Source organism: Pipistrellus hanaki, assembly GCF_964339955.1.
Source record: "Pipistrellus hanaki genome assembly, chromosome: 6".
NCBI lineage: Eukaryota > Metazoa > Chordata > Mammalia > Chiroptera > Vespertilionidae > Pipistrellus > Pipistrellus hanaki.
The window spans coordinates 56,071,410-56,143,498 of NC_140508.1; positions in this window are offsets into that span (position 1 = coordinate 56,071,410).

Genomic DNA, 72,089 nt, shown 5'->3' on the forward strand with positions numbered 1-72,089 from the left:
TATGAATTGTTGCATTCTTAACAGCGTGAATCTACTTTTTAAGACTCATTGTCTTTCATAACAATAGTCTGGTAATTTTATTATGCCTACATATCTCCTTCCCACAAGTAATGAGATGTCATGAGTAAAAAGGAGCAAATGGGCAATAGATGTTATCCTGATGTATGTCATTTCGTTGGAATATAAGCATATATGGTATTTGCAATTTTAAAATACTCTCAATTCTTGTTTCAGTGTTACCTGTTATATGTATGGAATTCATGGTTGCATTGATCATATAAGAAAAAAACATACTTCTTTACTACCCCATATTCATGAAATAACAATTGCTTCTTGTTTACAACTACACTTTTATTTATCCTCTTTGGAAAAGGAAGGCAATAAACTTGTATTGATTGCCTACTAATTACCAAGCACTGTTGGTACTTTATCTCATTATTAGAGGTAACAATACTATTTACTCAGTCACATTAATTCATTTGTTTAAGAAAACATGGGTAGAAAGGATAGGTTCGGGAGTTGAAGTCAAACCCATTAGATCCATTTCACTATAACCCACAAGATCCTTAACGTATTAATTTATTTGGAATATACTTCCTTTTCTACCTCTTCTCATACACTGCATCCCTCCAGACAATCCTTCCCAGTCATGTAAAACAGTTTTTAATGATCTGAAGAAGTCTCAGTATGTTTTCCCTTCTCTAAATTCCTGTAGCACTTATGGTATATATCATAAATTTTTGTTCTTGTTTCTTTATTGGTTAATATTAATTATTTCACCTCCACAGCTAGATTTCATGTCCCTGGAGGTTAGTAATCTTATGATAAATCTGCAGCACACACAAAAGCAAATAGAATGACCTTAGGATTTGTGGTTTTCAGTACCATTCCAAGGATGTAGAATAAATATAGGATATTTCAAGACATGTCACCAACTGAAAGAGGCACATGCATGCTTAAAAATAAGTATATGAAACTCTGAGACATGAAATGTTTGTTTGAGGAAATATAACAAGGCTATATCTATCCAGAGATTAGCTGCACAGAAATATGAGTGAGGTCAATATTTGCAGAGAGAAGATGGCTATTAAGACCAGATCTTGGATTTAAACAAAGGCCACTCCTCTAAAGCTTTATGCCTAATGCCATTTTTGTAAGGTGTGCCTCCATGGACAACTTCTTCGAAATTGTTTCAGAAGGAGAGAATTCCTGATATCCAGAATATGTGACTTACCAGGCATAAGTGTACTCTGGTCCTTTGAAACTATCTTTTCATATACATATATTTCCTAACTGAGGTTTTCAAAGAAATAAATTCATTTGCATCTATAGGATAAACTTAGAAGTAACTATGTTCAATACGAAATTCGTGCATTAGGGTGGGTGGAGAGATGTTTCTCAGCCAAAGGGGCCAAAAAGCCGCATGTGGCTTGTGAGCCGCAGTTTGCCAACCACGGGGGTAGGGCATCAGAGGAGGTTTCAGGGAATCACCAGGGCAGAGCAAACAGAAATGGCTGCCAGTTAGTCCTGCTCTGGGGTGGTCCCAGCATGGGGAAATGACCTCTGTGAGCACCTTTACCTGGAAGAAAGCCACCCCTGAGTTCCTGCCTGATGCCAGATAGTCCAGTTTCTCCCCATATGTGTCTGGGTCCCTCAGAGCCTTGCCTGGCGCTGGAGCTCAGAGGAAGTGGGAGCTTGTAAATTCAGTTCGTGGACTTTAAAAGGAGCAGCTGGGTCTCCAGCAGCCTGTGTTTCACTTAGCCCCAATCCACACTGGTTTTTACAGTCTACAGTTCTTACCCTGGGCCTGTAGGGACTTCTTTCCCCAGCTCTGGGACCCTGGGCTGAGGTTCTGGTGTGGAGCCAGACCCAGGCAGCCTCCGCAGAGGTGATCTCCCTCCTGATTAAAAAAGTGGCCCATCTGGTGCTGGACCAGCCTGTTCTGCTCCTCCACACCTTCTACCCATCTCAATGTGCTTTCTTCTTTACCTCTCTAGCTGTCGTACTTCCACTCAGCCAGCTTTCCTGCGGTTCTGGATGATAGTTGTTCTGTATTATAGTTGTAATTTTGATGTGGTTGTGGGAGGCAGCAAGTACAGGTGTTTACCTACGCCACCATCTTGGTTATGTCTCAGCTAGTTCTTTTATTGTACTCTGTCTTCATGAAACCTGGAAGCTATTCTGTCTTTTGCATACTAGTAGCTGGGTTGGTGGGATTTGCATCATGGTCATGTAAACCTTCTGTAGCCAGCAGGGGGGAAATCAGGTAAAAACACAACCATTTTATAATGTTACTTTAAAGAATTATTTTTTTCTGAGTAGGATGCCGAATCTTTCTGAGGTTGTCTTTAGTTTCCCAATGACCAGTCATAGTAGATTCCTAGTGTTCTCCTGTCCTTTCTAACCCTACAGACTCCTTTTCTTTCCTCTGTCAGACTTATTTTGCATGCTTCCTTTTTGCTGTGCCTTGCATCCATTTTCTCTGTGGCTTCATAGCAGGGTGTACATAGTCTTGATATATTGCCAGCCTCCCACGTCCTCACAGCGTTTGTGGTGGTCATTAGGCTAACAAGCATATGTGCTATGGTTCTGAATGCTATAAAAATAATCAATGGAATGTCAACCATCTTGTTATTTTTCTAGCCAAGACATTAACTGCCTCACGTTAAGGGTAGGCACGATTTGTTCCTCCTGAGCTGTAACAGAGCTAGTGGTGCTTCCTTTGCAAGAAAACGGCAGGAAAGCGTGCAGAAAACCAACCTTTGGATTAGTGACAGTTGCTCTGTCTTCTCATCTGATTAGTCTGACTCTCCTCCGTGTTTGGGACTATTAAAAGTTAGAGATTTCACTGAAATTGCATTAGTATTTAAAATATGTCTTCAATAGCTTCACCAATAACTTGACTCTGAGTTTGTAAGCAGAAGACACTACCGGTCTTTTCCAATTACATATACTGTTTTCTCATATCCGGCCACAGAACATTGTGTTCACTCTCTTTCCAATGGAACTTTGTGAAGAATTCTCAAATATTTATGCACTACATTATTGTTAGAGTCCAGTATTTGTCACCTCCCACCCTCTGTGAATTTTCCAATGAGTAACTGCTGACCTTATCAGCAAGGAAGGTGCTCAGTGTAGACATGCCAAGGCAATGCATTCCTTTGATAGTGTACTGAGCTCCACAGTCTATTAGAGAATAAGCAATAAACCATCGCTTTCGGAGAAAGAAAAAAAGAATCAAACACACAAAAAAGAAAGAAAACTTTTTGCCCCCATTTTTCTGCCCTTTTGTGACTCCCTTGCCTTTATACTCATTAGAAGAGCCCCCTTCTTCTTGTTTAGGTTTGGTTTTAAGCTGAAATTTTAAGACTCACTAGAAACTGGGCTCTCTTCATTTTAAACCTTCAGAAAACAATGACAATGATGGAGTTCAAGAGGCAAGTGTGACTAAGAGCACTACTTGCAGTCTCTAATGAATTGTCCAGCCAAAGAGTTCCACTTTGCTCCCTTCTGGAGTTTGTAGTTTTCTAGCTAAAACAAAACAAAACAAAACAAAACACCCATCTGCATTTCAGCTCTCTCACCTGAAAAAATATTAAATTGCTTATCAGAATTATTTATGCCTTCATAAATAATAAATCTATGACCTCAGGGTTCCATATCAATCTATATAAGTAGATTCTCTCTCTCTCTTCCTCTTTTTCCCTCTTTCTTCTTCCCTCCCTTCCATATATTTGAATTGGCATTAACATTTCTAGAGGAGGAAGATGTTGGCCAGATGGAAAGTATCAACAGAAATACAGATTTTATGTATCACTATGGAAAGCATATGCACATACAAGCTTTCCTATATGTTAGTCTCTTTTCTGTTTACAATCTCCATGAGCCTGCACCTGTTTGACTGAAACAAAAACAAAAACTGAGGATTATTTTATTACTATATGAATGGATTGCACAATTAATAGAAAAATCAAAACTATATTCCTTCCTTTTTTTTCTTACCTTCCATATAAAAAACACAGTGAGGGCATATGATACTAGTTTTTAAAATACTTGGTCTTCATATAAAATCTTATTACTATCTCTCTATATAAAAGCCTACGCAACTGGTCGCTATGATATGCACTGGCCACCAGGGGAAGACACTCAATACAGGAGCTGCCCCCTGATGGTCAGTGTGCTCCCACAGCCAACCTCCCGTGGCCAGCCAACCTTCCACGGTCCCTCCCCTGGATGGCCTGCCAATTTCCTGAACTCCCTGCCCCCAGCTGGCAGGCCATGATCAGCCCAAATCATCAGTCAGGCCGAGGAACCACACTATGCAAGAATTCGTGTACAGGACCTCTAGTATTACTATATTTTCTTATCCAAATAAAAAGGGCAGTTCTCATAAATGTTAGGTCGGAAATAATAATGAAAATTACTACTTAACAGACCAATTGCTTTTAAACGGCTGTCTATGAACATGCAAGAGAAATAGCTTAACTCTCAGAGGAACATACCTCTTAAAAGCTCTTATATTTCTTCAATTAAATCTGATGTTGAGTCAACAAGAAAAAAAATGCTCTTTGTCATGAGCGTTCCTAAAAATAAAAAAAAGTAAAGTGGAAAATTGGCAACTTTAGATCACCAACAGGGATCCAGCTGCCCTGGCTTTTAGAATATAATTTTGTGGGTTAGACAGAAGCCTGCCAATCAGTGACCACTTGAGATGTAACTGAGCTTCATTTGAAGATGTTTGAACTGCCTGATTTGTTTGTAAAGCTGGTTCCAATTCCCCCCCCCCCCCCCTTGGTTAGGGTAAAATAATGTAAGATGTCAAGAATCTCTCATTTCAAATATTTATTTATTTTCTATTGAATTGATTTATTTAACAAGCTTACTGCATTCAGTCTTATGAGAATGGCTTTTATTTTCACTTGACTTAAAATTTTGAAAATGAATTGAGCTCCTATTTATTTCCCTGTGGAAACAGCTGAAATATTTTGGATATTACAACCCCAAAAGGTTCCATTGAAATGCAAATAGTAGATATATTTATATGAAAGCCCTTCTCTCTTTAATCAAATTACTCAACAAAATTAGGATTGGGAGCAGATGTCTTGGCTTCTGCAGATCCTTGTTTATTGTGTAAGTTTCTGGCTCATCAGTCACAGGCAGCACGACAATTTTTCAAAATTCCTACCTTTAGCTTTGCTTATCTGATATGTTCTAAATTGATATCAGACAATCAGAAGGAAAGAAAAAATTTAGACCACTGCCCAGAAGATACAGATAATCTTTTTTTCCAGGCGGTTATTTTTTTTTCCTATTTTTTTCTTTTCTTTTCATTTTTGTATTCTCCAATAGCTTCATTTTTAGCTATTATTTTAGTTATAGTGCTACTTAACTTCTTGATTTCTTCCTTCCTTCACCTACCTAGAATTATGACTCCCCTAGATCCTTTATAGTCTCTGTTTGTTCTGACCTAACATTTATGAGAACTGCCCTTTTTATTTCTCGAGTCACCTAATAAAAATTTTGCAGTGCCTTGCTGTGGAAGATTGAGGGATATGTTTCTGTGGAAAATAATTGTAACGGTACATAGATGTGGGTATAGAAATGGACAAGTCCCTCTTAAGGGCAAAAATCGTGACATTTCCTTCTTTTATTTTCTTATAGCATTTAGTATACGAAAAAGACACAGCAGGAGCATAGCAAATCTTTAGTGAACTGAGTTGAACACTTCTAGTAGTGCTTCCAATATGTGAATGCACAGCGAACTTTCGGCTTCTTCTAAATGTGCTAGGCAGCCGCAGGAAAGGCTTTGGATGTACACAGTCTGGGTGTAGGACACAGTTTGTGCCTAGAAACTGTTTGTGCGCAGAACACAGTTTGAGAAACGCATAACACAGTTGGTGCACAGAAAGTGTTTGTGCACAAAACTCAGTTTGTGATAGAACACAGTTTGTGCCTAAGCCTAGGCCTATGCCTAGTGAAGCCTAAACCTAAGCCTACTTAAACCTAAGCCTAGTTAAGCCTAAGCCTAAGCCTAGTTAAGCCTAAGCCTAGTTAAGCCTAAACCTAAACCTAAACCTAAGCCTAAGCCTAAGCCTAAGCCTAGTTAAGCCTGAGCCTAGTTAAGCCTAAGCCTAAGCCTAGTTAAGGCTAAGCCTAGTTAAACCTAAGCCTAAGCCTAGTTAAGCCTAACCCTAAGCCTAGTTAAGCCTAAGCCTAAGCCTAGTTAAGCCTAAGCCTAGTTAAGCCTAAAACTAAACCTAAGCCTAAGCCTAAGCCTAGTTAAGCCTAAGCCTAGTTAAGCCTAAGCCTAGTTAAGCCTAAGCCTGAGCCTAGTTAAGCCTAAGCCTAGTTAAGCCTAAGCCTAAGCCTAGTTAAGCCTAAGCCTAGTTAAGCCTAAGCCTAAGCCTAGTTAAGCCTAAGCCTAGTTAAGCCTAAGCCTAGTTAAGCCTAAGCCTGAGCCTAGTTAAGCCTAAGCCTAGTTAAGCCTAAGCCTAAGCCTAGTTAAGCCTAAGCCTAGTTAAGCCTAAGCCTAAGCCTAGTTAAGCCTAAGCCTAGTTAAGCCTAAACCTAAGCCTAGTTAAGCCTAAACCCAGTTAAGCCTAAGCCTAATCTAGTTAAACCTAATCCTAGTTAAGCCTGAACCTAAGCCCAGTTAAGCCTAAGCCTAGTTAAGCCTAAGCCTAGTTAAGCCTAAGTCTAGCCTAGTTAAGCCTAGCCTAGTTAAGCCTAAGCCTAGTTAAGCCTAAACCTAAGCCTAGCTAAGCCCAGTTAAGCCTAATCCTAGTTAAGCCTAAACCTAGTCTAGTTAAGCCTAGCCTAGTTAAGCCTAAACCTAAGCCTAGCTAAGCCCAGTTAAGCCTAATCCTAGTTAAGCCTAAACCTAGTCTAGTTAAGCCTAGCCTAGTTAAGCCTAAACCTAAGCCTAGCTAAGCCTAAGCCTAGTTAAGCCTAAGCCTAGCCTAGGTAAGCCTAAGCCTAGCTAAAGCTAAGCCTAGCCTAGTTAAGCCTAGCCTAGCTAAGCCTAGCCTAGCTAAGCCTAGCCTAGTTAAGCTTAGCCTAGCTAAGCCAAGTCTAATTAAGCCTAGCCTAGCTAAGCCTAGCTAAGCCAAGTCTAGTTAAGCCTAGCCTAGTTAAGCCTAGCCTAGGTAAGCCTAGCTTAGCTAAGCCAAGTCTAGTTAAGCCTAGCCTAGTTAAGCCTAGCCTAGTTAAGCCTAGCCTAGCTAAGCCTAGCCTAGCTAAGCCTAAGCCTAGGTAAGCCTAAGTGTAGCCTATGTAAGCCTAAGCCTAGCTAAGCCTAAGCCTAGTCTAGCTAAGCCTAGCCTAGCTAAGCCAAGCCTAGTTAAGCCTAGCTTAGCTAAGCCAAGTCTAGTTAAGCCTAGCCTAGCTAAGCCAAGCCTAGCTAAGACTAGCCTAACTAAGCCAAGCCTAGCTAAGCCTAGCCTAGTTAAGCCTAGCCTAGCTAAGCCTAGCCTAGCTAAGCCTAAGCCTATGTAAGCCTAAGCCTAGCCTATGTAAGCCTAAGCCTAGCTAAGCCTAAGCCTAGCCTAGTTAAGCCTAGCCTAGCTAAGCCAAGCCTAGCTAAGCCTAGCTTAGCTAAGCCAAGTCTAGTTAAGCCTAGCCTAGTTAAGCCTAGCCTAACTAGCCTAAGCTAGTTAAGCCAAGCCTAGCTAAGCCTAGCCTAGTTAAGCCTAGCCTAGCTAAGCCTAGCCTAGCTAAGCCTAAGCCTAGGTAAGCCTAAGCCTAGCCTATGTAAGCCTATGCCTAGCTAAGCCTAAGCCTAGCCTAGTTAAGCCTAGCCTAGCTAAGCCAAGCCTAGCTAAGCCTAGCTTAGCTAAGCCAAGTCTAGTTAAGCCTAGCCTAGCTAAGCCAAGTCTAGCTAAGCCTAGCCTAGCTAAGCCTAGCCTAGCTAAGCCTAGCCTAGCTAAGCCTAGCTAAGCCTAAGCCTAGCCTAGTTAAGCCTAGCCTAGCTAAGCCAAGCCTAGCTAAGCCTAGCTTAGCTAAGCCAAGTCTAGTTAAGCCTAGCCTAGCTAAGCCAAGCCTAGCTAAGACTAGCCTAACTAAGCCAAGCCTAGCTAAGCCTAGCCTAACTAAGCCAAGCCTAGCTAAGCCTAGCCTAGCTAAGCCTAGCCTAACTAAGCCAAGCCTAGCTAAGCCTAGCTAAGCCTAGCCTAGCTAAGCCTAGCCTAGCTAAGCTAAGCCTAGCTAAGCCTAGCCTAGCTAAGTCTAGCCTAGTTAAGCCTAGCCTAGCTAAGCCTAGCCTAGCTAAGCCAAGCCTAGTTAAGCCTAGCCTAGCTAAGCCTAGCCTAGCTAAGCCTAGCCTACCTAAGCCTAGCCTAGCTAAGCCAAGCCTAGCTAAGCCTAGCCTAGTTAAGCCAAGTCTAGTTAAGCCTAGCCTAGTTAAGCCTAGCCTAGCTAAGCCTAGCCTAGCTAAGCCTAGCCTAGCTAAGCCAAATCTAGTTAAGCCTAGCCTAGCTAAGCCTAGCCTAGCTAAGCCAAGCCTAGCTAAGCCTAGCCTAGCTAAGCCTAGCCTAGCTAAGCCAAGCCTAGCTAAGCCTAGCCTAGCTAAGCCTAGCTTAGCTAAGCCAAGCCTAGTTAAGCCTAGCCTAGCTAAGCCTAGCCTAGTTAAGCAAAGTCTAGTTAAGCCTAGCCTAGTTAAGCCTAGCCTAGCTAAGCCTAGCCTAGCTAAGCCTAGCCTAGCTAAGCCAAGGCTAGTTAAGCCTAGCCTAGTTAAGCCTAAGCCTAAGCCAAGCTAAGCCTAAGCCTAGTTAATCCTAAGCCTAGTTAAGCCTAAGCATACTTAAGCCTAAGCCTAATCCTAGTTAAGCCTAAACCTAGTTAAGCCTAAGCCTAAGCCTAAGCCTTAATCTAAGTCTACTTAAGCCTAAGCCTAAGTCTAGTTATGCCTAAGCCTAAACCTAAGCCTAGTTATGCCTAAGCCTAACTCTAAACCTAATCCTAGTTAAGCCTAAGCCTAAACCTAGCCTAGCTAAGCCAAGTCTAGTTAAGCCTAGCCTAGCAAAACCTAGCCTAGCTAAGCCAAGCCTAGTTAAGCCTAGCCTAGTTAAGCCTAGCCTAGTTAAGCCTAAGCATAAGCCTAGTTAAGCCTAAGCCTAAGCCTAGTTAAGCCTAAGCCTAAGCCTAGTTAGCCTAAGCCTAGTTAAGCCTAAGCCTAGTTAAGCCTAAGCCTGAGCCTAGTTAAGCCTAAGCCTAGTTAAGCCTAAGCCTAGTTAAGCCTAAGCTTAAGCCTAGTTAAGCCTTAGCCTAGTTAAGCCTAAACCTAAGCCTAGTTAAGCCTAAACCCAGTTAAGCCTAAGCCTAATCTAGTTAAATCTAATCCTAGTTAAGCCTAAGCCTAAGCCCAGTTAAGCCTAAGCCTAAGCCTAGTTAAGCCTAAGCCTAGTTAAGCATAAGTCTAGCCTAGTTAAGCCTAGCCTAGTTAAGCCTAAGCCTAGTTAAGCCTAAGCCTAGTCTAGTTAAGCCTAGCTTAGTTAAGCCTAAACCTAAGCCTAGCTAAGCCTAAGCCTAGCCTAGGTAAGCCTAGCCTAGCTAAGCCTAGCCTAGCTAAGCCTAGCCTAGCTAAGCCAAGCCTAGCTAAGCCAAGCCTAGTTAAGCCTAGCCTAGCTAAGCCTAGCCTAACTAAGCCTAGCCTAGCTAAGCCTAGCCTAGTTAAGCCTAGCCTAGCTAAGCCTAGCCTAGTTAAGCCCAGCCTAGCTAAGCCCAGCCTAGTTAAGCCTAGCCTAGCTAAGCCAAGCCTAGTTAAGCCTAGCCTAGCTAAGCCTAGCCTAGCTAAGCCTAGCCTAACTAAGCCTAGCCTAGCTAAGCCTAGCCTAGCTAAGCCAAACCTAGCTAAGGCAAGCCTAGTTAAGCCTAGCCTAGTTAAGCCTAAGCCTAAGCCTAGCTAAGCCTAAGCCTAGTTAAGCCTAAGCCTACTTAAGCCTAAGCCTAGTTAAGCCTAAACCTAGTTAAGCCTAAGCCTAAGCCTAAGCCTAAACCTTAATCTAAGTCTACTTAAGCCTAAGCCTAAGTCTAGTTATGCCTAAGCCTGAACCTAAGCCTAGTTAAGCCTAAGCCTAAGCCTAAGCCTAAACCTAATCCTAGTTAAGCCTAAGCCTAAGCCTAAGCCTAGTTAAGCCTAAACCTAAGCCTAAGCCTAGTTAAGCCTAAGCCTAAGCCTAGTTAAGCCTTAGCCTAAGCCTAAGACTAGTTAAGCCTAAGCCTAGTTAAGACTAAACCTAAGCCTAAGCCTAAATCTAAGCCTAGTTAAGCCTAAGCCAAAGCCTAAGCCAAAGGCTAAGCCTAAACTTAGTTAAGCCTTAGCCTAAGCCTAAGACTAGTTAAGCCTAACCCTAATCTTAGTTATACCTAAGCCTAAGCCTAATTAAGCCTAAGCCTAGTTAAGCCTAAGTCCAAGCCGAAGCCTAAGCCTAGTTAAGCGTAAGCCTAAGCCTAACACGCGCAGAGCACAGTTTGTGTGCAGAACACAGTTTGTGTGTAGAAACAGTCTGTGCGTAGAACACAGTCTGTGCGTGGAACACAGTCTGTGCGCAGAACAGTTTGTGCGCAGAACACAGTTTGTGCGCAGAACTGGGTCACTTTAACGTTTTAAGACCAACACTGGTGCAGCATATTTCAAATAACAATTTGGGGTAAGCACTTTCAGAATAGCCATGTTTACTCTGCAGACAGTTACTATGCTTTGCATCAGATAGAAGATAGCAAAGATGCTATGTCTGCCTTCAAGGGGATCACATTGTAATGTTCTTAGATAGCTACAGGTGTGCTTTTAGAGATAAAAGAGGTAAAGCATTCTGGAGACAATGTTTTGAGGCCGTTGAGTATATATTATTTTTATTTCAAAACTTAAAACCAACTGGCATGGCTCAGTGGTTGAGCATCAACCTATGAACCAGGAGGTCACAGTTCGATTCCTGGTCAGGGCACTTGCCGGGTTGTGGGCTGGATCCTCGGTAGGGGGCATGCAGCAGGCAGTCAGTTGATGTTTCTCTCTCATTGATATTGCTATCTCTCTCTTTCTCTTCCTCTCCTTCTCCCTTTCTCTCTGAAAAAAAAAATGTAAAAGCAAACATTGAGCATTGTTAAATTATGGTACTTACCTTATTTCTCAAACTACTGTTCAGTTTATTTATTTTTTCCTAAAATTTACTTCTCTAGTTATTTGGTCAGCCAATTTCTCTATTTTCTATGCTGATATGCTGTAAATGGAACCCTTAGATCAGTTAATGACCTAACTATTTATCGTTATTCCATATAATGCCTTTTCAATATAGCTGTCTAATATAAAAATTATTACCTTTTTTTGCAATTGTTTCTAACCATATGTTATTGCTGACATAGTATAATGCCCTGATATATGGAGGTACAGACAGTGTTATTTATTTTGTCTCTAGATTTTAGGGTCAAATGATAATAGCATTAGATAATAATAACAGCATTATTTTATAAATAGACTTTGGCCATCTTTAATTTCTGTTGAGTTTTAAAATTCTATTTTTAGTGGTTCTAACATTGAATAAGACAAAAATGACATGCTGATGCCCTATGCACTTAAATGGCCTGCAATTATTATAATCCAAAGTCATAAACAATTTAAGTACAGATATTAGTTGGGGGATTGGATGGAAAAGATGAAGGAATTAAGAAGTAGAAAATATCATGGGGATATAAAGTACAACATAGGGAATATAGTCAATAATATTGCAATAACTATATATGGTGCCAGGTGGGTACTGGAAACACGCAGGGGTCCTCAAACTTTTTAAAGTGGGGGCCAGATCACGGTCCCTCAGAGAGCTGGAGGGCCGGACTATATGAACTACTAATTCCTACTGTAACACCTCGGCTGCGCTCACTGCCCAAAAAACCTGGCGGGCCGGATCAGACTCCTCTGCGGGCCGCATGTGTCCTGCGGGCCGTAGTTTGAAGACCCCTGCGACTAGGGGAACACTTTGTAAAGTATATGATTGTGTAACCACTATGCTGTGCACCCGAAACTAATACAGAATGATATTGAATGTCAACTGTAACTGAAAAATAAAATTTAAATTAAAACATAAAGTACACATTTTATGTATGAGGTACTTGTTTATTACTCCACACTTTTTCATGGATGATATTTTGAGTGGAAGAGATAGAGCTGGAGCCAGCACTCGCATATTTTTAACATGGAAAAATTATAGACGTCCACATTTTTTAGAGAAACAAAATTAACAGACATTACCTATTCTATATTTATAATTCCAGATTGTATGATTTTTACCCAATTTCATTTTAATGTTATAATATTTTCCAAAGTATATCAAAGCATAATTTCTAGGTGCCCTACCATCTGAATTGGTTTAAGAGCCTGTGCTTTAGATTTTTTCTTTTCATTTAGCTAACACTTGAGCACCAGTTATGTGACAAACACTCTTTCAGCACAATTAATACAGTGGCTTATAAATCGAAGCCTTGCTATCATAGAGCTTGGGTGGGATAAGTGATAAACCAGCACACAAGTAAATAAATAAGCTTAAGATGGTGATGGGTGCTATAAAAGCATACATTGGCACCTCACTCATTCTTCATTGATTTTCAAATACATTGAACAATAATATTTGATGCCCAAATCTCCTTTTCTGTTTTTATTTTATAATTTGTCGTATATGTCTTTGTAAACACCATAAGTGTAATTTTTATTAAAAATATGTAAACAATATTCTGTAAATTTAGGGTATATACTATGTTAATTTGATACACTTATGAACGGTAACATGATTGCTATTGGAGTGATAATCAGCACTTTTTCTTACATAATTATCCTTTCATCTAGTCTCTTAGCAAGTCTGATGATTGAAGTAAAATATTTTTGTCTTTTTTACCTCTGCACATAATTAACAACTCTCTCTCTCTCTCTCATTCCACAAGTGGTAAATAAAAAACTATAACCATGGATACACCTTCAGTGCAGTTCTATGATGCACAGTTATCTAAGTGCTCATGATAATACTGTGCTATTACCCTTCAGAGTGGAAATACAAAGGCAGGTGCAGAGCGGCCTGGGCGGAGTGAGCCAGATATCCAAAGAGCCATCATCTTCGTTTACTTTCAAATTTAACACACTGAGACCCTCCTCAAGTCTTCAATTGTAGTAACTCAATTTTCCTGGATAACAAAAGATAAGAAATAAAGTGATTTGCACTATTTGCTATGTTGATTTACATTCTGAATTCATTCACTTGAGAATAATATAGAAATGTAAAATGTATTGTAGTTTTTTTAAGCCTAATATTTTATTTTTAACACTGGCAACACTTTACAATGTTTTCATGAAGGATATATTGGACCATTTGTAAATCATTTTAGAAACCTATTCAGAGCAGTACTTCATCACCTGAATGCACATATGAATCACTCAGGGATCTTACCTTGTTCAAAGGCCAATTTGGATACAGTAGGGGCTCGAGAACTCGCATTTCTGTGGAGCTCCTAGAAAATGCTAATGCTGCTGCTCTGTAGAATGCAGTTTGAGTATCAAGACACAGAAAAATTATTTTTTTGCTTTGAAATTAAATCAACCAAATTTTTTCAACTCACCCAGTGGAATAAAGAAATTAAGTGGTGTATATTTCAGAGACTTTTAGTCTCTCCCTAGGAAGATTTCCTTTCTCGCATTTATTAAAACATTAAAAATATTTCTCTTTTATGAATGCTAAAATGAATAGATAAAGAGAGGTTGTATGGCTTAATTCATCTGATAAGTAGAAAATAATTGCTAATAGCTTGATAACTCTGAGTTAAAAGATGAATGTATACATTCTTATGTTCATAGCAGCACAATTGACAATAGCTAAGATCTGGAATCAGCCCAAGTGCCCATCAGTAGATGAGTGGATAAAAAAGCTGTGGTACATTTATACCATGGAATATTATTCAGCAATAAAAAAAGGAGAAACTCTTACCCCTTGGGACACATGGAGGGACCTGGAAAGTATCATGCTAAGTGAAATAAGTCAGTCAGAGACAGACAAGTATCACATAATTGCACACATATGTGGAATCGAAGTAACAAAACAAACTGATGAATGGAGTAGACCCAGAGACATGGAAGAGTGGAACAGAATAGGGAATCACAGAGGGAAGGAAGAGGAGGGTGGGTGTGTGGGAGGTAATCAATCAAAGACTTTGCATGCGTATGTAAGAATCCATGGACACAGACATAGGGTGCTGAAGGCCTGAGATGGGTGAGAAGGGGGGCAGGCTGGAGAGAGTCCATGGGAAAAAAAAAAGGGGGACATAGGTAATATTTCCAACAATCTATAATAATAAAAGCATAATATGCTAATTAGAACAGACTACTGAACAACCTCCCAGATGTCATCCTGGGCGACTTTCTGGACGACCTTCTGGACAAAGCCGCGGCAGCGGGGACCAAGGCAGAAGTAGGTAGGGGTGATTAGGAAAGCAGGTGAGTGGTTAGGGGTAATCAGCAGGCAGAGGCAGTTAGGGGTGATCAGGCAGGCAGGTGAGTGGTTGGGGCAATAAGGCAGGTAGGCAAGTGGTTAGGGGTGATGAGAAAGGAAGGCAGACCAGTGGGTAGGTGCCACTAGTCCTGGATTGTGAGAGGGGGCAGGTCAGGCTGAGAGACACCCCCTATTTTTTTTTTTCACTTAGCATGATACTTTCCAGGTCCCTCCATGTGTCCCAAGGGGTAAGAGTTAAATTAAAACCTGACTATGGGTCACTGAACTTCGGGTGATACAGGAATATTCTTTTGTTTCCTTGTCAAATGTTACAACAGTAGTTGGGAGAAAAGTGGTAATTTTTCTATTTAAACTCCCTAAAACTTTCATTTTAGGTGCATTTTCTCTCTATTTCTTGCCTCTCATCATATTCTGTTATATTCTCAGCTTCTCTTTAAGTCACCAAGTTTCTCTTCATTTGAAAATATTAATGTGCTTTCGATCTTCATGTTGAGGATACACATAAAAACATTTTCTTTGTTCTTAAATGAAGCTTAAAAACAATGAGGGAAATAATTCTTACATTTAAGTCAGTCTATAACGTAAGAATGGACAGAAGAAAAAATAGTGACTCATACATTCAAAATAATTAATAATGTTAGGGAAAAAGTAGTGTAAGAAGCTTTTGCACAAATGGTACAACAAGAAAATCACTGGAGGCTTAATCCTTAATTAAGTTAAATTAAAAATTAGGTTCAGCTAAATACACACTAATAACCATTTGGCAAAATGCTCCAAAAAAGTAATAGTACCTTCAAAATCCCACTTCAGCTTAGGCATCCTCTTAGGAAAAATGCGATAGAAATAGTATATTATAAGTATATAAGTATTTAACAAATGATGCAAAAGTCACCAACTCTATACTAGTTACAAACCCTGTTTTAGAAATTTCCTCAGAATTATCACTAATTTCACCATTTTAATTAATTTGATCTCTTGTTCTCCCCTATTCAATCATATAGATAAAGTTTTGTTTCATTCCTGGGCCTCTACTATTTTCTGTGATTTCAGATATTTCTTATAAGCATTTAATACTAGTGGCCCAGTGAATGAAATTCGTACATGGGGGTGCGGGGAGGTTGTCCCTCAGCCCAGCCTGCACCCCCTCCAATTGAACATCCCTCTTGCTATCTGGGACCTCTGGCTCCTAACCGCTACTTGCCTGCCTGCCTGATTGCCCCTAACTGCCTCTGCTTGCCTGCCTGATTGCCCCTAACTCCTCTGCCTGCCTGCCTGATCACCTCTAACTGACCTCCCTGCCAGCCTGATCTTGCCCCTAATTGCCTCTGCCTGACTGATCACCCCTAACTGCCATCCCCTGCTGGTCTCATTTCACCCCTAACTGCTCTCCCCTGCTGGCCTGATCTCACCACCAACTGCCCTCCCCTGCTGGCCTGATTGCCCCTAACTGCCTCTGCCTCCGCCCCCACCACCATGGCTTTGTCCAGAAGGAAGTTGGACATATGGAAGATAGCCAGTTGATCTGGTCTAATTAGCATATTACCCTTTTATTAGTATAGATAGATTATATTGGATAGGATTGCTTAAATGGGGGAGGAAGCCTTTTTCAGCAGGAGGAGATGCTCTTGGTAGACAAAAAATATATAATCCCTGTATCTGGACAGATAGCTAGACATATGCACTATACTGCCAAACCAGTTATTAAAACATTGAACTGCTTTCTTATACCTTATACCAAACAGCTGTTGCCCTTAAAACCCCTCCTCAGACCCTACCTTAGATTCTGCCTTTGCAGTTCACCCATATTAGGTTCTGATTGGTTGGTTTCTATTTCAATCAGCATCAAAAGCTCTACCTCTTGGGCAGCCATTGGATTCTTGCAGTTCAAGCAGATTTGGTTCTGATTGGTTAGTTTCTATGCCAGTCAAAGAGGTGGGCTGATCAACCTAATCAAAGAGGTGGGCTGATCAGCAGCCACCATGGCTGCTGGTAAGGCCTGGAGAGAAAGGGTTGATCAACAGCTGCCATGAAGGCTGCGGATCAGACCTTTCTTCTCTTTCTAGGCCTCTATCCAAGCCTGATCCGCAGCCCCTCAGCATTCAGTGCTGGGTAGCCTTGCCTACACTGTGGCACTGACTGCAGGACTGACTTCTGCAGTGCTGATGCAGCACTGATTGCCACAGGGGCTGCAAATCAGACCCTGCTTTTCTCTCAGGTCTGATCCTCAGTCCCCTTGACAGTCAGTGCTGGGTTGCCGTGGCACCCACAGTGCAGCAGTCAGTGCTGGGTTGCTGCAGGACTAGACTTCTGGTATTTGGTCATCTGTTCTGTCATTTTGGACATATGGACCCTAGCTCTTTATATATATATACAATAGATATGCACCCATTCTCTGATAATGTTGGAACAAAATTTGTTCAGATCAAGAGAGAAACTAGATTGTAGGGCCCTTGAAGTTAATTGTGCTTCTTTGTGTTCATTAGTGTATAATGTGGCCATGTAGCCACTCAGTCTAAAATATTTTAGACTCTTTCCTCAGATATATGTCATTCCAAAGTATTTGGCATATATCTTTTTTCTTTTGAGATTTTAGAAGATATTAGAAACTATTTTTATTAACCAATGTCACCACAATAAATCCAATAAAAAATGAAAACCAAGTAAATTATTTTCATTTTATATAAGCACCAGATATAAAATTAAAGAAGAGATATTTATTATGAGGCTATATTTAGGTTAGCTATAGAACTAATATATTGACTCATGCAGAAATTCAATTAGTGAAGATGCAGGAAGGTTTATTTTCTATATTCTTAGCTACTATTGACATTTTAAAGAGAGCTGAAAATAACCTTTCTTCTCCCCAGGGCTAAAGGCAAAGCATAATAATTAGAGATAATGAGGATGGTGATGTGAGTTATAATTTTTTCCAACTTCCCAGAAGGTAAAATCTTTCATTTGATCTTTTCTTAAAAATAACAGAGTTTTAAAAAGTATATGCAAATGTCAAGATATAAATCATTGTTTTATTTGTTCAGCTAGAATTTGAAAATTATAAATTTTCATTGAATCTTATCAGCAAATTTAGAATTGAAATTCAATGTGGAAAATATCAATGAAATATCAGAAAAGTGATGGTATTTGATATGTGCTATTGAACAGGTTAGGAGATGATCAAGCTGGCAGACAGAAGCAGTTAGGGGCAATCAGGAAGGCAGGAAGGCAGGAAGGCGAGCAGTTGGGAGCCAGCAGTCCTGGATTGTGAGAGGGATGTCCAACTGCCTGTTTAAGTCCTATCCTACCTGGATCGTGCCTAACTGGGAAGTCAGACATCCCTCGAGGGGGTCCCAAATTGGAGAGTGTGCAGGCTGGCCTGAGGGACAAGCCCCATGCACAAATTTCATGCACTGGGCCTCTAGTTTTATTATAATTAAAAATATAAAATATTTTTAAACTCTAATTTTTATGTATGATTTTGTCATTTTGTTTCTCTTTTCTGTATTAGAATGTTTAGTTTTCCACAAGAACTAGCTCTTAATATCAGTTCTTTTTTTCTAATATTTTCTAGTGCACACTCCCCTATTTCACTTTACAAACATTTATTTGAATCTCTACTATATGCCATATGCAATATAATTTTGAGTTGTATATTTATCATGACATATTGAATATACTTCAATTTTTTTTGAAAGAATTAATAGCTGCTTTACATTGTTTGTTCCTGGCAGCCATCCAACTGATTTTTTTCAGTGACTAAAGAAATGCACTTGTAGGAATTTATCCAAAGAAACCAGAAACATGAATTTAAAAAAAAGGTCTTCACCCTGTGTTGAAGAAATGACTTTTTAAACGTTGCATATTCTTGACTTTAGTTTATTATTCTTTAAATAGTAAAAGACTGTATCTTCTTTTATAATTATTGATTGTATTAGACATGTTCCCCAATTCTGACCCCTATTATTCTACCTCCTCCCAGCCCCTGCCCCACCCCAGGTCTTCATTACACTATTGGCTATGCCTATTGATTATGCATATTCTGTAAGTAAGTTCTTTGGTTACTCTTTTCTGGTTTTCTCCCCGTCTTCCCCCTATTCCCTCTCCCCACAATCCAAGATATGTCTGTTCCATGCATCCATGCCTTTGGGCCTGTTTTATTTATCAGTTTATTATGTCCATTATATTCCAAATATAAGTGAAATCGTGTTATATTTGTCTTTTATATTCACACTGGAGGCCTGGTGCATGAATTCATGCATGGGTGGGATCCTTCTGCCTGGCCAGTGATCAGGGCTGATTGGGGCCATCTTGCCCAGTTCTGATCAGGGCTAATTGGGTTGGCCAGCAGGGGGAGGGACTGCGGGAGGTTGGCTGCCCATGGGAGGTTGGTTATGGGAGTGCCCTGACCATCAGGGGGCATCTCCTGCATTGAGCTTTTTTTCCTTGGTGGTCAGTGCACATTGTAGCTACTGGCTGGTCATCTGGTCATCTGATCATCAGGTCATCTGGTCATAATGGTCACTTAGGTTTTTATATATGTATAGATTTATCAGGTGTAATTTAAAACCAAACATTAAGAGTTGTTTTCTACAGAGTTTTTATTTATTTATTTATTTATTTATTTTGTAAACCTCAATTTGTTTCATTTTTTACACATTTTGCAAAGGTAGTATAATTAATTTTTGTCAAATAAATGGACTTTTTAATAAAAATATACCAAGTTTTATATAAATTTGATATTCAAATTCTAGTGGTTTTGTTTTTGTTGTTGGTTTTTGTTTTGTTTTGTGTGTTATTGTTTTTTTGTAGTGAAAATGCTAACAAATAAGCCATGTTGTGATATTAAACTATGTTAAGCTATCTATGGTAATAGAGTTACTGTGACAAAAGAATTTACTGAATCTGAGTCACTGAGTCCAATTAGTTCTTTCTTGAATGATTGTTAGAATGGTAGAAATTTACTGTTGACCTCCACTTTCAAGTCACACACCCACTAGCAATGACTTTATCTAAGTGCACTGAAAGTGAATAATAGCTACATCACAAAAGATAACTCTTTCAATTGAAAGTTAATGTGACAGCCACTATACTGCAAATAAAAAGCAAGTGTTACTTTAAGAAGATATGCATCTATGGAGCATAAAAGGTGGAAGATATCAGACTTCAAGTCACACTGATGCACACAGCTCTGAGAGGAGTAAACCCTCTAAAATCACATTTCTACTGAATGATAACAATCGGACTGCAGAGTCTAATTGGCATATATGGCTGTCACTTTTTTCTTCTTCTTTTTTTTTTCTGGGCTTGAGGCCTGATCATTAATTTGCTCTATTTTCCATTAAGCCACCCTTCTCAAAAGGTAGTGGTTGAGTCAATTCCATTTTAATTACTGTCAAAAATAACCTTTATTATTGTATTTCAGTATGCTTCTAATTTTGGATTTTTTTTTTCTGCCACCAATTATACCCACTTTAAGCAATTCTTTCCTATACTCAAGATTCAGTATTCTCTTTAAAACACTTTAATCACATCACTCAAGAGTCTTTGAGGTGTCTGGCCAATATATTTCAAGTTCCCCAGCTGAATAGTCAAGATTTTCCGTAGAAATTTACTATTGACCCCCACTTTCAAGTCATACACCCATCAGCAATGACTTTATCTAAGTGCACTGAAAGTGAATAATAGCTACATAACAAAAGATAACTCTTTCAATTGAGCTTCTTTCCCCTGGTGGTCAGTGCACATAATAGCTACTGGCTGGTTGTCCTGTCATCAGGTCATCTGGTCCTAATGGTCACTTACACTTTTACATATATAGATTTATCAGAAGTAATTTAAAACCAAACAGTAAAAATATTCTTTTATTTTGTAAACCTCAAAGAGTCTCAGGACTTTTCTTACCTCCAAAACACAAATCTCAAATCTTTTCACATATACAATGTCCTCCTTTGGTTGGCCTTTTATTCTTTTGATTGAAATGTTTTAATTTTAGTTGGCTATAAAAATATGATTAGGAATAAGCTATAATATCGTGAACAAACAACTATATCTTTCAAAACCAATTCTCTTGCAGAAAAAATTTTATTTCCTTCTCCTCCATGTACCCAGTGTTTCAGATGAATCCATTGTTTGCTCTCCCTGGCATATGTTTTACACATTTCTGCACTTTAAGGAACTCCTTCCTATTTTATTTAGATAACTAAAGGCCTGATATACCAATTCATGCACCAGTAGGGTTCCTGGGCCTGGCCTACAGGATTGGGCCAAACTGGCTCTGATATCTCCTGAAAGGTCCTGGATTGGGAGAGGGTTCAGGCCAGGCCGTGGGACCCCACCAGTGCACAATTGGGGGTGGTGAGGGACGTGGGAGGTTGGCTAGCTGGGGAGGGACCACGGGAGGGCTCCATTGCTTGTCCAGCTAGTCTTGTTCAGTCCCAATTGGCCAGACCCTGGCATCAAGCTGACCTACTGGTCAGAGTGTCTGCCCCCTGGTGGTCAGTGCATGTCATAATGAGTGGTTGAGCAGCTTTAGCATATCATTGGCATATTACACTTTGATTAATTGAATGGCTGACCTGCCACTTAACATATTAAGCTTTTATTATATAGGATATCTGCTTATGTTGAACCATTTAATAAAAACCAAATTCTCTTAAATGACATTCTAAAACAAATTAATCTTCCTCCATCCATGTAATAGTCATGAAGATTATTTCCTTTATCCTACATAATAAAAGCTTAAATGTGAACTGTCCACTCATCCAGTTGGCCATTCAACCAAAGTGTAATCCTATATAATAAAGTGGTAATATGCATATTTACCCTCATACCCTGACAAGATGGCTGTCTATGACCAGGCCAGCAGGAAGGTTAGTGAGTGATGACAAAACAACTAAACAGCAGGCTGTGTGGGGCGACCAGGCCAGTGGGGGGGGGGGGGGGGGGGCATGAGGGGTGACCAGGCTTGCAGGGGGGCTGTTGGGGGCAATTAGGCTGGCAGGGGGCCAGTAAGGGGTGACCAGGCTGGTGGGGGGAAGGGCAGTTATGAGCGACCAGGCCAGCAGGAAGGGGGCAGTTGGGGGAGATCAGGCTGGCATGAAGAGGCAATGAGGGGCAATCAGGCCAACAGGGGCAGTTAGGGGTAATCAGGCATGCAGGCAGGTGAGTAGTTAGGAGTCAGAAGTCCTGGATTGTGAGAGGGATATCCGACTGCCAGTTCTAAATTGGCAGTCGGACATCCCCCGAGAGTCCAGGATTGGAGATGGTGCAGGCTGGACTGAGGGGAACCACCTGTCCCCATGCACAACGTTCATGTACCGGGCCTCTAGTTTATTTGAAAAAGTTTGAGATTTTATCATATAGTGTATGGGGACTATTAAAAGTTTAAAATAGGGCTTAAAATTATTGTTTCTGTAGTTTAGATGATGAATTTGCAGAATGGTGAAAAAGATGAATTGGAGATAAATAATGGACTAGTACAAATGCCAGCTAGTCTATAATTAAATGATTTGATGTGAAAAAGTAAAATGTCAGAACAAAATAGAATTGAGGAGATGGTTTAGTGCTAATTTGGAAGTAAAATTGATGAGAACAGTTTATTGATTCAATATAATGGATATGGAAAATTTAGTTAATTGACATTTCTAAGTTGGGAAGCTGGGTGTTTAGAGATGCCACCAAATTAGACAAACATGTGTTGGTAACATACTAGTTGGGGATATTGTATACACATGAAGGGTAGTTACAATAAAAAAAGACATGCTTTTGTCCGGAAGCAGCTTATACTCTGGTGTGAAGGCTGCTGGGCTATAGCAAGAGACACTATATATATGAAAAGATTGAGGCCAGGGTCTTATCTTATTTACTGTTATGACTTGATGCATAATAGGTACGCGGTATTTTCTGATCAAGTTAAGGTAGGGAGGAAGGGAGAATGGGGTAAAATTTGAGTCTTCTACATCTTATGCACAATAACTGATTTTCTCTTTTAGTCTTCTTGATATGAGGTATGCTTTTGAGACAATGCCTCACTATTTGCAGACAATATGTCAGATGGTGGGCTCTCTATATAATCTCCAGCAGTTTCCCCCCACTGCTTTATTCCCTGTCTCATGATTTATTTGAAATCTTTACAATCTTTCTTTAGACGAGCGAGCTCTATACCACAAAAACTGCCCTCAAGCCTAAAGCAAACTCTTGACTTGACAATAAACCCGGAATTTTTATTTCTCCAGCCACTGGATGCCAGGGGATCGATCTTCTGAAGTTTCTTTCCCCTATTCCAGTAAGAATCACAAAAAGACTGGGGCTGTTTCTATCTGTGCGCACATGCACTCACACCTGTGAGGAAGCAGAGACCAATGCTCAAGTGAAGTTGAATGATAAAAAGAGTTATTTTTTTCTTTGAAGAAAGTTCCAGTCAAAGAAAACAAAACCTACAGGCAGTAAAAATGATAAATTACGTCTAAAAGTTGTGAAATTCACTCCAGCAAAATACACTTTAAAAATACTTTTATAAATATTGCACTTGAAGCACATTAGCCCTCTACCCAATTAAATTAGTTTGTCACATTTTGTCTCATAAGTTTTAATGGCTATAGCTTTCTAGATCAAAATTGATCATTTACCAATCCAAGTTGGAGTTTATAAGCAGCATATAGGGACTTATGTACAACTGTCTGCCAATAATATCAATAAAATATTTTCCTAAATCTCTTGTGAGGCAATGGAAAAGCACTGAACAAATTGTATTCACTGCCTGGAGAAATGAGATTCAACCACAAGTGGTGAGCAAAATGGACACACAAGTAGGGCAATAATAGTTGTTTGATTGCTTTTGCTAATAAACTTTTCCATTTCCTTAAAAAAAAATAAAAGGATTGCTGGTTCACTTTAATGCGGCATTTCTGATGTTTATAAAGTGTTATGTGCTTTTAGAAGAAAAAAAATCGAATATAGATTAGTGCAATGGTCCACTTCCTCTCTCTCACGCTTATTATTTTTGAATCTCAGAAACTAGACTGATTGAAAATTGCATCACAACATTTTCTTATAGGATTAGACATATAATAAATATATAACACTAACAATAAATGGGCTATATAGATTAAAGTAGTAATTTTAGTTAGTGCTGACTCATAAAGTTACCCTCAAAATAGGCTCAGTCATAGAATATGATAAAGCTCCTTATTAGAAATATATACTATAATCCTATCTAATAAAGAGGGAATATGCAAATTGACCATCACACCATCACAAAGATGGCGGCTCCCATAGCCACAAGATGGTGATGCCCAGTCCCTTCAGCCCCACTGAAGACCCCTAGTTCCTGGGACAGCAGGCACGTGCCTGCTGCCAAAGTCCCCCAGTTCTTTCACAGAAAATGGTTGCCTCAAAAGTTGGTTAAGCTTCTTTGGACAAAAAGCATTCAAAATCTTTGAAAAGAGAATTCCAATATTTATAAAAGTTTGTACTAGACAATTCAAGGTTATTTTCACTACAACCTTCTATGATTTTATGATATTAACATTCTAAATTCACATAGTACCAGCTGTATTATATGTAAGCAGATATTATTTAAAGGAATGGCCATTATTATTAAAACAACTCATAAAACCACACTGTATGTCAAGGTCATTCTGTGTGATTTTCCTAATGGCTGGAGTTAGTGCCCCTAAAGAGGCAGTCGGACATCCCCTGAGGTGTCCCAGATTGGAGAGGGTGCAGGCCGGGCTGAGGGACAATTTCTTGCACTGGGCCTCTAGTGAACTAATAAGAAATGTAAAGAACAATGGAATTTTTAAATAACTGAAATTAATGGGATATCAATGGGACAATTACATTAGTTATTTCTTTTTAACATAAAAGCTGCTTATAGAATGTGGATTATAGATATACTTAAAGTGAGATGAATTTACTTAAGGTTTAAATTGTATTAGTTTTAAATCAGAAATCTATTTCTGTAATTGAATTTATTGATTGAGCACCCAACCAACAATCGAATGCAATAGCTCTTGGCTAGAATTGTGTGTGTGTGTGTGTGTGTGTGTGTGTGTGTGTGCACTTTAATAATTTCTTAGGAAATGAATGAGGAAATGAGAACAGTCAAAATTAGGCCCTATATTAGTTTCTTAAGTTATATTCTGTTCATCACAAAGTCTATAAAAAGTATTTAATATGGAATTTTCCAAAAGTATTTGACCTCAGGATCCTTTGTGTATGTGAAGTTCCCAGCAATTCAGAATTAATTATCCACAATGACAACTATTTTTTAAATGTTGGTCTAGTCCATGGTTTCAGACTGCTGGAGATTTTCCATTAATTAAAGCAAAAGTGTTTCCACTTAGTATTTATCCTGGTGATTAAGAGCATGGTCTCTGGAAACAGACTGCCTGGCTTCAATTACTGACTCTACTGCTTGTTAGCTGTATGACCTCTGGCAATCAACCCAACTGTATCTTGCCTTAGTTTTCTCTTCTTAAAATTAGGATAAGCAATATAATGACATCCTAGGACGGTTGTGAGATTTGAATGAGTTAATATATAAAAAGCATTTAGTATAGTGCCTGGCACATTATATACACCATATCAGCATTTGCTATTTTTTATTTTATTTAAAATATATTTTATCGATTTTTTACAGAGAGGAAGGGAGAAGGATAGAGAGTTAGAAACATCATTGAGAAAGAAACATTGACCGGCTGTCTCCTGCACAACCCCCACTAGGGATGTGCCCACAACCAAGGTACATGCCCTTGACGGGAATCGAACCTGGGACCTTTCAGTTCACAGGCCGATGCTCTATTTACTGAGCCAAATCAGTTTCGACATGTTTTTTATTTTTAATGGTAGTGGTAGTATGGTATCACTCCTGACATTTCAGTACAATAGTGCAAAAATTTAATATTATATTAATAGCAGTGCTATGTTGGAATATCAATTTCTTCCTTCTGAAATTTTGTTTTAAAAATAAAAGAATGTATTTTAAGTATTATTTTCTTGTAAATATTCATTGTATTCCTATTAAGTGCATGGCAATATTCTGACAATTGTACAGACAAGTGATCAATTAGATTTAGTACAATGCCTAAGAACTAAAACAAGGTAAATTTTTTATGTATTTGGATTAAAACCTGCCACTGAAATTCATATACTTACTAAATAGGTCTGTCAATAATATCAACAATACAGTTTCTTAAATCTTTCACATAATCATGAAAAAATATTGCAGATATTTCTTTTTTCTCTTCCGAAGTCCTTGCTTCTATTATTATTTTAAAAAAATTTTAATTTTCAATTATAGTTTCAGGTATGCAACATGGTGCTTAGACAATCAGGGTACTTTACAAAGGGTTCTCCAATGTTTCAAGTAGCCACCTGGCACCATACATAGTTATTACAATATTATTGACTGTATTCCCTATGTTGTACTTTATATTACCATGACTGTTTTGTAACTACCAATAAGTACTTGCAAGTATTTCAATCTATTATTTAGAGACACCAAGATACCATATGCTCAGAGAAAAAAAAAAGTGACATAAGGTCCTCTTTGATCAATACTAGAAAAATGAAAGAACCAATATATAAAAGTTAAAGAAATTGAGAGGGATGAGAGGTCACTTTTAAGAGGAGTGGGTAAGGAAAAATTCATGAGAAAAGTGGCATTGGAGCTAGATCTTGAAGAAAATTTTATCTTAATAGCTCTAGAGATAGAAAGTAGAGCTTTAAGGAACCATAGTGAAGACTATACATTTGGAAAGAAGGAATGATAGAAACAGATGTACAGGTGGAGGTAGGTACTAGTGTATGGGAAATACCAGCTTAGGTGTGGAAACTAATAAAAATTATTAAATTTTACGCTAGTTAAACTCTCAGAAACCGCTATCTCAAAATTGCTAAGTGAAATGGTGTCAATCTTTTTCCTTAGTCTTTCCAAAAAATGTTTAATGTTTTAAAATCTTGCAAAAATTGAACAGGAGGCTTTTTTATAGCCTAATAAAAGTAACAATATAAAAACATTAAAATAGCCAACACTGAAAAGTAATTACTAATTTTATTTGCATTTAAATTATTTAAAAATAACACATATTAATGTTCAGGAATTGAGGTGAGCTTATCCATAAATGCCTGGATCATGTGAATAAACACTGGAGAACTAAAATTACAGTTAACAGCAATACACAGAGACTTAGCTGGATTGTTGCGTACAATAGGTTTAAGTCCAGAAAAGAAAAGAGTAAGGTATTTTGACCAGGAATAGCCATCCTCTTTGATGGAGCTTTACAGAAACTCACACAGAATGGAAGAAGTTAATTGCCTTGAAAAGTCTTCCCAGAAATAGTCTGCCCTGAGTTGTGGTGTGAAGAAATATTACTGATAAAGTTACACTGTTTACTTGGATGCTATTAGAAAAAGGCTAACATAAATGCAATCAATGAAAAGAAATGCTCTCTTTGGGATTTTGGTATAATTTATGACTACATAATGAAATGAGGAAGGCAACACTGAATTATAAGAATAAAGAGAAGGGGCATGGGCATCGTAAGTGAGAAGAGATTTGGACAGTAAGAATGTGCCAGATTGTCACCAATACTACGGAGGGGAGAAAGTCTCAGGACTTCAGTGAATTTATGTAGCTGTTGCTGGGTACTTCCAGGACACAGAGCTTGGGAGATAGAGTGCTGACTGGATTCCAGCCCCTCAGTGGAGAATTTGTGTAGGGCATACCTGTACAAATGTCCATGTTTGCACTGACAGGCTACCTACTAGAGGTATTCAATAGCTGTCAGAGGAATAAATTAATACTACACAAGGTCCTCAACTTATGATAGCTCAACTTATTATACAATTTATCAACTTTATGATGCTCTAAAAGTGACATGAATTCAACAGAAATTATATCTCAAATTTTGAATTTTGATCTTTTCCTGGGAAAGCAATATATGGTATAATACTCTCTCTTGTGATGCTGGGCAGTGGCAGAAGGTGATTTTTAAAAAAATGTATTTTATTGATTCTTTTTACAGAGAGAAAGGGAGAGGGATAGAGAGTTAGAAACATTGATGATGAGAGAAACATTGACCAGCTGCCTCTTGCACAACCCCCACTGGGGATGTGCCCACAACCAATGTACATGCCCTTGACCGGAATCGAACCCGGGACTTTTCAGTCCATAGACCAACGCTCTATCCACTGAGCCAAACTGGTTTTGGCCAGAAGGTGATTTTGCTCAAGACTATGCTAATGTAAGTGTTCCAGTCACATGTAAGGTAGCATAGGCTAAACTGTGATACATGGTAGGTTAGGTGTAGTAAATGCAGTGCTAGTTTATGATATTTTCACCTTCCCATTGGATTATTGGGATGTAACCCCATCATAAATTGAGGAGCATCTGCATACAAAGGTTATTTCTTGGGTCTGCTATAGCTCACAGATAATACTCCTAAAAACTATCCAACTCTTATGTATAGTTTAATAATATATTTTTATGCTCAGCAAAGGTCTGATTTTTAGTATCTCCTAAGAAACAGGATAACTCTGATCTTCTCAGACATACTCAGTAGTAAAAGTTATAAAATGAATAATCTGGGCAGCAAAATAATTAAATAAAGTATGCGCATTGTGGTAGGCAGAATAAAACCACCATCTTAATATGTAGACACCCTAATTCCCGGACCTGTGGACATCTTACAATACATGGCAAGGAGACTTTGCAGATGCAATTAAGGTGAAGGACCTAAAATAAAGATCAACCCTAGATTATTTGTTTTTGACCGATCTAATTACATGAGCCAGTCCTTCTATCACTGAACTTTCTCTAACTGGTGTCAGAGAGGTGGGAAAGAAAAGGAAGCAGAGAGAGAGAGAGAAGTCAGAAGGGAAAAGAGTTATCAGAGAGATTCTACATGTGAGAAGGATTTCACACACTGTTTCTGGCTCTGAGATGTAGGAGCCAGGTGTGAGGTCCAGAGAGAGAGGTCCTGAGAAGCTAAGGGTGGGTTTCAACTGACAGCCAGGAGGAAAATAGAGACTTTAGTCCCAGTACAGCAAGGAACTGTATTCTACCAGCAAGCTGAGTGAGCTTGAAAATGATTTTTCCCAGGACCCAAAGCCCTGGTTTCAGCCAAATGAAACCCAGAGCAAAGAAACCTGTCAATCTGGCCTACAGAAATGTAAGAGAAAAACAAACAAAAACCTTGGGCTTTTTAATCCACAAAATTTATTGTGATTTGTTACAGCAGCAACAGGAAACTAATACAGGACTCATATGTTAGCAGAGACATGACTATAAAATGGCTGCCTTGAGTCAGACAAGCTGCATTGATAGACAAAGTATATGTAGGCCTTCAAAATCACTGAGATAAAGCCACTTGCTATCTATTTAACTTTACACAGGGGCGTTCAAATACCCCTTTCAGTTTCAGCTTTCCTTGGAAATTCCCTAACTTAATCGAATGCTTGCCACTTATATTTCACCCACTCTTGATGTCCACATTTTCTTGTTCATAATTTGTCTATCTTGACTTTGTCTCAGTAGCTCAGTATTTCGTGTTGCTTACCCATTCAACATAACTATTACTTGTTGCCTCAAGCTGACTTAACGGCATCGTTTATCCCAGTCAGCCTAGCACTCTTTGGGGCATTATTTTAGCATCTCATCCACTGTCTGGCTCTCTGCTAATTGTCTTTTGTGAGTTGAGGAGACATTAACTAAAATTGACTGTTCCTGCATGAATAACAGTGTAGAGTTTCTGAACAGGCAAACTTTGAGATTGCAGTGGTAAAGCTGTTACCAGGCGCTGTTCACCTCTCAGTCATTCATCTCTTCTTTTGCTAGCTCTTGTTACATGCTCTGCATAATTTAATATGGTGAGGGCCTGCTTCCTCATAGCTAGCACCTTCTAGCTGTAACCACACATGGGGAAGAAAGGGACTGGGGAGCTTCGTGGGGTCTCTTTGATAAGGACCCAAATCCCATTCATCAGGGCTCCACTGTCCTGACTTAATCGCTCCTCAAAGGCCCTATCTCCTAATACCATCACATTGAGCATTAGGTTTCAGCGTATGAATTGGGGATGGGGTTAGGGTGGGAGGGCGCAAACATTCACACCATAGCACCAATATTAGGAGACTTTGTGGCTGTCATGTCTATGAACCTCCTTAAAGATGGGACAACTAGGAGAAGCTCAGGCAATTGGAGTAAATGTAGGAGCTGTCTCTCAAAGCTTCCGAAACGTCATAGAAAACCTTTGATGTTAGTAATAGTTAGATGCCACCTAGAGGGCAAATAATATTTGTTCCCTAAATTTTAAATATTTTTTTGTTCTGTTTTGTTTTGTTTTGTTTATTGTTTGTTCCTTTTTTTTTTTTTTTCAATTGTGGTAAGAGTAGAGCAATTCAGACATATTCTAAAGAATATATGTTACTTCTATAAATCGTTCATCTTTTCAAAATGCACTCATGATTAAGTTGCAAAAATGTAAAAGGATTGCATCCTCACAATAAAATATTTATTTGCTATACAAATTCAAAATTAGAATTGCAATGTAGCTATAAAAATACCACGCAATATAATGCTACTGTAGCTGAAGTGACATTTTGCACATAGTAGACCTACCTAACAAAAACCAAGAAAACTTTAAAGCAAGCTCTCATTCTAATATGTCCCTGTGAGAAAATGACATTCCTATGAGGGGTAGAATTTGGGGATGGGGCTTACTAAATCCATATTACTTTAGGAATGTGATTATTTCCTTGAAACAGAGAGAGGAAATCCATGGCTTATTTTGTTTCTGCATATTGGAATGAGAAATGCTCATGGAGAACTAGGTCCCTCCTTAAGGTAGGACCAGAAAATACCCTGATAGTTATTAACCACTGTGCTCAGGAGCAAAAACAAAGGGATGAAATTATGAAACTGCCCATTTGCAATCCTAGTAGAAAATGAAGACTATAGATTGTTTTTATGATTTGGAATTACTATTAAATATGTAAAATCCAGTAATCATTTTAGTTTCCTATATTTGTTGTTTTTGTACACCAGACTCTTTATTTTCTAGCTTCTAAAATCATCAGCAAACTCCTTAAAGTCAATAGGTACATATATTTAATTGTTTTATTTAATTTTTAAAAGAGCAAGAGACAGGTAAGCTGAAAAGGCTATTTATAATAATAAAAGCATAATATGCTAATTAGACCAGACAGCTGAACAACCTTCTGGATGTCATTCCAGACAAAGCCTCAGTTGTGGGGGTTGAGGCAGAGGCAGAGGCGGGTAGGGGTGATCAGGCAGTCAGGCAGTTAGGAGACAGCGGTCCTGGATTTTGAGAGGGATGTCCAACTGCCAGGGATGGCCTGTGGGATCAGGCCTAAACTGGCAGTCAGACATTGCCCGAGGAGTCTCCAATTGCTAGAGGGTGCAGGCTAGGCTGAGGAACCTCCTCCTCTCCCTCCCCGACTAGCTCTGTGCACAAATTTCATGTACCGGGACTCTACTCTAGTATTTCTATAGGCTTGTGAGAAATATAGAATCCTAAAGGAAAATGTCGGTAGTAACAACTTTCAAGAAAAAAAATAAACCTTATGTTATATAGGCTGTAAAGGAGGAAAAGAGTCCAGATTATTTTCAAAGCACAGAGATGATACAGGCTAACCATTCTCTAAGACCCAGAGTACCTCAAATAAATACACAGACTAATGCCATTAGCTACTTTGGGTCATATGGTACTGATATTCTAACCATTAAACAATGTTATGTCATTTGTAGTTAGCCATTTAAAAGAAAAATCAGCTCACTGGTAGAGCGTCGGTCTGAGGACTGAAAGGTCCCAGGTTCGATTCCGGTCAGGGGCATGTACGTTGGTTGCGGGCACATCCCCAATAGGGGGTGTGCAAGAGGCAGCTGGTCGGTGTTTCTCTCTCATCGACGTTTCTAGCTCTCTATCTCTCTCCCTTCCTCTCTGTAAAAAATCAATAAAAATATATTTTAAAAAATAAAAGAAAAATCAACACAGGTAAGTAGCCGGATCTTTGAATTAGATAACAAAGCTCATTGAATAGAGCTTTCCTTATGAATTTAATATATATAAATTTATGCCATATCTAACTACATGATTACATGTTTATCTTCAAATATTTTCAATTTTCTGTTTACTACTAGTACTACATACAATGATAGTTAATTATTTCACCTACATATGATGAAAAATACCTAATATATACTTAGAGTGCTTAACTTGATATTAAGGATTAATTTGATTGACTGTGACCATTATCTGGTTGAAACACTATAGCAAAAATCGAAGTGTATTTCTAACAGTGTGTGGGTCATTTAAAATAACTGTCTACAGCAAAAATTACAGAGATTAGTTTTAAAAAGCAATACTCTTTCTTTAAGGGACATCAAACTTCCACTATCAATCCAAAATTAAATTTAAATTTAATCTGGACTGTGAGAAACTGACAAATAACCCTGTTAATGATCAAATAAGACTAACCTAATTCATACCCAATCAATAAAAGACTCTCTAAGGGAAGCTTTGGTAAATGTGAGTGGAGACTGCCAATTTTGTAGAGCAAATGTTATTTTTGAAAATGTTTTGAGGGGTCATCAGAAATGCTCAACAGCCATTTTATTTGCAGGGCAGCGGTCTTGCCCACTATAGAACTCCATTAGTGTTTGGGGTCAAAGCCACATATTCATGGAAAGAAACAGAGAACACTGCCTGGTGTTCATACAGTTGAGGAGTAGTGGCTGTGGAGGTACAGAATCTATTTTCATTCACCTATTTATTTTCTTATACCTTTTGTCTTTGTCACTGCTTTGATCACTTTACCTTTTATTGCTGCTTACACTGTGTTTAACAGGTCAAAAGATTCTTACAAAATGTTATCTGTTAACTTTGCTTGTCAATGGCATGGAAATTAACAAATGGTCTTAAAAGGCTACAAAGATAAAAACTAAAGGAAATGAAAACTCATAGGCCACGCTGTGAAATGAAATGTAACATTGCCTCTAGTTCTGCTGATTTCACTTCTTTTGTATCTTTTGCTTCTTCCATCACGTTATGATGGCTAACTTCCATGGCATCTATTTTAACACAATACATCTAATTATGTACAGATATTATTAGGACTTCTGAAGGGCACAGAAATAAATGGAAATGTTTATGTTGCATATCAGAGTATGTACTGGTATACTAGCCATTTATACAAAATTGAATATTACTCATTGTATTTTTCTGCATACTTTCAATCTATGTTATTCTTTAAAATGAATAGCTGAGCCAATATTCTGGAGGCCCTAAACATTTTGGATTGACGTTTCACCTTCAAGCAAATATTTTTTACTAAGTAGGCAATTTTTATTTTTTAATATTTTATACCATTACTCTTGTTCTTTCCTGATTAATAAGAAATCACCTCAACTAGATATGACACAATGCTTTCCTGCATTCTCTGAATTTCTTTATATATTTGTCTAGGTGTAGAAAATTTACTACTAGTGACTGGTGAGAGGAAAGGGAGGTTATCTTTCAGACAGCACCACGGGGAAGAGCTCACAGGCGGGAGTCAAGCAGCCTGGGTTAAACACGCTGCTTCTTAATATGACCTCAGTAATTTTCCTTAATCTCTTTGCAATACTTTTAAAATATATATATTTTTAAGTTAGGAAAAATAAAGCTAAATGAGTTGTCTCTGTGTACTGAAATCAACCCTTTCACTCAGAATATTTTGGTTTGGGTAATAAATATCAAACGCAATTGATAAAGATGGCAACTTGTATAAATAATTTATGGTAGTGGTCTTTGTGAGTATCTTTTGCCAGAGCAACTAAAAGATATAAAATGGCCCAGTTTCAGTTTCATCTCTTTTATTAGGTGGTAACTACCAGGAAATTGTAATAACTACAAAGAGGGTAAAGATGAGCAAGAAAGAGATAAAACATGCAAATTAGGCAGTAATCATCTGAATATCTCAGAAATGACTCTGTTATTTTGCTGTCATGCAAACAGGCACGTCAGAAATCTGATTATTTGTTCCATAATTTGTGGGCCTGGTTATTTATTATAGTAAGTTTTTTTTCTCCTTCCTCTCATTGTGTTAGTATGTACAGTCACTTGCTTCTTTTTCATTTGATTGGTTTATTACATTATTTTTGCAGAGTAACACCAAACATTCCATTTGCTCCTCAACATTTTTTTAGTCCCTTTACAATTAGGTGGAGTCATGGAGCCCAGTGCTGGCCAAACATTACGGGAGGCATGCTCTGTGTCATTTCCAGGCTGGCATTTTGTAGAGGGATGTTGCTATTTCAACTAGTACAAATCCTAGAGAGTGGGTTTCCATTGGGTTGTTTAGAGCAGAGCCTCCACCCATTTGCCGGGGAAATATTGTGATTGCAAAACACCCTTTGGTACTTGAAGCTACAGAGATTTGAAGGCTATTGGTTACACCAGCATCACCCAGCCTGTCCTGGCTAATACAGAAACTGGCACCAGGAAAGATATGCTGCTATAACAAACAAGCCAAAATCTTCAAGAATGTGGCTGTGGATTTGGTGGCAAAATAAGCTTTTTAATTTGTATAACTGTTTTAAGTTTAGAGAAACAATCTTTTTTTTCCCCCCCAGAGGTGAAATATTTTGTAAAACTGGAACCTGTGATAATTTGGGAAACACATACTATAGCATACATGATGCGGCTCTCTGGGAAGATGGAGCATTAGTAGTGAATGCTGGTTGCTTTTTGGTTTTATTTCACAAGGTATTAAAAGAAACAGGTGATTTCAACAAAGAAATTGTGCACTTGAAGCATAATGAAAGGGAAGGAGAACACTTAGGCCTTTCTTGTTGAAAAAGTCAATTGCTTTGACACCCAATAATAATAAGTTTGAGAAAGCCTTTTTGAGAAACCTACTCAGTACAACCTTTCAACTATTTAAAATGCTTACAGGCAAAATTAAACAAAGTACTGGAGCCCAGAATTCTTTCTTTCTTTCTTTTTTTTTTTTTTTAAGCTGAAGCCAACGGAACTCAATACGCCAACATTAAGTTTAAACAAAGTGAGAGTTATAGGGGTGAGGAAACAAAGATATATTTCATAGATGAAAATTATGTCTCAAAGAGAATGTTAGATGCAGTTACTGGCCCCTCAGGCTCACTGGAGTGGACTAGATAAGAAACTTTATTAAATTTCTGAAACAAGTAGATATATTGCCAGAGAAACCACTGAACTAAGACTTATATATCAGTTTTAGGTTAGGTTAAGTTACCCTGTGGCAGCAAACAACTGCAAAATGCCGGTGGCTTATTTCTCCTTTGTACCATGTGATCATTACGATTGGCCATGGCTCTGCTCCAGGCTGTCTTTACTCTGGGCTCCATCTGAGACAACCACTCACTGGGATATGGCAAACCAAAGCAGCAGAGGGCAGAGAGAGCAGGAGGGCAGGGCCTGCCCTAGATGTAACACATGCCACTTCTCATGTGATCTTGGCTAAACCCAGAGACCAACAGAGTGAGATGCATGATTCCTTTGGTTGGAAATGCACTGAACATTGGGGAATAGGAGTGAAGATGACTACAGGCTGCTAATATTCTATGGGCAGGAACCGGGCTCAAGAAGTTGCATAGCCACACTGAAAGTTATATTCCCCAATGCCCAATTCAGATGTGAGCCAGGCAAGTCAAGATAAAGTAATCAAAGTTCATTTCCCACCCTCGCTGAGAGTGCCCTCCAAAAATGTGTATTCAGTGGGTTTTTGGAATTGGTACAGAAGTCACTACTGTGCATTTCCTGTTTTTCACTTCTCTGAGTCTATATATGCTAATATAGAGACGATTGTCCATAACCCGCAGACCTTTGACTTTAAGCTAAGCCTGCAACAAGTTGGATTTTTATGTGGTTTTCCTTGAGAGATCGTTAAACATGGTCCTTCTGTTGGAAGAAGCGAGAAAAGAATATTTGGTGGCCAGAAGAGTAAACTGGGCCATAGACTGAGCTCTATTTAACTGTAAATGCTGCTTCAAATACTCACCTAATATTTCATTTTTCCCTTCATTTTCACCCATGTAACTGGTGATGGCCATGAGCTGTGAGCAGAAGCAGAGTGTCACTTTGAGGCTAAGCTAATGAAAACCTGCACATGATCTGCAGCCTCCTTTTTCTTGGTGTCAGACAGAGTGTGCCTCTTTTTTCTAGATTTAAGAAACCTTCGGGATCCATCTCTGAGAGACAGCTCAGAGCAGGCAGAGTCTTCTGCCAATCTCATGAGGCATGAGCCACGAACTCTGAATGAAAAACCTTTATGTTAGGCATCCATACTTTGGGAATGGTTTGTGCTTAAAGTATAATTTAACCTGTCAAATGAGTTAGGGTAAAACTAAAAATTGCATACAGACTAGATATTTTTTAAAAACCTATTTTATTTTCTCTTCTTATTTATGAGGACACTTATATACACACATTTCACTGATCCTGGGGAGAAAATAAGTATCATATGAATAACATTGAAGTGGTAGACAAGAGAGCTCTACCCAACTATAAATGTTGTGTTTCAAATGCATCCAACTGTAGGTAGAATAGTTTGTTTTTCTCTTCCCACATAATGTTGTATAAGAGGTTAGGTACACTTAGGAAAATGTTACTGAAAATATCCTTTGAGAATTCCATAATGGGCGCTAGCTCTTTGTTCATTCCTTCTAATCAATGCAAAATAGCAGATTGTGGGTTCCCTAAGCAAAAGCACAGACATTTAATCACATGAATGCACACAGATCCAAAAGAAGAATTAATTATTAATGATGCTGTGGTTAGGCTCAACTTCAATTAATAAATAATTTATAATGCTGTATACAAGGAAGCCACATTATAATAAAAATAAGGTAAAGGCTTAGCAGAAATCTCCAGTTCAAAATTTAAGAGGTCATTTCTCAACATTGATAATTCCTATTATTGTAGCATTCCATTCAACCCACTTCTGTTTATTCGTGTCAATACCCATATATCAGCACGAAGTAAAGTGTTTACAGGCATACCTCATTTTATTGTGCTTCACAGATGTTGTGTTTTTTTATAAATTGGAGATAAGATACTCCACCAGCAAAATGATTATGACTTGCTGAAGACCCAGATGATGGTTAGCTTTATTAACAATAAAATATCTTTAAATTAAGGTAGGTACATTGATTTTTAGACATAATGCTATTGCACTCTTACGAGACTGCAGTATAGTGTAAACATAGCTTTCATATGCACTGGGAAGCCAAAAAATGTGTGTGACTTGCTTTATTGTGCTATTTGTTTTTTTGTGGTGATATGGAACTGAACTAGCAATATCTCCGAGACTTGCCATCATTAATATTTACAAAGTTCTCTTCATAAGTAAATGATTGTTTGTTGTAAAAAGAATATAGTTCAAGCTGTAATCTGGCCTGAGAAAGTAAAAATGTGTACCACCCAAAACAGCGTTCACTAATACATAGAAAGGCAACAAAAGCAGACTCTTCTGCTTCAGTTATGCCTAGCCAGTGACAGTCTTTTAAATCCTTAAAGGATGTTAACACAATTAACAACTGTCTTAAAAGGTGATGTTACAAAAGTACTGTTCTCACCTAATGGCCCCTCTGTTGCTCTTGGTAAATATACATGATAAGTAGCTTATTCCAGAATTCACCAGCATTTAGATTTTGAGAGAAAAAAAAGAGAATATCATCGTAGGTGTTGTTTTGTTTTGCTATGTGCTTAGTAAATATTCCATCCACCTTCAGAATTATAATGCTCAATTTTGTGCAACTGTTTTTTCATTCTTATTTCATGGTATATATGAAAGCTGTAAAAAAATGTCATATAAAGTTAACCAATAAAATAAAAGAAAATAAGAGCCCTGTGAAAGCCTCTGGTTCTACATTTTATTACCTACTGTTTAGCTTTCTTTATTTTCTTCTCAGTGCATTAAATAGATGCAATAGTACTAATGACTCAGAGATAAAAGAATAATTGTAAATTTTGTAATATACATTGAGTTCTCTAATATAAACTGGGTAAAATTTTAAGAGATGTACATCATCCTATATAATAAAGAGCTAATATGCTAATTAGACCGGATGGTGGAAAGACCTTCCTGAATGACCTTCCGGAACCACCAGTGAGTGGGGGACAGGGCCACAAGGGCTGAGGCAGCCAGGACCGTGAGGGCCTGCACTGGGCCTCTAGTTTGTGTATAAAGAACTATAGATAAGCAGTTGAAACTGGTTAACCTGCAATTATATATTTACTAAAATAGAAAGTGGAAATAATTAAAAACAAATATTCTTCTAAGGAAAATGAAAATAGTCCTCATGCTGACACTCATGCAAAGATCTCTAGTGTTTTAGTGCCTAACTCTCATGGACAGCGGTTACTTTCAAATGTTAGATTTTCATGATTGGCAATAGAGGAATTTGAGATTAAAATTGGCATTTCTAACTAGCACCTCAGATGTTTCCAATATGCATGGTCCCAATCCACACCTCTGTTTTATAGATAAAGGTAAATGGTGACAGAAGACAGCTGGATGGGAAGAAAAGAGCCTCCAAAAGGTGCCAGGTATAATAACTTAAAAAAAAAAATCCTAGGTAAAGGAAGCTAAGGGAAAGGAAGTAAAAATAGATGGAGTACCCAAGAAGTAGTTAACTAATAGGGAAATGCCAGGCTATCACACCTGCAGGGTCTAGAAGCAACATTAACAAGTGTTAAGAGATTGATGAGAAAGAAAGAGGATAAGATTATTTTTATTGTATTTTAGTGTGTTTTTTTTTAAATTTTCTATCAGCAGTTGTTGAATTTGTATCATTATGTTTTGAATGTTTATCTGCCCTCTTCATTTCCACTGTCCTGACTCTCCCCTGCTTATAGAAATAACTTTTTCCCTTAACATCCATCTTTGATGCTAGTTTTTTGTGTTAGAAAAGTTTGTTGGAAACAATAAAAACGTAAGTGGGGAGAAATTACCCTCCTTGACTCATGGTTCCCGATCATTTTTTTTAATTTTAATTTTTAAAAATTTTCTTTATTGATTAAGGTATTACACGGTTCCCAATCTTGAAGCAAATAAAGTTAAGCTAATCCACTGAATTTTTTTTTTTTTTTTTTTTTTTTTTTTTTTTTTTTGTGTGTGTGTGTGTGTGTGGAGTTTTATCACAGAACAGTTTAATCACCCTGGGAGAAGAGCTTGGGCATCTTTTTCAGTGTAAAGTCTATTTTGGGGGGAAAAAATTTTATAACAAAGATACGTAATGTATATTCAACAAATGTAATTTTGAGGTGATATCTGAAAAATATTTGCCTTAGTCATAGAGACTTTCTCCTATTTATAGTTTTATAAAATTACTGGAAAATATATATATAATTTAAATCCTCACCTGAGGACATGCTTTTATTGATGAAAGAGAGAGAGAGAGAGAGAGAGAGAGAGAGAGAGAGAGAGAGAGAGAGGGAAAGAGGGAGAGAGAGAGAGGGAGAGAGAAAAAGAGGGAGAGAGAGAGGGAGAGAGAGAGAGGGGAGAGAGAGAGAGAGAGAGAGAGAGAGAGAGAGAGAGAGAGAGAGAGAGAAACATTGATGTGAGGGTTAAATGTCAATTGGTTGCCTCCTGCATGCAAGAGTGGTAGGGGAAGAGAACATTTAAATTGAAGTTATAAAGTAATACCTGCTTTGTATTGTAGAAGGATTGAATTCTATAATCACCCTGAAATACTTGCATGCAGAAATATTAGTTTATAATACAATCTTTTAATTTTTTTCAATATTTATGAAGATTGTTTGAAAACAAAAATAATATTAAAACATAACACTGCCCTAGAGCTTGCTTTTATTACTGTTTGACAATATATTTATTTGGGACAGTTTTTTATTTTAGTATAAATGAATTTATTATGTTTTTCAATGACTACATAATAATACCTACATTGAACAACTCATTTTGATTGAATTTTAAGTTAATTTCCTTTTTTCCTATTTAATCATGTGACTATATTTCTAGGATAAATGTCTCAGAGTGGAATTGCTGGGTCAAAGAATATGTAGAATACACATTACAATTTTTCAATTTTTTTCCTGATTTTTTTTGATAAAATTTATTTTTTATCCAAGACCCAATTAAACTTCACAATTGAATTTATTTATTTTTTGGTCATTTTGTCTGTTTATTTTTTTTTAATGGCCTTGCATATTTAAAGAGCACAGGCCAGTCCACTCATGGAATGTTTCACATTCTAAAATTGATAGTTCTTCATGATTAAATACTGGATAAATGCTTCTTATAATAATGCCACATAAGTAATATATACTTCTTTATGTTTTATATCAGAAGATAAATAATGCTAGTTAATCCTACTACTGGTGACCTGCCAGAACCTGCCGGCAACGAACAGTACCTGAATGGGGGGGTGAGGATAAGAAAAAGACAGAAAAGAACAGATGGGGTCAGGGAGGGCTCAGACCCGAGGTCTGAAGCCGCGAATTTTATTTTTCCAACCTTTAAATACAATTCTGAAGGAGGAAATATTTATTTCAGGCAATCGTGCAGGTGGCCATTTCTGCTAACATGATGAGTTCCTGTACAGATAAGTTCCTTCAGCACCTGACCCTTTACAACCACCTGACCTTTTACAACCACCTATCTTCCTCTTAACTCACAGCTCCTTCTGCATCAGCAGGCTCCTATCAATTGTTTTACCCTGAAGCAAAGACATCTGCAGTTAGCAGCATTCCTAGGGGTAGAAGTAATTTTCCACTTAGGTTAATGGAAAGGGGGCACATGGAGAGCTGTGTCCTACACCCATGCCCGCATTCAGGCATATAGGACCCCTGCATTCAGGGCAGCTCCCCACAGTGACCTCTCATTTTAACTTGGATGAAAATGATGACTGTTTGACCTTTCAATTGCAAACATATATTTTCCCCTTGGTAATTAATGATCTATCTATGATGCGATACTTTGCCATTATGAAAACCTATTTTCCAAAATTCTGTTACCCCAGCATTTAGCACCCATTGGTGATCCTTATCTAAACCAGTATTACACTGAAGAATGTTAATTTTCTAATCTTGTCTGCCTTCCTACATTTATTAGCTGGCATTCTTCCTCTTTTCTCTCCTCTCCCTTAAAGAAAAGAAAAGTATCACTATAGACATACAATATATTTTTGTTGTTGTATTATAACCCTTACAGTTGTTATTTATTTTGGCTGCTGGCAGCTCCTGCAAGTTGGCCCTGTGCCCTTTTACCTTGCCCCCATTAATCACTGAGCAATCCCTTGCTTTCTGGAACTACAAGCTCTCCCAGGTTCTCCTACTTTCTTTGTACCACACCTGGAATCAGCTTTCCCAAGGAGATGTAGGTCTTTTAGTGAAAAATTATATTTAGAAAACAATTCTGAGTGCCATGTGCTCGTTGTTACGAAAGTGTCATTTCATCAAGGCCTTTTCAATGGATAAAAGCTTAAGAAATATACATATTGTAATATATCACGAATTCATACAGATATTTCCAAGTATAATATTACAGTGTTTCCTTACCACTGGTTTTAAAGTTTTATGGTTTAATCTCTTACTTACCATGAAAATATTTGACTGTAGTGATATTATTATATTTGCATACTAGCTTTAGCCTACTTTTAAAAACATTTGTAATGGAGTTAAGTTGACTTATTTCTTATGTATAGTTTAGAGTTCTTTCCTCTTTTTGATTTAATTTTTCAATATGTAAAATATTATAAAACATTGCTAAGTTTCAAAATTTTAACTACATGAAAACGTGGTATATTTTTTTTCCATTTTAATCCTCTTTGCCCTGTTCCCTTTCTCCCCCAAGTATCATTTTTCATTAGTTTATAGATTCCCCCCCCCATTTTTCTTTCCTTCTTTTTTTTTATTTTTCAGCACTAAATTCATATACTATATACATCTGTTTTTACTTTTTCACTTAATGATATATTCTGGTAATCATATCAGTTTATAGAAACCATTCTCATTCTTTTTTGTGGCTGCAGAGAATTACATCATGCAAAAATACCTACATTTATTCAACACATTTCCTATGAATAGACATTTGGGTTATATACAAATTTTGACACAACAACAATAGTTTCATGACTATTAAAAATATGCATATTTTAAATTCTCCAACAATTTGAATTAGCTTACACTTCCATTAACAATGAAAGGGGTATTGGAAGCCCAGATGAGTCCTGGTCTTTAAAGTTCTAAGAAGTTAACAGCATGAGAAGGAACAAGATGCAACTCCCTAAGACTCACAAGAACAGGTATTTTACCCCAAATGTACTGGTTGGACAAGCATCAGGCTAGCAGGAAGTTGGCCTTCCTTTGCTCCCTCTAGAGAATGACATTGGAGTTCCCTTCCCAGTAACTCTCCAACAGTAACAACATTCTGGCCATTATGGGTGTTTATTGACACAATTAGGATCATGAGATTTCAGGGTTGAGGGAAGCCACTCTTCTCTTACTTTTAACTGATGCCTCTCAAAACTCAGTTTATTCTGGAGTTATTCCAAAACAGTAGTTGGAGTTATGCATGCTCTTTGAGGCATGCACTGACGCCATCACAAAGGGATTGAATTGTCACTGCCTACCCTGTTCATAAGGATAGGAAGAGACTCCTGAGAGTAACAGGACAAATGATGAATGTCAGTATCACAACTGCATATTGCCAATGGAGATGGGTGGTTTCTCTTTTCTTTGAAAAGAAACACATATTTACTCTCCTAGTTATTATAAAAATATTTCACTGTATGCTATCCCAGTACAGTTTTATTTGATTGCAGAGCCCATTGTACTCCACCCCGAGGAAGGAAATAATGGACAGATGCTTCTTTCCTTAAATATATATGCACCCAACTGAATTAGAAATGACTTATACATATGCCAAGTACTCAGCCCTGAAGTACCACTGGGGGATTATAAAACTGTTTTTGAAATGTGGATTGTAAGATAAAAATGAAAAATATATTTAATATGTCTAGACCAACAATCTAATGTGTGTATTTGTTTTGAAGACCCTAAAACAGGAGCACCAAAAACTGATAGTAAATGTTTTTAAAAATTATGATGGCTTTCCTTTCCCCAGTGGAGATTAAAAATTTGCTCTAGTACATATTGTGGAAAGATAGAAAATTTACAAAGAAAGAGAATGCAACCAAGGATATCACATTTGCCAGTTTCTCCTTTTCCTTTCCAGTTGCCTTCGGACTCCTAAACGGTTAATGCCGCACATTAAGATCATTTCCCACCACTTAGAAACAACATATACCCAGAAATGACTCCTTTTAATTAAAAGACTGTTACTAAATTAAGAGGTCTTGTCAAGACAATCTTTTTTACTTTATGTCAACTGCCTACTTTGACTAAAGATTAATAACAGATAGTGACTTGGGAATAGTAAGAAGGCTATTTCTTATCTCGGTTAATATTGTCCACCCCCCCCTCCTGTTTATAATCAGCAAATATTCCAGTTATAAGAAAATATTAGATGTCATCCATTAGGTGTTATTGATGATCAAATATTCCTACAGAATTCCACGTTGGGCTGTATGGTGAGCATTCTTTTGGCAAAGCAACTTCTATCAAGAAAATCAAAATGAAATGAAAGCAACACGAGGAAGGTTCTTCCTTATGGATCTGTTACTCCACAACACACACGAACAAAATCCACTTGGACAACCAATTAAAGCATTAAACACATCAGTTAAAAAATATTGCTATTTGTACTGATTGATTAATTTTAGAGAGAGAGGAAGGGAGGGAGGGAGAGAGAAATGTTTCACTTATTTACACATTCATTGGTTTGTTCTTGTATATGCCCTGTTGGGGGATTGAACCCTCAATGTTGGCATATGGGGATGACGCTCTAACCAACTGAACTACTGGACAGGGCCATATCGATGGTTTTAATTCAAATTAGATTAGGAGCCACTTAGGAGAAGTATTATAGCAAAGTGCAAAGGAGTCTCAGGAAGGGTGATGACTTTCAATAAGAAAGTTAGTGTTTACCGTTGATCCCTAGAACTTCCATGGCACCAAACAGTCCTCACGGTTGAAGAAATGGCTCTATCCATGGATGCTGCCCATTTTCAGAAGCTTCTCTAGGAACTCCTGCCCTGGCCATTGCAGAACCAGCCAGGTTCCTATAACCTCCATTTAGCACGAGGAGAACTTAACTTTGAACTTCTGGAATAGCACGATGACTTTCCTGGTGTTATTCTTGGATATTGTCCCTCCACCTTCAATAAGCCTTTTCTTCAGGTATGTTTTATGTTTGTTCTATTACTTCGTATTTCCTCTTTTATGACTCCTTCTAATTTTCTATTTCATCTCTTTTTACTAAGTCCACAAAAATCCAATTATATAAGAAACAGTAAGTACAAACATTTTCCCTTTAATGATTAAATTTCACTTATTACATTGCCTTCTCTGTTATGACTTTAACTTACTTCCTGGTTTTCCCTCATATTCATAACTTTCCTTGGAACCTCCTAATAACTTCTAATTTGGAGTGAAAAGGTTGTGCGTTGTAGTCTATTATTCAGAGTCTTTATTTCAAGTCCAGATTATTATTATTATTCTTTTCCTGAAGGAGGAAAACAAAACAAAAGTCCTTTTTTGAGTTCCATGATTTTGACTAACCTCAACCCCATCTCCTTATTGTGGTAAAAAAACAACAACTTCCAAGTAGACATTCATCCCAGACCCTGTTCTTCCTTCTTGACTCCTGGCTCCTGTCCATGCTTGCTGCCACACGTGGGCTCCAGCCAATTTGAATTTGACTTCTCTGAAAGTTTCACTCCCCAACTCTCTTCCCTTCATTTGCTCCTCCATTCTTTTGGCTTTGCCTCTGCTAGCTCTCATACCTTCTCCTGATGAGTAGCTTCTTCTTTTTCCTCCTGTATGAATCTTTTCTTTGAATCAGTGTCCCTCTTCTGCCAGCACATTCTCACTGCTTATTGGTGCTCTCCATTGAAAGTGTTGATCTTTGAGAATGAGGGCTGTGCTGTGTCTCTTTCCAATGTATACCACAGCTAGATGCTAAATGCCTTTTTGCTCAGTGAGTGGATAAGTGAACAAAAGAGGTAATAAATGTCTATGGATTATTTCGGCAGTTCATAATCTAAAGCTCCAGTTCTGGAAGATATAGGATTGAAACTCCCTCCCCAGCTGATGAGCAACAGCAGATTGTCAGTAACTTGCCAAATCCATTTAATGCAGGTCCATATGTTTATTTTTTCCCCCCAGACTTACCAAAATTTCTCCTTAATTCATCAATTTGTCCTACCAATTTCTAACTTGGCATTCAGGACTCCTCTCAATTCTAAACTCAAACAGGTACAGAAAAGACAATAAGCAAAGATAGAAAGAGGCAATATAGATTGCTGTCAGAAGTACATTTCAATTTGAGCTTTGTTTGGCAAAGTAAATCTTTGGGATAGATATGGTTGGTTTCTAGCCCTCAATTTCTAAAACTCCTTCTTCATACTCTCATGTTTATCAGGATTTTTGGCACATGAGTTAGGAGAAACAAATCTGGAAAGGGATTAAGTGAAAGGTCAAATATGAGTGGTATACTTTGAGACTTCTTACTAAATTCTACTTTATATTAAATCCTGAATTAGGGCCATGGCTAAATGTATGTTTTCACACACATGCAAATAATATATTCATTGTTAGGTTCATAGATGCTGCATACATGTCTTGGAGTTGGTATCAGAGAAGTTCATTTTCATGGGAGTCAGTTAGAGAACTATCAATTTTAGAATGTGAAACATTCCATGAGCGGACTGGCCTGTGCTCTTTTTGTGACACGAAAAAAGACATAAATATTCAATTTCATTTAGCAGTAGATAGCAAGACTATGAGCACCGCTATTTGAAAACCTCACCTAATTTTTCTGTAGTTTGCCAGATGAACTTTTCAGTAAGATGAAACTTTAAATTAATGGCTTGCAACTCCTTAATGTTTTTTGGGTTTTTTTTTAACCTTCTCAGAAAGGAAGAAAGAAACTGTTTTGGTTTTTATCTCTTGACCCTTGAGAGATTCCAAGAACAACCATTATTCCAAGGCTGAATGACTAAGGGCAAATACTACCGAAATGAAGCAGCCTGGTCCTTTATAAGTCTTTGAGATATTTTTATACTTCTTGCAGTTATTCTCATCATTTTGTAAGTGATTTTAGTTTGGCTAATTTTGAGAAAGGACTTTCGAATTATAACTCTGGAATCTTTTATTATGTCCTATTTTTATTTATTTTTTAAAAATATATTTTATTGATTTTTACAGAGAGGAAGGGAGAGAGATGGAGAGTTAGAAACATCGATGAGAGAGAGTCATTGATCAGCTGCCTCTTGCACACCCCCTACTGAGGATGTGCCCGCAACCAAGGTACATGCCCTTGACCGGAATCGATCCAGGGACTTTTCAGTTCCCAAGCCGACGCTCTATCCATTGAGCCAAACCGGTTTCGGCTATTATGTCCTATTTTATTTTAATTGTATTTATCTTCCTTGCTTAAAGTCAGCTTCACAAAAGGCAAGGACTTAAAGTTTGATATTAATAAAAGTAATGTGAAAATGTCTCCAGTTAACACTATATTTAATAATTAATAGTATTCATTTTTTCAAATACTTACCAGATATAGTTGTTCTTTGGATTATTTGTTGGTTTATATCACATGTGTCAAACACAAGGCCCGCGGGCCAAATCCGGCCAGCCAGGCCTTGCAATGTGGCCCACACCGCGCTGTCATCACTGCACTCCACTGTCAGTTTATGACATTGTCAGTTTATGACTGTTCAGTAAACCATTCGGCCCGCGATTTAGGCTGGATTTTAGATTTTGGCCCCTTCTCTGATTGAGTTCGACACCCCTAGTTTATATAATACACTAGAGGCCCGGTGCATGGGATTTGTGCACTGGTGGGGGGACGTGGCCTGTGGGGATTGGCCTGCTGTGGGAGCTCCGCTCACCCTGGTCAGCCTAGTGACTGTGGACCCACCCTCTGAGCAGCACTCCTCCTGTGGGAACATGCTGACCACCGGGGGCAGCTCCTGCATTGAGTGTCTCCCCCCCTGGTGGTCATATCACTTCTGCTCACATTTCATTAGTCAAATCAAGCTCCTGGGCCAGCCTGACTTGAAGAGGGCAGAGAAGGTAAGGGCTCCTGCAGAGAGGTAGACAGTATGCAGCCCATCACAAAAGTAAACCACAGGGCTTCACAGAGCCTAGACAGTGCTTACAGGCATTAAAAATGACAGGGAGCACTGTGAATCCCCTGCCAGGACTATATCACACAGTCTAAACCAGTTCATTAGAACATAGAATCCTCCCTGCTTTTAATGAGGGAATTATATAGTACTAGAGGCCCAGTGTGCGGAATCGCGCCTTAGTCTGCTGCTCCGCCCAACCGCCCGCAGCTGCTGGTAGTGTTTGAACTTTCAAGGGTCGTTGGGAGGGAGTTTCCAATCCTATTCCTTTTCCTCTAATGGTTTTCCTACTCCTACCCCCTTTCCCTATGCTGATCAGGAGAGCCTCTGGCTGCACCCTGCTTAAGGGCTAAGCAGGGGAAAGAGCCTTTGACCTTGTCTATAAAAGTACCTGTTTAATCACCGACCTTATTAGGCCATCCGGAGTTCAGATGCATAAGTTACTTCAAATAAACATTTTTGGGGTGTGTGTGTGCAAATTTAGGTCTCTGATATTTTGAGGGGAAAAAAAACTATTGCTTTAAAATTATGACAATACCTATAATATTTTAAATATTGTAATGAAAGTATAAAAAAAAAAAACAAAAAAAAAAACCCTCACGTAAAAAGACTGCAAAAATGTTATTTTACTTTGAAGACAGTAATACCTGAAAATAACAGGTTTCTTTCAGGCCACATCCTAAAAAGGTAGCTGCTTTTTTATGTCAGGCCTATACAAGGTCTTAAAAGGCCTCTGACCCTGCCTTCTGGAGATTTTAGGTTAACACGTTTGTCTTAAAAACCGTGAGGTGCCTAATTTTTAAAAACAACCAGCCACACCCCCTTCGTCAATCATATTGTCACATCATCCAAAAGTTATACTTTATAAACAGCCTGATGTGCTACAAACGTGCAAAAAAGTACACAAAGCGGGTAAACTACTTTGCCTTAGAAGCATATATTTAGTAATCACATAGTTACATTATTTTATTTTTGTGAAATGAGAACTGGGTGACCAAATCTTTCAATCAGACCCACCAGACGATAAATATCACCATATGTTTGATTCACAGTACATTTGGGCATCAACACTTCAATCACAGCTTTGTGTTCGGTATCAAGAACCTTTTCTTGTGTGCGTGTTTTCCCTACAGATCCCTTGCTCTGGATTACATTTTGAAAACTGCCTATTACAGGTAAAGCACCTTTCCAGGTACGCTTCTGAGATACAGACACATTTATGCACACAAAAGTGTGTGCACACCTTTTCACCACAAACCTCCATATGATGCCTGTGCCGCGCTCCCAGCACATGCCCAACACGTGTGTGCGGCCTCGCACCCGGGTCCTGGCATAAAAAGGCTGCCCCCGAACATGCGGGATCCCCACTGGCCTCCGCAGCAAAGTTAACCGGAGTCATTACACCGGCTGTGGCATGAACCTCTCCACCCCATGGGGCCTAGTGCCTGAGGCCCAGAAGCCCACACCCACCAGACCTGCTCTGCCTGTGGCTCTGTGAGGGTGGGGGTGGGGTGGGGCTGTCAGTGCTGGGAGGCGCCTCGGAGTGCCAGTGGGTCTTTCTTTATTTTTAAAAGACTGTGCCGCACAAGCCCAGACCCCAGTGCCACCCAGCCTGGGCAAGGGGCCGCTGGCAGTTTGCAGGTAGGCCATGTCCCCGATCATGATGGGAGTCCCCTCTGGGGCACTGGGCTGGCCTGGATGAGGGGCTGAGGAGATAAGGAGGGGTTGGCTAGCCGCCCCACTCTCAGTCGAGGTGGGAGAGGCTGATCTGGGGTGGGGCTGGTGGCTGCAGTGGGTATCATAGTGACCTGTATTTGGTCATTACGGCGTTATAACCACTGGGTTTTTATTATATAGATACTAGAGGACCAGTGCACAAATTTGTGCACATGTTGGATCCCTCAGCCTGGCCGGCAATTAGGGCCAATTGGAGAGTCTCCAGCAATTCCTACCCCTTGGTGGGGGTGTGGGGAGAGGAATAGCGGGATGTTGGCTGTGGGAGCGCACTGACCACCAGGGGACAGATCCTGCATCCTGCGTGGAGCATCTGTCCCCTGTTGGTCAGTGTGTGGTCAACCAGACATAACGGTCACTTAAGCTTTTATATATATTTAAATGCATAGACTATGGTATGTTGTTGTTCGAGTTCAAATTTCACTCCTGATTAGCCCAAAGTACTTAGCCTTTTTAACCTTAAATTGCCTCGATAATGTCTCTTATCGGATGGGTTTCTTGTGAGGACTAATGCACATAAATCACTTATTTACTTCCTGGCACATTATAAACTCTTAATGAAATCCAGCTAAAGTCTTAAGGGATAATGGGGTTTGGAGGAACACTGTAAAACAATGTTCTTGGGATTTGTGTAATTAGTTCACACAGAAACACACACACACACACGCACACACACACACAACACAAATTTTACTCCATGTAGATAAACATCCACTGTTCAGTGTGTGGTAGTAGGTAGGGGTTACTAGAGATAATAATCAAGTTACTGAAGAAATCAGAATGAACAAGGCAATGGGGTGGCACAGGGACCAGAAATGAAGGAAGTGGGGCAGCCAGAAAGACTGACTCAGGGGAGTATTATTTTTCTATTAGCGCTTGAAAAGCCAACAAAATTATTTGATCTTTTTAGGGGAAGTTATTTGAAACTTCCCTTAAAACATTTAGTAAAGTCCATTTAGTAAGATAGATTTATAATGGAATAATATTTGATTCTTGGAAATGTAAAGGGTCAATATGATAGTTGCCTGATAACTGGAATTCTTATATTGATGGGAGGGCATTGTACAATCAGCTGATATATGTCAAGTACCACTATCTACATCATTTAGAGGCATTTATATTTCCCCCTGATTTAATGATCTTATATGTTATATAGCTAAGAGTTTTGATATAGAGCAGAGAGATAGCAAAACTGAAGACATTTTGGAAGTATTATTAATTTATCATTTAAAATAGATAGTTTCGAGATTTGTAATTATTTCCAAAGGTTCAAATGTACACTTTAGTGATTATGAGTTGTCTTATAGAATGTTGCTGTACACAATTACTGAATCTTATAAATATTTTTTGGGTGTGACATTTTTGTACTGGAATAATAAATAATTTCTACTTATTTAGAGTTTAAAATTTTACTTATTTTTATGAGAAGATTGGTTAAAATTTTATATTGCTGTCGTATAATTTCCAGATAAACAAAACCTGTTTCTTCCATTCCCTCCAAATTAGAGAACCAGAAAATAAATATAATTTCTCAGAAAAATAAGATAAATCTTTATTAAAGCCCATCAATAGATTGGTCATGGAATTTAAACTTCTGAACCAAGAGATTGACCTTAAGGGAATTAAATAAAACTATAATTTGCATAATAATATATTTTACTGCATTTCTAACAAGCTTATACCTATTATACTCTCAGTTTGAAAGGATCAAATTCCTTTGAGATCAGGATCTTAAAAATTATCTACAAAATGAATTTAAAGAAGTGTCCTATCCTTTATCTTGAAATCAATGTAAAACTTAATCATGTTAACCAAGGGATACCTCAGGTGATCTAGATCTCGGAAAGTCTTCAGCATCATCTGAAAACTAAATAGCGGCTGCATTGTTTGTGAAAATACTAATTCTTTTGTTATGGCTTCTACTCTCAAAAGTAGTAGATAATATTGTGTCAAAGAAACACATGAAAGAATTTCAGAATATATATTAAACAAATACTGTTTATCTCTAAGTAAAATAAGCTCACTAAGGTTATCCCTTTTGGAGCCTCAAGGAAAACTGTGAATATTAAACTGTCAGCTCCCTGTCAAATATGTCACTGCAGTTTACTTTTTTGGAGAAAAGGGTATACATATATTCTCAAATACATGCTATATATATATTACATACTATATTTAGTATATCTTATATAATAAAGAGGTAATGTGCAACTTAACCCTCACGCCTTCACAAGATGGCTGCCTACAGCCAGGCTGGCAGGAGGGTTAGTGAGGGATGACAAATGACTGAATAAGCAGGCTGCGTGGGGTGACCAGGCTGGTGGGGGGTGGGGGGTGGAGGGGGGTTGGGGGCAACCTGTCTGGTGAGGGGGGGCAATAAGAGGCAACCAGGCTGGTGGGGGGATGCAGTTGGGGGTGACCAGGCTGGTAGAAGGGGATTGTTAGGGGCGACCAGGCTGGTGGGGGGGGGGCAGTTAGGGGTGACTAGGCCAGCAGAGGGGAGCAGTTGGGGGTAACCAGGTGATCAGGGGAGGCAGTAAGGGGTGACCAGGCCAGTGGGGGGGGGCAGTTAGGAGCAACCAGGCCAGCAGGGAGGGGGCAGTTTGGGGTGACCTGGATGGCAGCAGAGGGCAGTTATGGGCAATCAGGCCAGCAGGGGGGAAAGTTAGGGGTGATCAGACTGGCATGCAGTGGCAGAGAGGGGTGAGCTGGCCGGTGGGGGGTTAGGCAGTTAGGGATGACCAGGCAGGCAAGCAGGTGAGTGATTAGGAGCCAGTGGCAATGGGACATACCCCGAGGGGTCCTAGGTTGGAGAGGGTGCAGGCTGGGCTGAGGAGACCCCCCGCCCCTGTGCACGAATTTCATGCACTAGGCCTCTAGTATAATATATAATTGTATAAATGTGTGTACAATTATGATTATGGTGGGGCAAAAGTAGTTTACAGTGTTTAGTATGCAAACCAGAATTTATAATTGTATTATTTATTAATTATTGTGCTATTTTCTATGTGAACAACTGTAAACTTGCTTTTGCTCCACTCTGGCTATTAGCATAAACTAGATATATTTTATACATATATACCATACATTTTTATATATACTATATAAGTATAAATTTTCTATTATTCAACATTTCTTGCCTAATAAATGAAGAAGAAAGTTATCACTTAATTATCTCATGCCCAAAGTTCATGAGCAGCACTTTGCTATTTTCATCATCACGGCAGATATTGATTAAGAAATATAAGCTACAATTATTTCTTTTTAGGCTAAGATTGCAACTCACTTTGAGAGTTTTTTTTTCTTTTTCTTTTTTTCTATTTTCTGGAATTTCTTTTTCTAGGTGACCCTTGAACCATTTTCACTTGACCTGTAGCAACCTAGACATGTGCCCTAACCAGGAATCAAATCATAACCCCCTGGTTCATAGGTCGGTACTCAACCACTGAGCCACGCCAGCTGGGCGAGAAAGTGGCATTTTAGTAAAGACTTGAAGAAGTAGGGATGTCAACCCTGTTCCTATTTGAGGAAAGAGCATTTTAGGGGGAACTCACATGAGCCCTCAGGAGGAGTTTAATTGGAGTGGAAAAAAAAAATGAGTGGGAGAGAAAAGAATTAACTGGGATCAGGGACTATAAAGCCTTATAGATGATTGTAAAAATTGGTGTATTTTTCTAAGAAAAAGCAAGACTCATTGGAAGATTTTGGGGAAAAGTCATATGATCTTTCTGATGTTATTAAAGGGTCACTCTGGCCATGGCTAGGGAGTACAGGATAGTATTAGTGGATATTTGGGAGAAATTCAGAAAAAAAGATGATGAGTGGTGGTGGTAAGAATTAGTAGAAATCTGGATATGTATTGAAGATAAATAAAAAAATTCTTATTTGAGGAAATGTGAGATGTGATAGTATAAGAGAGGGGAATAAAGAATTAGTCCGATGATTTTAGTCTCGGCTACATGAGAGGATAAAGTCGCCATCAACCAAAATGATGAAGATTTTAGGAGAGAGGAATAAACCCTCCAGTTGTCTACTATTCCCAACAATATAATGTACATGTTCAGTGCCCTAAGACAACCCCCGTTCCTTCATCTTTAAAATGAAATAACATCTGTTCTGTCTTATAGATTTTGTGTGAGGAACAATTGAGATAATATATATGTATATAAATAATTTATTGTGATATATTAGAAAGTTTTAAGATTTCATAACTTTACCTAGACCTAATAGTTCCATATTATGAGTTTTTAATCTTATTACTAGAAATGCAATATAATATAATGATGCTATTTGTTTTATACCAGCATTACATATAGCAATTTGAATGTACTATTTTTAACTCTTATAGCAACATTACATGTGGAAATAAACTTCAGAGAATATAAATTATTTCCCAACTTCAAGCTAATCGCATATCATATTCAACCATAATTTAAATCAGACTCCTTCATCTACAAGATGCAGCTTCCCCAGTAAATAGAAAATCATCAAAAAATATGGAAAATCTGTACTACTGTGGATTTTTTTTTTTAATTTTAAAACTAGTATTACTGTGGTAAGAAAATAGGGAGTTTACAGGTAAAAGACCCAGAAGATACAGAACCAAAACATAATTGTAAAACCAGGCAAATTTGAACATTGTAGATGTAGAAACACTGAGGATAAGATCGCTGCGATTAGTAAGACTATTTCATTCAGATACCCTGGAGTCATTTTTCTGTTAATTAAGAGAATTCACCGTGTTCTTTGGCTTTTCCCAAAATGTTAAGACCCTGCACCCTATTGAATTCATGTAGGAAAATGCTGTTATGCATTTCTTTAGGGCTTTATTCTACTGAAACTAATGGTATTTGTAAAAGACATATTTTTATTCATTTGCTGGACTGTCAGAATAAGATACACTATATAAATTTTATAATAGAAAATGGGGAAGTGAGATCACTTTAAGGGCTTTGCTTGATATAAATTTAATAACTGACTTTAATCTGTTTTGTTTTGTTCTTATTTCCTCATTTGTTCGTTTATAATATTATCTACCACTCTTTCCCTTGCCTCTTGAAGGGAAATAAAAAATGTTCTTGATTTTGAATGGGAGAGCAAACAGGAAATATTATGCCTACTTAATAATCCATGTAATTCATAAATGTTCCTCCTTTGGCCTATTAATTATTTTCAGTGTATACAGAGAGGTTGGATTTAAAAAAATAGTACTTTGTTTTGATGTTTTGATATTTTTGTTATTAAACCAAACAACATTAAGTAAATTAATTATTGATGTCCCTTTTTATTTGCCTACACAGCACTAAATACTGTTTTCTGTTTTAATATTTTTATTTTTCTGTTTATCCTCCCACAGCCTTATTTCAGAGTCATTCATCTTCTACTTTTTATTAGAGGGAAATGAAATCCTTTAACACATTTATTTCAAGTTGTATAGGTTATGTGTGAAAGTAACACATTATACTCCTACTTCTGAATACCCTTGCTCATTGGGAATCCCTTCAGGAGGCTAGGGACAGCTAATCCTGGAATAACCTTACGAGTAGGGTCACAAACCTAATGCTCAATATATAATAAACAAGTCATGGCATTACACAGAATCCCCTCCTAACTACTCTAGTTTCAATCACCCATTCTTATTAAGAGGTTTTATTTATGGTTATTTTAATTTTAATGATAAAAATGAATATAATAATTTCCAATTTCATTGGCTTATTTCAACCTAATGACAATACTTTGGTAATGACACACAATATATCATTACCCCAACTAATTGATAAATATGCTGAAGCCAAAACAACTCATCTACCTAATTTTAAATGGTGATTATGTAGCCTCTGGATGACCTACATGCCTTATTCAGGTTCTCCTACAGCACCACATCTTTCCTGTCCCCATAAGCACACTGTCAGGCATTAGCACACTGTCCTCACTGATTATTATCAATGCCCCATGTGACCCCTTGCCCTTAATCTTTGTAATCTAGAGTGGTGCCCACCATCATCAATAGAGCCTCCACATAGTCATCTTGTATCTGATTTTTAATAGCATCTCCCTTTGAACCCTACTGAATGCTACTTTTATCTTAAATTTTTATTCTTTATTCAGTTTATTGGGTTGATATTGGTTAATAACATTATATTGATTTCAGGTGTACAGTTTTGTAATACATCATCTGGGTATTGTATTGTGTTGTCACGAACCTAAGTCAAGTATCCTTCCATCACCGTTTATCCCCCCTTTACCTTCTTCTACCTCCCTTTCGTTCTGGTAATACTCATACTGTTGTCTGTGTCTATGAGATTTTTTTGTTTTGTCTTGTTTTTGCTTAGGGATCACCAATTCCTAAAACCCCTTTCCTCTGAGAGCTCTCATTGTGTTCTTTGTATCTATGAGTTTGTTTCTATTTTGTTGGTTAATTTACTTTGTTTACTAGATTGCTATGATACTTTTATTTCACTGACCAGCTTATTTCACTTAACAATACTCTTCAGGTCAATCTATGCTGTCATAAAAGGTAAGACTTCCTTCTCCTTGTTTTTACAGCTGGGTTGTATGCCATTGTGCAAATGTACCACAGCTTTTTGGAGAAAAAAAAAGTGTTATTATTTAACCTTAGAAGTAGAGAACATTGACCCATCTTGTAGAACTCTAAGTATTTTAAAAGTTCCTGGAAAATTTAAAAACTAACAATGACACTTTCTAGTACACAATGAATATGAGGCTAGATGGTAAAACAAACAAACAAACAAACAAACAAACACAACTAAAACCCCTGACATAATTTTGGTTTCTATCCTATTATAATATTTTGTCTAAAATTTAAAGTTTAAGTGGGAACCCAATAAATTACAGCTCTCACTTCATTTAGCTCAGTAGCAGAGGATGTTTCTGACCTGGTAGCTTCTCCCTTAAAGCAGACTTTCTAAATGTGCTTATTTTCCCCCGATACCCAAGCTACAGCCATACTTTAAACCTCATCAGCCATAGGGGCATCAAAAACAGGTAATCCCCCTCCTAATAACTATTTCTCCTTCACTGAGGTAAACATATTGGGTTGTTCCCCTCTTGTTCCACTATATTTCCACCAAGTTGTCTCTTTATGACCCATTTCTTTCTTTAAATAGTGTCTGGGTTCACCTATTACTGAACATTCAGATGTGGCCAGTGAAGGGGAAAGGCACAGACTGACCCTGGAATAGGCATTATGGGTGGTTATCATCACACAAGTCAATATTTTCAGTTCAAGTATTGTATGTATTTTGTACCTTATTTAGTGCTTTGGACACTTGAAACAACATCATTTCACTCATAAATATTAGTGAGTAAATCTCTGGTACTAGTGTAGCTCATCAAACATTATTCTTCTTTATTTTCTTCTTTATGTATGAAAGAAATGAATATATTTCTATTTAAAAAGATAGCCAATTCTGGTTGTCTTTGAGGGAAATTGAGTATATGCTCAGGGATCTGTGAGGACATAAGTTATTTTAAGAGAACAAAGATTTATGCATGGAGCTTAATAGCCCTTTTATTCTCTATTCTGACACTGAATGTTCTGGAATTGTCTGTTTAGCTTATTTCTCTTTACCCATTGACTGACGATACAAAGAGAAGGAGCAGAATCATATTTCATGAAATCTATTGAAATAGAAGATGAACTAGATTCACTACCTCCTGTAGATATGAAGGAATAGAGGGGATGTGATGTTTTGGTGGTGTTACTTGGCAAGAAGTTACTTCCCAGAGAAGAGAGGGGATTAATAATGCAAGATGGTGGGACAGAATAGTGTGACTGAAGAAACTGAAGCAGAGTGGGATACTTCTACAGACTGTGGGGTATTAGATATTTAAAAAGATAAGACAATTTTTAATACGAGTTGCATTGGAACATATACTTTGTAAAATGCAAACAAATGATATAATTCTATTTTGGGGTCTATGAATCTTTAAATTTGTTATTGGCCTCAGACTGCATCATATGGATCGTGGCTTCATATGCATTATATTATACTTAAAAGTAGCAACAAAGGAATACAAATGTTCTGCCACCCTAGAAATGAAACTTATCTGTGGGCATTGTGTGGATAAATGTAGCCTTTTGTGAGTATCATAGACTGGTCATTGCTACAAATAAATATAAGGTAAAATAAAATAGACTCATAGTTTGACTCATGAGAGATGAGCACTGTGTCCCTTAGTATATAAACCAAAAGTAGTTGGAATTAGATATAGAGAACAGAAATGACCATGTTTTCATCATTCCTAATTGCGTTAGATCTAGAAGGTAATAAACTTTAATATATGCTGTCAAAATATTTGTCAAGATGTAGTTCCATGGAGGGAAATAAACTCGTTCCCCAAACATGGTTCAATGAAATTAATGATAACTCTTAAAAATGTCCTGGATACTGGTTTAAACTCATTTGTTATTTTTTATTCTATATCTTATGGAAAAAAGTAAAAAAATAATTATCACAACTTAATAGATAAATTACAAAAATAGTAGCATATATTAATAAACACACACACACCACTTAACTGGTGAGGAGATATATAAAAAACTGGAATGCACTAAAAACAGCAGGCCCAGATGGCGTGCACAATAGGGTATTAAAGAGAACCAGCTTGTGAACTTACCAAACGAAGCTGCTTCAGTCAGTAATAAATCATAGATTTCTGAGTGGGATGATCCAGTCCATTTAATGGAGGAGTAAAAATTATACAACCTGTCCAGATTGAAAAAAAAATAACAATGAACTTTGTTGAAGAACTATATATGTAAAGAATAATATTTTATACAAACACATGATAAGCAAATATGTATTTAGTAAGTCAGTACAAGAAGTCTTTTAAAAAATAAGACCAAATGAATTTTAGCTTTTCCAAAAATGAAATAAATGCTTCTATTTGATACTATATGTTATTCAGATGCACAGCCTATACAATTACAATGCAGCAAGGCTAAGATAAGAATCTCCATTTACTTAACTGGAGAATTTGATTCAGCTTATTTTGGCAGACATCTTGGAAAGTAGTTGAATATTACTTGAAAATTATTTTCCCGCAGCCAAAAAATGGGCCAATAATCTTTTTGTAAGATATATTTTTATTTATTTCAGAGATGAAGGGAGAGGAAGAGAGAGATAGAAACATCAATGATTTGGGGATTGAACCTGCAAGCCAGGCATGTGCCCTTGACCAGAATCAAACCAGGGACCCTTCAGTCCCCAGGTCGACACTCTATGAGCCAAACCAGCTAGGGCTGGACCAATAATCTTGATTAATATCAATAGCAGTATATATAGTGTGCTTTTCTGATACTCTTAAAAATAAAAATGTAGATATTTATTCTACAAAGGTAAGATATTTATGTATGTGTTAAAATAATATAGCTAGATCTTCCTGACAATATGTAGTAGATGTAGTATTTTGTTATTTTAACATAGTATTTTAAATACAACTGTTTTGTATTGCTCATGATAGATTATTTTGCAATCCTCTCTTTTATCCTTCCAATGGCCTTTATTCCTCTATTTGTGTAGAATATGAATTATTGTGCTTGCTAAATGAGTCTGTTCACTTTTATCTGAATACCAATTTAAAAAAAATATGTTGTGTATGGACTGCTGGTGGGTGATACACCAGGGTGGAGGGACATGTCACACACACATCTAAAAATCATTGAGAAAAAGAAACACAGAATGCAATCAAGAGGAATTATTAAATAATACAAGAGAAAATAAAGATAATCACAGTCACCCATGAGTATTCACAATGGTATATTGTAAATTGTAATCAACCCTGCAATCTGTCCCCATTTGAAATATGAGAACCTTGAGTCCAGAGAAAGTTTAGTGTTTCGGGGCAAGTAACTTCTAATCATAACAGAGCTTTAGGTTAAGCTACTACTTGTGTTCTTTCAATCTTAAAATGTAGCAGGTAATGGAGACTGTCAAAGCTCACCAATAAATTTTCATTCTCCTCTGGACTTATGAAAAAATGTGGTTTCCTCAATACTGTGGCTGCAGGACTGTGTTTTTCTTCTTTCCTATTTCAAGAGTTTTGGGAGGATATGTTCTATGCCATGGAGAAGTGTTTTCAACTTGAAAGGAAGTTACTATGTTTAGCAAAGGGAACAGTTGAATTAAATCATGACACCAGGAGTCTTTAGGGAAGAGAACTTTATAAAAGGAGAGTATAAGATGTGATTGAATGATAATGACTGTAACAGACATAGGGTCATTGTTTTTAGTTAAAGCTACAAAATGATGACTTCTGAAACTAAACATGCTATTTATCTCTCATTGTTTATTACAAGTCCTCTACCTGGGTGGGATGTGGCCCAGTGTTAGGCTTAGTGGGCATCAAGAAAGGCAGAACAATGAGAGAGATGGAAATTTAAGTCTACCACATGGAGCGGGGTCGGTGGGGAGGGGAAAAGAGAGGAAGAAAAAACCAGAAAGGGCCACTTGTATAATGTTTTGTTGTTTCGAAGGAACAGGCTTTTGATTGAAGGTCAAGCCCCTTCATTCAGGTCTCTTTGGACTCCTCGCCTTTTCCAATTGCAAAGACTTCCTCACACAGTCTTCTTCCTTCTTCCCCGGCTCTACTCTCTCCCTGTGGAGCCTCTGAGATGAACATAAACATAAACAGACAGCAACAACACAAACATCTTCTGGAAAAGGAACTCCATTTATTTTTTCTTCTTCTTACTGAAGTTAAAGGTCATGCATGCATAATCCAGGACAACATAACACATGAGTTTTGCATATATATATGAATTTAAATCTAAAGCCTATATACTTTATGGTGCACCATAACGGTGTAGTTTATTTATTGTTCTTGTGCATTGCTTTGCATGAGCATTCATATATTTTCTTGCCATTTGGTTTCTCTTTTGTGATCTCTTTCACCAGCTCCTGGCTGCAGCCTGGCTCTTATTTTCCTTTCTAAGTCATCTGAGTTGCAATTAGATTAGCCTCCTTTATCTGTAAAAGGAGTGAGAGGAGAATTCGGCAGAATTTAGGTAGCCACAGATAACTGCATTTCCTTTGTGATTTGGGAAGGTGGCGGGATCTCTTCAACAATGTTGAGGTTTCTACCACCGCCTACATCACTTTCCTCTCATACTGAGCTAACTCCTGCGACAAGTGCCATTTTGAGCAAGAATATATTAAGCTGCAGCAATCTGTGTTCATATTTGTATAGACATTATCACTGATAATTCTTCTGAGGACTTCCTAGCCTGTTGCAGGGCTAAGTCCCTATTCTCACTTGAGCTTCAGCTAGCACTTTGGGAACTTAGCTGTGTTGGAGCCCAAGGTCATATGGGGATAGTTTCTTTTGTTATTTTTCTTTCACTTCAAATGTTGAGTTTTAAAAAGATAAAGTAGATACATGAAAAGGAGCTCATTTTGGCCAAAGGCTATCAGTAAAAAACATATTCACAAACTGAATGACTATTATCAAGAATATTCTTCCCTTACCTCTAGAAGGTTCCAGGTTCTCCTTTGGCAGTGAGTCCTTCTCAAACTGGAGTTTGTATGAATGTTGCAACTTCAGGCAGCCTGAAGGAGGTGCTAAATGGTCTCTCAACTTTCCCTTACAAAATTGGCCCCTACACCATCCTGAAGGTTTCCTTTTCTAGCCCAAGGTATAATTCATTTATGCCCTAACACAGAAAAGGTGTTAGTCACCATTTTCATTAGGAGCTTAAATTCTCTGATCTTTTATGTTAGAAATCAAAAGCTCATATTTCTAAGAAGCTGGCTCTGATGCATGTTCTGAGGATTAGCCAGATAATATGATTTCTCTCAGTGTTAGAAATTCCAGTTTATTACAAAATACGTAATAATATCACTGAGAAGATCAAATACATAGTGAGGCTAAGAACAACGCTGTGTGAATTTCTCATAAAATATACTATCCTGTGAACTGAATAATAAAGTGCCTTAATATTGACACATTTCATATAATACAGATATTAGTCTAAAATTGTATAAATGTATTGTGGATTAAGTTTCTTGGAGTTCCTAAGATAAGCAATAATAGTAAATGCAATAAGAAGTGAATTATAATAATTTTCAGAAATATTTTTAACTCCCATCAGACATTTGACCAACAATTAAATACGGTAATACTCATTATGTTAAAAATATGAAATTTAAACACTATAAAATACCTTAATGATATGTGATTATCCTCTTTTTATTTAGATTTTATACTTACCAATAATTAAATTAAAATGGTTAAAAATGTATTATTTCTGAGGAAATTTCTTTGATCTTCTGCTCATATGAGTCTAAACATTATAGATTTAGTGATATTTAAATCTCTCCTATTTGTAGTGTCACAAAAACATTAAAAAATGGTCAATATATTTCCAGAATAAAGAACAGAGGATTGGATTCAATAAATAAATTAGTCTTCAACAAAATTGATCTTGCTAATTCTTTATCATATTTCAAATCTCAATTTGGACAATACCTCTCTTGAAATTCTTTGATAAATTTCTCAGGCTAATTTTGGTGCCTTTCCTATGTACCTCTGAGATTCTGAGATTTTGCCTTGTATAAAGTTCTTCCATTTTATTGCAAATTTTTTTATGTCTTTATTAATAGAGAGTTAACAATGAGAAAGGAAATTCTGTATATCTTCTTTACCATGATATTCAAAACAGTAAGCACAATACCAGACATACAGGGATAATTCAATAAATATTTAATTTAATCAATAAATCTACTATGTACAATGCCAAATATATATTTTTTTTCTAAAAATTCATTGGTGATAATGAGACAAGCAGAAATCAGATGTGGACCAAGGAAATTCTGGAGACATTGGTCTAAGTTCATGATTCTTTCTTCAATTTTGAGTCAGGCAGTTTAAGGGATTGGATTCATAGTTTTAAATAACAGGTTTTCAATAACACCTTAAATATGACAAATATAAGACCACAACAACAGAGGTTTTACATTAAAATTAATAATACAATGTCTTTATAAACTAGATTATAGGGAAATTTTCTACTTAACTTTTGTAAGAAAGCTACAATGAGGCTGAGAATAAGGAGGTTTCTAATATCATAACATGCCCATTAAAGTTTGCAGGTGCCTCATTGGCACATGTCTGGTTTGGAACCACAGCAAATGTAATTAGCAAGTGAGATTCCAAACCTCCAATTGCCAAGTGATTGAGTACAAGATCAATAGGCAGCTAGTTCCAAAAGTTAGAAAATGAGAACTACTAATATATGTGAAACTTCAGTCCCAGGTTTAATTGTATTATTGATAATGCTAAAGAGGTATAAAGTCATTTAAGATAAGATTGTCTTAATAAGACCAGGGTGATTAAGATGACATCACTCAGCAACTTAACGGCAAAGAGGTAAAAAGGGATTTCTCCACTCTCACAGGTTGTCTTTTTACTATTAATGGCCTCTGACCCAACAGAATAATTAGTTTCAATTGTGTTAACCTGTTATAAAGTACAAGCACATAGTATAACAACTACAGAAACATTTTCCCAGACCGATAACGTTGTCTTTGGAGAAAGACCTTCCTTTAGCAGCTGTTGTAAAGACAATAAAGGCATAGCACAGCAATACTCATTTTTCTCTCTTCTGCCAATGGCAAGTTTTATGTTCTTACTTATATATTGTAACTGGTAGAAAATTTATTATTTTGAAAACTACTATATCATTCTAAAAGCAACAGAGGACTGTGTAAATGCACCATATAAAAAATAAAAGTGGAAAGAAAAACATTAATAACAGCTATGGTAGATATGACATCCCTTCATAAATAAATATTTTCAGAGTTGGGTGTTTTACAGGCTGAAGAAAAATATGCTCATCTTTTGACAACCAATCTGTTTCTTAGTTCCTGAGCATCAGAAGTTGCAAATGGTGTTGTTTTATTGGTTTATTACTCTGTTCCTTTGCCAAAGAAAGGGTAGTAGTACATAGGATTTCTCAACTAAAAATCATAGTATTAAGAATGGATAATTTCATGATGGATTGATTTTCATGAGCATCATTCAAGTGCTTCACATTTCTAGCTTCTCAGCTCCTATTGCTTTAGTTGCATGGATATATCATGTTTTCTTTTTTCATTTGTTTGAGTTTTTGTTGTTGTTAATCCTCACCCAAGAACATTTTCCATTGCTTTTAGGGAGAGTAGAAGAGAAAGGGGAAGACAGAGAGGAACATCGATGTGAGAGAAACACATGGATTGGTTGCCTCCTGCAGGAGCCCTGACCAAGGCCCAGGCAATCAAATACAATACATGCCCTTGACTGCAATCCAATTCAAGACCCTTTGGTCTGCTGGCTGATGCTCTATCCAATGCACCAAAATGGCAAGGGCTATGTATAATGTTTTCTAATTCTTTACCCTTTACTCGCATCCATGAAGATTTCCCGATTAAAAAAATTTTGTTTCACTAGTGTCTATATGTTTATTCACGTACCCCAGAGTCTATCCTAGAGCAAGAGAAAGCTTTTATGCTCACCTAATACTACTTATAGATATTGATTGTTTTAGAGGCTAAGCAATAAGGGCCTTGAGGGGTTAAGAAAATGCCTCAGAGCACCACATCCCCACTATAAAATTCTAATATCTAAGTCCTATTTAAAGGACACAGAAGGAGCTTTTTGGATAAGTCAGTGGTTTTCAGCATGCCACCTGTGTTTCATAGTTTTATGGGAACACAGCCACGCCTGTTTGCATTGGTAGTGGCTTCTTTCTCGCTACAACAGCAGAATGTAGCCATCATGATGATGATCCAAGGGGACCTTGTAGCCCACATATAGACTAATGGATTGCTATTCAGCTTTTTACAGAAAAAGTGTGCTAACCTCTGGGCAAAATGAAATGTAAGAGACAATTGTCTGGCACTGCTTGCTGTTCTCAGTTGTGAAAAGGTGACTTATTACCACACATGCATACAAACACATAGATACAGTTTTACCACACAGGAAGCAAGTACCAAGCAAGAGCACAGAGTAATTGTAGCCCCTTCCGTATAGATTGCCACTTCCAGAGTAAATGCAGTATAAAACATATTTGTTTGTTTTGTTTGATATACTGTTTTGGAGTTCAGTTCTTCCACATAGTCATTTAGTTTTATTATAACAGCCTTATAAAGTACATAATGTGGATATTATTATACTCACTTTCATTGTGAAGAAATTAGAATTCTAATTTTAGAACTTCATTAAGTACCCAGGAAATAAATCTAATGAAAAACTCAAACTTATATTTCTGTCAGTCCTCTTTTGTCAGGGAAGCTGTTCTGTGTTATTGTACTGTTTACTCTCCCTATGAATTGGGAAAAACTACATTTTCTAACCTGTCTTACAGTTAAGTTGGGTCATATGACTGAGGTTTGGTCAATGAATTATGGATGAAAGGGATGTAAGGTACATTATATACTTTGTTCTTAAAAACATGTCATGTCGGGTGTCAGTACCTTCTTCTCTTGCAGATAGCATAGCTGCAAGATGAGAGAGGTCTCTACCTTTGCAATTTGCACTAGTATTTGTAAGTAAGAATTAAATCTCATTTGAGAGAAGTCACCAAGAATTGAGTGTTCTCTATCATTACAGCATAGCCTAATCTATCCTTATCTACACATAAATGGGATCTCTACTTGAATGCCTTAATCACCTTGGAGAAATTGTACTAAAAAATCAGAAAACTGAAGCACTTCTATTGATCAAGGAAAAAAATTATAAATTGTGTAACATTAGTCCTAGAGGTAATTAATATGAAGGAAAAAAAAGTGCTTTATCAATGGTTGGGTCAGGGCAATCCCAAAACAAGTGAGAAGGGAGTACATAATGGAAGTTTTATCCAGGTTATATCAGGGTACACCAGATACTAAGATAGCAAGAATTTAGTACCTGTTATGTTTGTTCCTTTGGAATTATTAAAGGTGTGTCAAAAATGCTAAAATTCTTGAATGGACGAGAGGAATCTTTACACATGAAGGCAATTTAGAACTCGAGGAAAACTTCACCCCTTCCTGTAGGCCCTATGAACAAAAATACCTTTGCAAATTACAAATGAAAACAAAGCTTCATTTTAGCCTCCAATGTAACTGGAGATCTCCTTAGTCTTATACCCAGTGCGATCAAAGGGGGTAACCCCGAGATGTGAGGCGTGAACAGTGTTCTGGGAAAAGGATATCATGGACACTGGAAACTATGCTGTATTCCAACTACTGTTGCCTAGATAAGCCATTGCTCATGGATGGCCTTCTGCCTTTTCAATAAAAAGTAACAAAATTCCAAAGACAAGTAGACAAAAAGAATAAAAATAGTCATTAAGTTAAAAATTTTATTCCCCCAAATGCAGGTCATTATTTTCCCTGTCAGAGGATACACTGCAGGATAAAATGTGAGTTGGATCACTCTGTCATGGAATTTCTTAATCTTACAGTGAAGATGTGTGCGGTCCTATCTCACTCCGGTCCTAGGCATGAGGATTCCCAAAATCCCACTCAAAGCCCATGGGCTCGTTATAATTCCACATTTAGAATCTTCCACTGAATTTATGCTATGGTTCTAGCAGTCAGACGTTTGTTCTATGAGTAAGCTCACAGCTTATATTGTAGTTCTGGTGAAAAGATCAGTGTCTCATTCCTTGATGCTTTAAACTATCGTGTTGTCCCTTGAATATGTTGCAGTGTTTCCAGAAATGGACCCTAACATATTGTCACAAGTCTTTTTTTGAGGATTAATTCTATTCTAAATTTTAGCAACTTCGGTGTTCATTCCAGATGCCAGTTACTCTTCCACTTGGTTCTACTGCCTACGCCTCCAAATCCATGGTGGCATCTGGCACTAAAGTCTGCTCCTAGTTTCTGGATCATAATTATGTAACACGAAGGCAAGTTATTTAATCTCCGTAAGATTTAGTTTCTGCAAAAGTAAAATGATCAGGATAAACAACAGGATTCCTAGTATTGTTTGATCTCTTCCAGCTCTAGTTCTATAGAGAGAGCATCCTTGTAGCTCTTGCTAGAAGGGCATGTTTCAGAGTTCGACATTGCTTGCTCTCTGTCCCAAACTGACATTACTCAAAACTATAAATGCACTTATTTTCTATGGCTGAATAACCAATCAGAGTTAGCTGATTAGAACAATGTACATTTTCTTTGGATTATAACTTTTAGCACAGTTTTTGGATCATTTTCATATTCTCGCAAGACTGCAGTCTAAACATAGGGTGAGGCTGTAACATCATCCGAGTCTGGAGGACTTCTTCCACAGACGCTGATTCCTGGTAGTATTCATTTTTTTTATGGTTGTAGGACTGAGCCCTCAGCCCCAAAATGGTGCCCTTCATTCCCTGCCATGTGACACTATCCAGAACAAGTAGAAGTTTCTTATTCAAGGGCAACAAACATCTCTGCTCTTCTTTCATTTCTGGCCTAGATGCTCTTTTAAAAACTCACTTGAATTGGATCAGGTGCAACCACAATAACACCCTTCATACTAACTTCAAATCAACTGCTCTGGGACCTTACTTACACTTTCAAAATTCCTTCAGCTTTGCCATGAAATGTAACAAAATTAAGGGTGATATATCCCATCATTGACTGGAGGCTGGATGCAAGAAATTCGTGCAAGAATAGGCCTTCCTTCCTCCCGCTGCTGGCACTGACTTCCCTCTGACACCTGGGTCCCCAGCTTCCCTCCAGACACCAGTAGGCACCTAGGACCCTGGCTTCCCTCACAATGGGAGGCCCCGCCCACCTGCCACAGCCTGCTGGTTGGTGGCCTGGGCCTCCCTCTGTGGGGCCATCATGGGGTGCTGGCCAGGCACCCGACCAGTTACATCACACCCACCTTGGCTGGCCTGGTGCCAGTGGGTATGTCTAAGCGTGGTCCTGGATGGTCCTCTAGATGGTCATCCAGATGGTCATTCTGCTGTTCAGCCATTTGGTCTATTTGCATATTATGCTTTTATTACACAGGATTATTGGCCAGAGAAAATCTATTCACCATATATACAAACATATAAAAATGTTAATGTCGGATGAAGAAAAAATAATTTGCTTCTTCCTGTTGTCTTTATTCCCCTACACTTGTCTGTTTCAACTCATTCACCCAGCAAACATTTTCTTAGATATTTCTATGATGGGAGCACAATACTAAGCACTGATGATATTAGAGTGAATATAACTACATATCTCATAAGAGCAAAATCTACTACAAAGAGATATAAGCTCAATATTAGAGTGCAAAATAAATTAATATATTAGAGATATATCCAAAAAGTGTAGATGCAGACAGAAATTACTATCAACACTAAGAATCAGGATGAAGCGATGAGGAGAGACTTCATGCAGAGGTCACATTTGAGCTCAGTCTTGAAGAATGAGTAGTTCATATGTGAACAGGAGAAGTCATGGGGATGCTAGGTTGGTGGACATTACAGTAAGACACACAGTCATTTGAAGGATGCTCCAAATGACACTTAAGGTTAGGCTGTGGTCAAATAATAAAGGTCCTTATTTACCATGGCTGCATCTAGACCAAATAAGAAGGTGATTAAGACATAGTTTTCTTGCTCTATCTCTGTATCCCATCCATCTTCTTAAGGTGACTCATGTAGAACCACTTGTTCTTCCTTTCAATGCTCATTATCCATAGGTACTAAATATTTTAGCTTGTCATTTTGACCCTCCATAATCCATTTCCACACTTCTGTGCAATCTTTTTAATCTAATCATTTCACTCCCTTTCTTAAAACAGTACAGGGTGTTTTCTCCCCTGCCCCCCCCCCCCCATTTTAGAATAAAAGCCAAACTACTTAGCCTGAAGATCTGAACTAACTTTCCTTCTAGACCCAATCCCATAACACATAAGGTTCATTTCCACATTGTTGAGATGCTGCAGCAATGGCTTTACATGGGCAGCTTTTAATTTTTAAAAAAATATATTTTATTGATTTTCCACAGAGAGGAAGGAAGAGGGATAGAGAGCTAGAAATGTCGATGAGAGAGAAACATCGACCAGCTGCCTCTTGCACACCCCTACTGGGGATGTGCCCACAACCAATGTACATGCCCTTGACCGGAATCAAACCCAGGACCCTTCAGTCCCCAAGCCGACGCTCTATCCACTGAGCCAAACCAGTTTCGGCACATGGGCAGCTTTTAATTCTATTTGAAACTATCTTTCCTCAGGTTTTAACAGGTCTAGTACCAACTATGGTCAAGGTCTCAATTCAAATAATGTCAACTTCTTAAAAATGTCTTCCCTGATTCTACAATATAAGTAGCCCCCGACCCTGTCCCAACCTCACAGTCAGTCACATCACCTTAATGCTTCTCATTTTATAAAATGGTCCTTTATTTTAAATTTTACTCTATTCTCATTAGAATATAAGCTCCTAGGTAATATGCTCCCTTCTGTATCTTTGAGTCCAACAGCATTGCCTGCTTGTCATAAATTAGGCACTCAATAAAATTTTTAGATGAATAAGCGTGAATCTTATCTCCCTTCATTGTTCAATCTGTTGCTCCTTTAGAGAATGACCTTCTCAGTAATGTATGGAAAAGCCTTAGCTATCGTTTTCTCTTTGTTTTCTTCATATTGTCCCCTTGGGTTGCCTTCTATTTCATTATATTTTATTTTTCTTCATTATAGTCAAGCATAAATTATATTTTTAGTTACCACAATTATATATATATATATATATATATATATATATATATATATATATATATATATATATATATATATATATAAATTATAATATTACTGGATGTATTTCCTAAATGTGTTTTCTACTGAATTGGCCATATTTTATTGATTACTAATTTGAATTATTGACAAAAGGATGTTTTATAGAGCATATTTTCTCCCTGCTTCCCTTTGTCTGTGGTAGGCACTGCTAAAAAATGCTACATACGATGCTTCTTGTTGGTGTCTCTCTTTCAGGACCAATTTCACACTACATAGCACAGAATGTCTGAAATATTAGTAAAGTTCAACTTAAATATGATTTAAGTTGAGTCTAAGAGTAGAATTGGGAACCACACTGTCACTTTGAAACAATCTTTATTGGCCAAACTAGGTTTTAATAACATCAATCAAGAAGTACTCTGACAGCTACTTGATAATTTTTGGCTATTGTAAGACTTTTACCGACATCTTTAGTCTCTTTCCTCATCTGTCTCCTTGTCTGCCATCATCTCTCCACTATCAAAATTCATTCATGGGCAGATTTGTTGACTTGGGGCACTAGCCGCTTCATAAATACAGTAGAAACAGAGGATGCTTGCAGTTGCCCTTTGCCTTGTTTATGCTGGTAAGCATGATGATGCAGAAGCAGCTGTCCTGCTCTTTGATAAAAATGCATTTTCTTCTGACCATCTAAAATTAAAAAGAATTATTTAAAAAAGTACAGGAATGTGGCACAAGTTTATGGTAAAAAAAAAAAAAAAAGTTCCAAGTAGTTTTTTTTTTTTAATTTTTTATTTTAAGAAAATTTCTGGAATTGGGAATCCACTCAGATGTAATTTTATCTGAACTAATTTAAATATATATATATATTTTTTTACTGATTTCAGAGAGAGGGAGAAAGATAGAAACATCAATGATGAGAATCATTGATTGGTTGCCTCCTGCTGGACATTGAGCCCGCAACCCAGTCATGTGCCTTGATGGGGACATCGAACATGTGACCTTCTGGTTCATGGGTCAATGCTCAACCACTGAGCAATGCCAACCATGCTGTACTGATTTGTTAATAACTCATTAATTGATTTTATACAAATATACTTTCCTCAGCTCCTTTTTTTTTTTTTCCCCCAAATGAACCATAAAAATTGCTAGTGGATACAAGAGAAAAGCATCTAGGACAAAAATGGAGTTCTTCCCTATTTTTTTTTGTTTCTAGTTTGCCTCCTTTGTAAACTTTTCCTCTCTAGTCAGAATTGTTTCTCCTTTTATTTATAAACGGTTGCAGTTTTCATATATTTCTGACTTGTATTCTAGTTAGTTGTATTCATAGTTCCTTTACTAATTTGGAGCTGTTTCTTTCTTTTTTTTTCTTTCTTTTTTTTTTTATAATAACTACCTATTTTAAATACTGAGTTATAATAGGTACTTAATACCAATTAAATAACATCTAGGATATTGGCAATATGCTGTTTAGTTCTTGTATAAATATTTTTTTAATGTACTAGGCACTATGATTATGTGCTTAATGTATAAAAAGAGTATAATTTTTATATAATTAGCTGCTAATTTAGTGGCAAATACACAGTAAGTTTACTCAGCACTAAATTATGATTGCACTATTTCTTTTGATGTGACATAACCTCTATAATTTTAAAAATTATATCCTATATAATAAAAGAATAATATGCAAATTGACCCTAATGGCAGAATGACTGGCAACAACTGGTCTCTATGATGCACACTGACCACCAAGGGCAGATGCTCAACACAGGAGCTGCCCCCTGGTGGTCAGTGCCCTTCCACAGGGGGAGCTCCACTCAGGCGCAAGCTGGGCTGACAACTGCGAGTGCAGCAGGCGTGGTGGGAGCCTGTCCCACCTCCTCTGCGGCGCTAAGGATGTCCAACTGTGGCTTCAGGGCTGCCAGAGGAGTGTCTGAATGCTAGCTTAGGCCCAATACTCCAGGGAGCGGGCCTAAGCTGGCACGTGGACATCCCCTGAGGAGTCTTGGACTGTGAGAGGGTGCAGGTCGGGCTGAGGGACTCTCCCAAGTGCACAAATTTTCATGCACTGGCCATATATATATATATATATATATATATATATATATATATATATATATATATATCCATTACCTATGGACACAGACAATAGGGTAGTGAAGGTCTTTGGCAGGGCGGAAACTGTGTGGAGGGGGATAACCGGGGGCGGGGAGAAAGGGGCACATCTGTAATACTCTCAACAATAAAGATTAAAAGAAGAAAAAGTATATGTGCTCCTGAGCTCTCAGCTCTACACACATTTCCCCAAAGAATTGAACTTTCTTCAAGTAATCACAAGGTGGCAGTGTCTCAAACCTTAATTCAAACGTTAAAGCTTATACATTTGTGGAATGTTTGGCCTCAGATGTAAATCTGACAAAAAAAAAAGTCATTGGTAGATGTTTAAATGGAAATGAAACTGAAGAAGTTCTTATAATATCATTAGGAATTTAAACTCTAGATGATATATGTTTAAATGTGCACTTTTCTTCTATAACCTACAAGGAAATTAATTCCCTTTATTTGATTATATATATGGCATTTTCTTATTTTTTATATGAAACATAAACATGTGTATCTTTCATGCAATTATAATTGTATGACCTGATATTTGCATATAGTTCTTATGTGAAAATAATTCAGAAGTTGATAATTATTTCTGAGGATATAATGCTTTTGTGAGTCATAATAGATTTATTCTATTGATATAAACAATGCTAAACTACTCTGACAATTATAGAGACATTTTTAAATGAACACTTTCTAAATGCACCATATAAATTTAACTTAAATAGATTATGTGTATTATGATTTGCATTTCTTAATATTTATGTCATCTCTTAATTTCATCACTATTGCTTGCAGGCCTTTAATCATTTATTTTTAGTTAAGAATATTATTCTTTAACCAAAATAGCTAATATAGTTCTGTTCAACAAACATAATATTATAATTCTGATATTTCAGATGGATTGACATAGAATGAGCTGTAGATGACATTTAAAATTTTGTATGACTTAAAATTCTTAATTGAGCTTTTCTGTTCTCATTGCTGAATTTTCTAATAATAGGAAGGAAAACTTTTCCAAGGAAGCCAAAACTATATATATACACATTCTTAAAGATACTAATCAAAGACTATGGTGCATGTCTCAGCCATATATTTCAGAATGTTTTCCTTTGTTTTTCAGCTCCTTTGTGGATTTTTATTTTTCTAATCAGATACAGTATATCATTGTTCACCTTATTCATTCCCAGCCTGCCTGCAGCTAATTGTAGATGGAATTATGACATTTTATAGGTATTTCTGAATGTAGATCGTCTTCCTTATACATGGAGAATGTAAATTATAGGTATTCTTTTGATGTCTCCAGTTTTCTTTTTTTGGTGTGATGAAATATATTATACTTTCAAAAAATATTTCAATTTCTATTGATAGGTAACAAGAAACAAAAATATGATAGAAATGAGTATTTGAATTAATGGTAAAATATGATTATTTTGTTGTTGTATTAATATTTATACAATAAAAAAATACCAGCATTTCAGTGTGTTAGCTTTAAATTTAACCTTTATTTCAAAATGCTCTATTATAGCTTTGTGTAATACTGCCAATTTACGGAGAACAAATTCATCGAGTGAACTCAATTTGTTTTACATTTTATTTTCTTTAATTTATGTTGTGCACGGAATATTTCTCTAATTTAATTCTATTTGTGTGTTTTGTCTTGTATTTATTCTTCTTTTTGAAATCTATTTCTTCCCTCTAGCTGTCTGTTAAAATATGGTGTCTACTGTCAGGAGTAGAGGAATGGGCAGAAGAGAACCTATGCATTCTAGTGGGTATTATTTATTATATATATAAAAAAAGCTGATCCTTCATCTAAAAAT